Source organism: Tamandua tetradactyla, chromosome 1 (genome assembly GCF_023851605.1).
Source record: "Tamandua tetradactyla isolate mTamTet1 chromosome 1, mTamTet1.pri, whole genome shotgun sequence".
NCBI lineage: Eukaryota > Metazoa > Chordata > Mammalia > Pilosa > Myrmecophagidae > Tamandua > Tamandua tetradactyla.
This window is the reverse complement of record NC_135327.1, coordinates 65,148,689-65,218,034: the sequence shown is the minus strand read 5'-3', so window position 1 is coordinate 65,218,034 and position 69,346 is coordinate 65,148,689. Positions and strand designations below refer to the sequence as shown.

Genomic DNA, 69,346 nt, shown 5'->3' with positions numbered 1-69,346 from the left:
TCAATGACCCTGGGGGCCTTAATTTACTGAGGATTGGGAAATTTGGGCCTTCTTGATAGAAACCTTATATCTGTGAGGAGGTTTAAGGTTAGAATTGTATTTTTACCTGAAAATTCTTTTTTTATACTTGCAATTAAAATGTCATCTACCTTTTGTAATAAAGGCCCTTCTTTTAAGTGTGTGGTTCTCTTAAGTTGAAAGGTGCCCCTGGGCCCTTAGGTCTCAGCCAAGACCTCTCCTTGTGGAAGCATTTTCAAATCCTTGTGGGAGCATTTTCAAATCCTTGTGGAAGAACAGTTCAACAGTATTGCTGTTTTTGTATTAGAAATAGGATCTTCCACTCAAAAACAAAGAGCTGTTGAGATTCTGAGGTATCCAGTAAAAGGCATCTTTTAAATCCAAGATTGTGAAACCTCAGAGATCTCCCAATAGGCTAGTGAGTAAAGTATATGGATTTGGAACTATAGGATGCATGCCTTCTATGATTTGGCTAATAACTCGGAGATCTTGCACAAATATATTCATTTAAAGTACCCAGATTTTGCACTGGCAATATTGGAGTATTGTATGGAGAATGATGAGGCCATATTAATCTATGTTTTAAGAATGCCTTAATTAGTGACTCGATTTCTTCTCTGGATTCTAGTTGGAACAGATATTGTTTGATATAACAAATGGTACCTGGTTGCTGCAGCTTTACGTGAACCAGTTTTACTGACTTTCCATCTGCCCAGGCTTCAAGCTTTCCTGCTTTCATCCTGGACTGAGGTGGATTCTTCAGTTCTCCTCACAAACAGCAATGCAGCTTGTAGGGCACAGGTTTGCCCAGTGGGTACCTCTGTCAAGAGACACTCTAGAGAGAAAGGTATCTGTGGATTTAACTTGGTTAGTAAACCTACTTCCCGGTGGGGAATTTGGCATTCAGGTACATAAAGGAAGTCATGTTTTAAAATGAATCTTTTCAAAACAAAAAAATGAACCTCTCCTAGTTGGCATTCAGGAGGCTATAAAAACAACTTATTGTTAGTGGTTCCAGATACTCCAATTACTGAAACCATTTTTGGGGAAAGGGTCCCTTGTGTCTGACTGAAGACAGAAAAAGTGGCTCCAGTGTTTATTAAAAGCCTATTAAATTTTTTTCCCCACTAGTTCAGATACTCAGGGCTCCTGGTAAGAAACAGTGATATGACTATTAAAGTTGGAAGGTGCCCCCTGGGCCCTGTCATTCCAGATTGCTGTCTGGGGTTTCCCTTCCCGTTGGGACATTTGGAATTTGGGCACCCCAACCTCCCTCAAAGGTGGACTCTCGGGAAGGGGAGCGCTGGGACAACCCCTCTTCCAATGTCCTTCCTCTTTGTAATAGGTGTATTTTTGTGATCCTAGAGGGCAGTGAATTTTGAATTAGCTGTTGGGCACCTTAGGGTCTTACTCTTCATTGATCTTCTCCTTTGGTCAACACGTCTGGACTCCATCTGGATAAGCCTTGACTGATGGTTGCTTCAGAAAGGTGGCTTGCTGTTTCATTTGCTTTTCTTGAAGACAGTCTCAGTCTTCAAGAGTCTTTTTAAAGCTCTTAAATGCAATCTCAACTAATTGAGACATAGACTAATTTTTGTAGTTTCTTCCTTATGTCTGGGGCACTTTGGCTAGTAAAAGTCATATTAATTAGCCTCATCTTATCTGGATGTTCAGAAATCAGATTGGTGCACTGTCTGTATGGTTCAAATGATTGCTCAAGAAAAACAGGTTTTCTTTGGATCCTTGTTGGACTTCTTGTACCTTTGTTAGGTTTTTAGCCTTCAGGGCCCCTTTCTGCATCCCAGTAATTATACCCCCTTTATAATGATCTATAAAGATCTCCTTTCTCATTTGGGTTCCAGTGGGGCTCTGATAAAGGGATTGCTAAAACTCCTTGTACTTGAACTGGGCTTTTAGGCTATAAATTGTGTAGCCTGTCCACTTTTTAAAAAAATATTTTTATTGAGAAATCTTCCCACATATACAGTCCATACATATCATCACATAGTTATGTATTCATCACCATGATCATTTTTGAACATTTGCATCAATTCAAAAAAAGAAATAAAAAGAAAAGAAAAAAACTCATATATTCCGTACCCTTACCTCCCCCTCTCACTGACCACTAGTATTTAAAGCTACCCAATTTATTTTACCCCTTATACCCCTATTATTTATTTATTTATTATCCATATTTTTTTTACTCATGTCCATACCCAGGATAAAAGGAGCATTAGTAACAGGTTTTCACAGTCACATTGTCACATTGTAAAAGCTATAGAGTTACACAATCGTCTTCAAGTATCAAGGCTACTGGAACACAGCTCAACAGTTTCATGTACTTCCCTCCAGCCACTCCAACACACCATAAACCAAAAAGGGATATCTACATAATGTATAAGAACAACCTCCAAGGTAGTCTTTCAACTCTGTTTGAAATCTCCCAGCCCATGAAACTTTATTTGGTCTCATTTCTCTCTTCCCCCTTTTATTAGTCAGGGTTCTTTAGAGAAACAGAACCAACAGGAGAGATCTGCAAATATGAGATTTATAAAGGTGGCTCATGCAACCGTGAGTATGGAAGAGTCCAAAATCTGTAAAGCAGGCTGAGAAGCTGGCAGCTCTGATGAAGGGTCTGGATGAACTCCACAGGAGAGGTTCACTGATTGAAGAAGCAGTGAAAAGATCTCCCTTCCCCCTTAAAAACTGTCAGCTGATTGGATTATCTCATTGTGAGAGACATGCCTTTGTTAATCACAGATGTAATCAGCCACAGATGCAATCAGCTGGTTGATGCTTTAATACACCAGCCTTCTAGTTTATCAACCAGCTACAAAATATCCTTGCAGCAATGGTCAGACCAGTACTTGCCTGACCAGACAACTGGTCATCATTACTTGGCCAAGTTGACACCAGAGCCTAACCATCACACCCACTTTGGTCAACTTTGGTCATGAAGGCTTTTTCAATCCCATGATGCTGGGCCCCAGTAAATCCCAGGAGTTCTGTCTCACATTGCCAGGGAGATTTACACCCCTGGGAGTCATGTCCCATGTAGGAAGGAATTCACCTGCTGAATTGGTTTAGAGAGAGAGATCACATCTGAGCAATAAAAGAAGTTCTCTGAGGGGTGACTCAGGCATAAGCAGGTTTAGCTTAGCCTTTGCAGGAATAAGTTTCATAGGGACAAACCCCAAGATTGAGGGCTCAGCCTATTGATTTGGTTGTCCCCACTACTTGCCAGAATATCAGGAATTCTCCAAATGGGAAAGTTGAATATTCCCTCGTTTCTCTACAGAACCTCAAGGGGACTTAACGAAACTTCTCTTTCACTTCCCAAATTACTCTGGGATACATCAGGGCATCACCCTAATTTGTACAAACCAACAAGATCTCACGCCCTATTCAAGATTCCATGTACTTATGGTGTTCCACTAAAGATCCAATGTACTTATGGTGTTCCATTAAATTGACCATACAAGTTAAATTAGGCAATGTACTACCCCAAATATAAATTTTGTACCAAATAAACATCTCTTCCTTTGGTTCTACACAGAAGTTGAAGTTTTAAAATATGGCCTGCCTGCTTCTTGCCTAGCCTTTTCATGAACCAACTCACCTTCCTCCAGAGTGAGAAGAACATTTAACAATGCCTGTGTGTCTTCCCAGGTTGGATTTTGCATAGCAAAAATAGAAGCAAAGAGATCATCCATCTTTTTATGGATCCTCCCCTGATAGGAAGGCATATTATTCTTCCAACTGAATAAGTCAGAAATGGAGAAGAGATAATGTACATATTCACATCCTTTTGGATTGCCTTGGTCATCAATCGCTGCTGGAACTTCCCTTAACAAGAATTGCTCTGCCTGGGATTAGGGAGGTCCCCAGCCAAATTCAGTGCCCTGAGAGGTATGGGTAGGGAGTCCATTCCTTCCTTCCTAAGTGATAAAGGGCTCAAGGTCTCTCTCTAAGGTGAGAGACCTCTTGTTCTCCTGCCTAAGAACTTGGAGGAGCAGAGGAATATTTTAAATGGAACAGTGGAAGGTCTTCCTCTGGATTAGGATCAGGCAATATTGTTTTGCACGGGATTGGGAATTTCCTGATCTGTTAACATGCTTTCTCTTAACAGTTGTATCATGAGAGTTTTCTTTTGGAATCATAATATGACATTCTTCCATAGATTCTTATTCTGGCATAAATACATAAAACATGGAACCTATTGTATTTCACCCCATTTCTCCTCTCTTCTACAAAACAATGCTAACTGTAATATAGTCTTATGGTTGATAGAACCATCTCAGGCCACTTTTCTCCTAAATACAAATCATATTGTGGCCATATAGTATTACAAAAAGTATATATCATTTTACTTTTTTTCATTGTTTTCTACCCAAATCATTCCCAAATTTTTATAAAGCAACGTAATGGGCTACACTCCAGAATGCTACTAGCATTTCCCATTTTTATAATTATCAGATATTATTAATTTATGACAACAAAATTAACTCAAATAAGGCAACATTTTTCAGACAAAATATTTACAGACTGTTAAATAAGTATATGGCTACAAGAGATAAGGTATATATATATATATTACAATTTTAAACTCAGCACAAAATCAAATGGTACCCAGAAAACAGGAAAAGGTAGTGAGCAGACCAAGGGAGAAAGTTCTGAAAGCAGGACCTGGTGCTTCAAACCTTTGTCTGGGGGCCTTGAACCCCAGAATGTCTTCCCGATCTGCTATTGCTTTGATGACCTACTTACCCAGTAAGAAGTTCAAACCTTGAACTGTTTCTTCCTTTGAAACTTCAAAGTGCCGCTGAGCTGGGGTGCTGGCAGGGCAGAACAAACCCAGCGGCCAAGCCTCTATGTGGTTGCTTAGACTATGCCCGCCATCCGGCCCGGGTTCCAGGGCTTTGGGCAGTTGAATTCTCTGCTCTGCCAGTGATCAAAATTGTTATGGAAAGAATTCGCTGCCCAATGCGCATATAAGCCAATCTGTGACATCGGGGTTTCAAAGAGAGAAGATGTTTTATTACAGAGTGCACTGTGTAGGAAAAAGCGTGCAAAAAGGCCTCAGATAAGTCTTGCTGTGTCGTAAGGGTTTGGGGTTTTGTGGGAATAGACAAAGGACAGTGGCATTGGAAGCACAGGTCTAAGGTCTTTGAAGAGCAGGATAAGCTGCACTTGTTAACAGAATTAACATAAGCTAAGAAGATTTTTGCATTACGTTACAGCTTTACAACAGTATTGTAAATAGTTTAATTAACATAAGATAGCAAGTAAGGGTGGGGAGGGGTGCAAGGGTAGTTCGGTGGTAGAATTCTCACCTCCCATGCAGGAGACTGGGGTTCAATTCCCGACCCATGCACTTCCCACCCCCAACCCCCCCAAAATCAACAAAAGGTGCTGCAATAATGGGCTACTCACATGGAAAATGAATGAAATGTGATTCCCATCATACAGCATACAAAAAAAAAAAAAAAAAGCAAATGAGAAGACTAAGCTAAATAAACAGACTAATAAAAAAAACTGGTTGGGACAAATAGATTGCTACTGGCTATAGGGTATTATAAAACATAAGATAACAAGTTACGGGTGGAAATAAACCAAAATTAAATTCACAATTAAAATCTCATTAAATTTAATTAAAATCAGTAGTTAGGACCACAGCAGGTACACGGTTACAAAATTAGCCAACCAAAAAAAATTGTTTTTAAAGAAGGTACACTGGCCCTATGTGTACATCCAGAAGACACTGCTGCCAAGCGCTCTGAAACGGGGTAGCATCTCTGCTGGGCCCTCAGGGACCTGCCAGACTAAACAACTCAAGAAGGAGATAGAAGAATCAAAAAGAAAAAGGTGTGCTGGCTCTTTAAGTCCTGGTAGATGCTGGGGTGAAACCAGAATTCTCAGCTGCCAGGGTCTGTGCTGAACCCGCAGGGATCTGCCAGAACAAAAACGCCCAGAAGGGGGCAGAAAATAGCAGAAGAAAGTGCACTAGCATTTTCTAGTGCTGTCTGGGTGGATGCTGGTGGGAGGCAGAACTGTTGCCCAGAGGACAGAAACTGAGACTAGCTCAGTTTCTCAGTGGTTCAGTGGCTCAGAGATCCCCCAGACCAACCTTGACCCTCAACCCCACCTTTTGGAGGCAGAGGTTTCCTCTGCCAGGCTTGGCCCTGGCTCCCAGAATCCAAGCCATGCTGTACAGCTGTTTCTGCAGCTGTAGGGCTGAGCCATGGGGGCAGATCCTTGGTGTGGGCTTTCACTTACGAAAGCTGAACTCTCAGCAGCCTCATGCTTCCTCTGGGCATCCTGTAGTGGTTCTAAATGTCCGTTCTGGTTCCCGGCTTACCACTTTGTTAATTCCAATCTGTTTTCCCAGTTCATTAATTTTTCTAGTGGAGAGAGCGATTTGTAAAGCCTTCCACTCTGTCATTTTGCAAATGTGCACTCCTGGGTGGGTCTTTTAATGAAAAATTTTAGAACTTTTGAGCATGTCCTTGTCCACCAGTCTTTGAACCCTGAGCGAGAGGATGTGGGGAACAATCTACAGACATGTGTACATGTAGATGCTTCTGTACGCCTAGATGTTTCCTGAAGTTCACTGTCCCTTCCATCTCGCTGGGCCCCAGGAAATGTGAAGATGACAGCCCAGACTGTAGGAACAGGAATTGGGAAAGGGAAGGGTGTCAAGAATACTGGACAGTTCCCTGCCCCTGCTCACCTGTCTATGCAGCATTCTCTGAGAGCCCCCAAAGCAGTGCTAGTAAAGGAGTGGGAGGGTATTTTTGTTTCCTGGGCTGCTCAAGCAAATACCATGGGAATTTATTGGCTCAGAATTTTGAAGCTAAAAGAAAGTCCAAATCAAGGTATTATCAAGGTGATGCTTTCTTCCCAAAGACTGTTGTTCTGGGACTGGCTGCCAGTGATCCTTGGTCCTGGGTTCCTCTGTATGGCAAGGTGCATGGTGGTCTCTCCTGGCCTCTCCCTTCTCTTCCAGGTTCCATTGACCTTCAGCTTCTTGCTTCCTATGGTTCTTTCTCTCTGTCTATCTGAATTTCATTCTGTTTCTAAAGGACCCCAGCAATAGGATTAAGACCCATCCTGAATGAGGTGGGCCACACCTTAACTGAAATAACCACATCAAAATGTCCTATTTATAATGGGCTCACACCCACAGGAAGGGATTAGGTTTAAGAACATGTTTTCTCTGGGGTACGTACAGCTCCAAACCACCACAGACGGCATGGCTTGGGGTGGGGGCTGGGGCTGGTCCCCCCAGGCCATGTGGGTTGTCACAGTGATTAGGAGTCAGGGGTAAAAGATTTCACACAATATCCAAGACCCCTCCAGCTGTCCTGTGAGTGAAAAGTCAACTGTAGTTAGCCAAGCCCAGTTCCTAATGCCATTTTACGTATAAACAGTGATATTAAACACATTTTTTAAAATGATTTTGATGTACATTCATTTTTTTTTTCAATGAAAGCAACCACCGAGTAAATCAAGGAAAGACTGTGTTGCTGTCCCATTCAGAACCCAAAGTTGTGATGTTGGAAAATCACATCCATCACTATTGATATGCTCACATTATCTGGTATTTTTTTTTTCATGTGGAATTGTTTCCAATTGTCTTAGTTCTCTTAAATCCAAATTATTCTAAATAAATTGGTGCAACATCTGATTTCTTCCTTGTATCTTCAAATTTGCTTGTGTTCAAGCATTAGCAAACTGATAAATTTTTAAAATAAATTTCTTTCTATTTGTTTCTCCTTTCTATTACAGCTTAGGGCATTGTGTTGATTTTTTAAAGAAATTCTTTGTGTAAGTAGCTCATATAGTCTGTGAATTTCGTTTCAGGAGTGGTTGTAAAGTAGGTCTCCCTCTGCATGCCTCAGACCAAAGGCCAGAGAGAATCATCCAAAAACATGGGCCCGGGGGGGTGCAAGGGTCGTTCAGTGGTATAATTCTTGCCTGCCATGAAGGAGACCCAGGTTTGATTCCCCGACCATGCACTTCCTGGAAAACAAACAAAGAACAACAACAAAAATTCAACAAATGGTGCTGCAACAATAGGATATTCACATGGGAAAATAATGAAATGTGACCCCACCATACAGTATACAAAAAAATAATAATAATAATAAGCATGAGCCCCAACCCAGAGTTGAGGGACACCCTGTGCCTCTAGTAGGTTCTCGCTGCCCCTCAGCCAAGGTGGAACTCGGAGACTTCTGCTCTGTCACAGGAGATGGGTGACACCGCCCAGGCCCTGCCCACAGCCGTTCAGGCAGACAGCACCCACAGGAGAGGGCCATGGAGATCCAAGAAGATGCAGGGGTCCAGGCAGTTGCCGCATGGCAGCCAGCCTTGCCCCACCAGCATAATAGAGACAGCACACGTGCAATCTGCCGGTTAGGCCCTCTGGGGACACACACATCCACAGGACTCGGTGCCCTGGAGGAGCCAGAGTCTGGGAGACCCTGGCTATAAACACCTCGGTCCCCAGGCACAGGGGGAGACAAAGCACAGCTCTCAGATGGGGATATCCGAGGGTCTCCTGTAGGAGGTGGAGTTTAAGGTGGGTCTTGAGGAAGGGCAGAGCTGGAAATGCCCACAGGGAGGTGCCCTCAGCAGTGGAAAGCAGCTGCAAAGACCTGAAAGTAGGGGAGCAGCCAGAACCCACTGATTTCCCTTAAACTCCACCGCATTCTCTCCCCAGAGCTGTCCCAAAGCCAAGCAAAGTTCTGAGGCTTGGGGGGGTGGGGGAACATGGCGAGCTCAGGATGGCCTTCTGCCACCTGGCCAGAGGGGCGTGAGGCAAGGGCCAATGATCTTCACCAAACCCTTTGGGAGTCCCTAGGTGTCAGGCCAGAGACCACCCTCAGAACTACGCACTGCTTTCCCAAGCCAGCCTTCTGGCCTTCAACCTGGATGGGGCAGGTTTCTGGGCTGTCCCTTGTGACAAGCAAGGAACCAAGGCCAAATTTAGGGGGTTCCAAGCCCCCAGATGGACCCTTTATTTGGCATCTAGAATTGCACGGAGCTGCTGCTACCTCCTACCCAGAACAGGCAGACACATGGTATTGAGTGAGTAATGCAAGATCCTTGTGGTGCATGTGGCTATAGACTGCTCTGACCCCCGCCCCGGCCCCCGGGCCCAGGCAAAACTGCCAAGTTTGGGCCTGTCCTCTGCTCCGCTCCTTATTTGGCCCTCCAGGTGATAAGACTGCCACATAAAGGCGGCTGTGGGCCCCAAGCAGCAAGCAAGCTGCCGTAGGAACATCTCAGTCCTGCGAGGATGGTAAGTACCAGGAAGGGAGACCCAAGACGCCGGGTGCCTTGGGATCTGAGAGCTGAACTAGCCCCTAGAGGCCCCGGAGAGAGCACTGCCCTGGAAAATGCTCTCTCCAGACTCCTGGGCCTGCAGTGATCCAGAGAGGGGGCTTCCGGGGACAAGCATCCTAAGCCAGGCTTTCTGGGGAATGTTTTGGGGCTGCATGGATGGGACGGGGGCAGCAGGAGGACTGCAGGGGGTTCCCAGAGAGGCCACCACCCTACCCATGGTGTTGCAGGCCAGCCGGAAGGCAGGGACTCGGAGCAAGGGGGCGGCCAGCAAGCAAGCCCAACGCGGCTCGTCCAACGTCTTTTCCATGTTTGAACAAGCCCAGATCCAGGAGTTCAAGGAAGTGAGTGCCCCACCCCCAACACAGCTTCAGATTCCAGCCCGGTCCTGGAAGCCCCCCACTGCCAGCTCCAAAATATGCTACTTCTCTGCAGCTCTGGCAGCTCATCCAGAGCCACCTCCCTCCATTCCCCCCCTCCCCACATACCCACACCAGAACTGTCCTGGCCCTAGCTCCTCAAACCACCCAGGTCTCCCCCCATCTCTTGCCCTCCAGGGGACAGGGACTGATATTTATTGAGATACGGTATTCCCCTACCCACCCCCACCCACCCCCAGGCCTTCAGCTGTATTGACCAGAATCGAGATGGCATCATCTGCAAAGCGGACCTGCGGGAGACCTACTCCCAGCTTGGTGGGTGGTACCCGTCCCCCTCCCCCCACCCCCCACTCCCCACCTCCCTGCTCAGATGCCCACCCTAAGCAGAGAGGCTTTGGTTAATAAGACACCATTGAGAGAGAATAGCCATGTTCCCTCTAGTTAAAGCCCCTCTGCTCTCTCCGCACCACCCCACTCCCACTCCCCAGCTCCCCAGCTCTTCATACCTCCTTCCTTCCCATCCCGCGCACTCCACCCACACTGCCCCTACCCCAAGCTGTCTCTGTGGCTGGGAAGGAAGGAAGGGCAGGAGGGGCCCTGCACTGCGGTACCCAAGGTCTTGGGTTCATGCCATGATCCCCCTGTCCCTCCAGGAAAGGTGAGTGTCCCAGAGGAGGAGCTGGATGCCATGCTGCAGGAGGGGAAAGGCCCCATTAACTTCACTGTCTTCCTCACACTCTTTGGAGAGAAACTCAATGGTGAGCCTGCCAGGCAGCGAGCCAAAGTTCCCTTTCCCCCACCCCTGGCTCTGACTCCTGCCACTGCCAGCCCTGCACCCATGGCAGCCACACTTCCAGAGAATGCAGGACTTGCCCACAGCCCAGACTTGGACCCAATGTCCCAGTTGTCCACAGAATCCTTATTTGGGTCAGAATATGTGTCTTCAGTATCTACTCCCAAATCTAGTCCCCAATCTCCAGACCTGCCCCAAGGGGACATCCCCCTTCCTGGCCTCTCTCTTCATGTACATGGCCTCCTCCTGGGTGGGCGTAGGGGAATGGGGGTGCTCACCTGGCTTCCTTCACCCCTAGGGACAGACCCCGAGGAAGCCATCCTAAGCGCCTTCCGCATGTTTGACCCCAGTGGCAAAGGAGTGGTGAACAAGGATGAGTAAGTGCAAACCCACTCCCCGGTAGGTGAGGGGGACCCTAATGGGTAGCAGGGGGGTGAGGCTGGACCCGTACAACCCCAACCTGCTGTGAGGGTCACCAGAGGCCCCCTGCTGTGAGAGTGGCCACCTTCACCTTGGAGACCTTCACTTCTCTCAAGCAGTAGGAGTCTCCAGCCCACCCCGCACCCCCTGCCACAGATAGCCCCTTCCTCAGCCATGCCCTTTCCTCCAGGTTCAAGCAGCTGCTCCTGACACAGGCAGACAAGTTCTCTCCAGCTGAGGTGAGGCTTCCCTTCTCCTTTACATGGCCTCCCATTGCAGGGCCCTGGGATGCCTTGGTGAACCAGATAAGCCCACTAGGGCCTTACTGGGACCCAAGAGGTCTGAATCTCAGAAAGACAGTGCCCAGACTGGGAGGCTGAGGGCTTTCCCTGAGGAGTCCTGGAAGGTGAAGGAGAGAACTGTGTGTGCAGAGGCCTGGGCGGGGGGGGGGGGGGGGGGGCGGTGGTGAGAGGGAGCAGTGGCATAGGAGAGGTGTGTGGGCAGAGAAGGGGGTGGCATCTCCACGTGCCCAGAGCAGCTTTGCAATCTGTGTCCTCTATTCAGCCCCTTTCTTCCCCACCCCATTCTGGACAACACATTGGACAGCAGAAAAATACTACTCAGAGTTTGCAGTTTGTGATTAAAAAGGCAGCTTCAGGGGGTGGGGTACAATGTCTCAGGTGCCTTGTACCTACCTGAGGCTGTGCCGCACCTAGAACCAGGCCCTCACCTGTGCTTCCCCCAGGTGGAGCAGATGTTTGCCCTGACACCCATCGACATGGCGGGGAACATTGACTACAAGTCCCTGTGCTACATCATCACCCACGGTGATGAGAAAGAAGAGTAAAGGGGGATCCTGGGCAGTAGTCAACTCGGCACCACTTGGGGATACCTCAATAAATGCTGTTGCTGAATTAGACCCACTGTGGTGACTTATCTGTTACAGATGGGGAGGGGATGAGCAGGGGAGATCAGAGGGGTCAACGGGGTCCTGCTCTGAGTGTACCCATCACTATAATAAAGCCCACTGCCGTTGTGAGCCAGATCCCCTTGCAAACCCATCTGGACTCATCCCCACAACAGCCAGGCAAACATCGCCATGTTTACGTTTTAGTAGACTGAGGTCCAGAGTGGGAATCTCGCACCAGCCTAAGGCTGCATCTCCAAGGAGAAGGAAAGGGAAATTTACAGTCACCTCCACTGGACCCAGGAATATGCCACAAAGGGCATGCTTCCTTGAGGCTGTGCAGAGAGGAGGCTCCTTGCTGGGCACTCACCAAACCTCCTCTGCCCAACAGCCCAACTGGTGGACAGTGGTCCTGGGACCCTGATCGCCCAGGAAGCTGGCCCAAAAGCCCCCTGGGACCCACTGCCTGCACCCATCTTGGGCCTATATGTGGTTTGACGGGTCCAGTGTGAAAGGCACAGAGGAACCCTTGGAAAACACAAACAAACTTCCATTGGAGATACAAGCCAAGGCACCAAGATGTGGTAGGGAGTAGATAACAGGAGGGGCAGGGCACATGTACATTTTCAAAGATAATGTAAGAGAAGGGCTTCCTGGCTGGTGAGCCCCTTGGTTGGTGAGGTAATTAAAGAGCTGGTCAGCTGGAGGGTGCTCTCTGGGAGAATTGCCAGTGTCCTGGGGGCTCCCAGCTCCTGCCTCACCTGTGAAACCAGGGGCTGGAGGAAAGGGTGGCAGGAGAAGGGCTGAGGTACAACATCCAACATCATAGGAACTGTATGACTGTCAGGGGACCAGGGAAGCTCTCATAAGAGAAAGAGATAGCTGGAACTTTGGCCAGACCCAGAGGCTCCAGGACAATCCCACGCAGGAACAGCCATGTATGAACTCTCTGCCTGACTTTCTCTCCTGACTCCAGGCTCCATTTCAGGAACAGTGGCTAGGGAGATAGGGAACAGGTGAGCAAGAAAGAGGGCCCTGAGCATGTTCCTTTCCTGAAGGCAAAGAAGAGGAAACAGGTTTTAACCTGGAGAGGTGTTTGGAGCTTTTATTTTTATCCAAGACTCAGGCAATTTTAATGACTAACTTGAGTCTGTGATTTAAAGTGCATCTTCTATTGCTTTAAGTGACTGCAAAAACCATGGAATAAACTACCAGAATGCTGGCCACCAACCCCCTCCCACTGAACATGCTTAAAAGGACAGTGGGTAAACAAAATCAAGGATCTTTTATGATTATATCACATAAGTTCTGCTTGCTCAACAAGCAAAAGTAAAGGGTAATTTTATAATTCAAGTCTCTATAGGGAAAGTTTGTGAAATTCCAAAGTGGATTGAAAAGATTACAGGGGTCTTCAGAAGGGCATTGTCTAGCAGACCCTTCTGGTTTGTGTGATTCTAAAGGGTCTTTGCAACTTTTCTGGCCACTGAGCTATTTTACAACTCTGTAAGTCTTAATAACAGCAATGCAACTGGTTCTTGGGCACAGACATGTGTGTGGCTTGGAGCTATGTACCCCAGAAAAAAACATGTTCTTAATCTTGATCCATTCCTGTGGTAATAAGACATTTTGTAAATAAGACCTTTGATGAAGTCCTTCAGTTAAGGTGTGACTGAACTGAATCAAGATGGGCCTTAAATCTATTATTGGAGGTCTGATAGAGAAGGCTGCAGAGACAGAAGCCATGGCGAGCAGCTGGAAGCTAGAACTCAGTTGAACCTGGAAGTGAGAGAAGATGCCGCCAGGTGCATTGCCATGTGACAGAAAAGCTAAGGAACCACAAAGTTTGTCAGCCAACCAGAAGAAACTAATCCCAGGGGAAAGCAAGCCCTCTAGCTTCTGAAACTGTGAACCAATAAATTCCTATGATTAAGCCAAACCATTGCATGGTATTTGTTTTAGCAACTAGGGAACTAAAACATTTTGTATTGTTTAGGACAAAACTAAATTTTGTCCAGTGGGTGTCCAATTGCTTTCCCTCAATGAAAGAAGCCAGTTTTGTATCTGTTAAATTCATTTCAGCATTCCTGATGGCTACATATGTGTGCTGGTTTGAAAATGTGTACCCCAGAAAAGCCATGTCTTCCAATCCTGATTCAATATTCCAGGGTGCAAATCTTTGCTTAGATTTTTCTATGGAGACTGACTCACTCAGTTGTGGGTATGGCCTTTTGATTAGATGGAGATGTGACTCCACCAATTCAAGGTGGATCTTGATTGTTTCACTGGAGTCCTTTAAAAGAGGAGACATTTTGGAGGAAAAAACCAGTTGCTTCAGAGCCAACAGACACCCAGACATTTGGAGGTGCTTGGAGTGCCAACAGAGAGAGCAGACACCTAAACATAAATGTTTGAAAATGGAGTGCCCAGCAAGTGTCACCATGTGCTTTCCCATGAGATGCTAAGCAAGCCAGAACCCAGAGCTGTGTCCCAAAGGACAAAAGTGAAGGCCCACAGATGCTTACAGAGGAAACCACTGGCATCAGAAACTAGAAGCAATGGAGTGGGAACAAGGACCAGCAGACACCAGCCACATGCCTTCCCATGTGATAGATATCAGCCTTCTTTGAGTCAAGGTATCTTTCTCTGGATGCCTCAGTTTGAACATTTTTATGGCTCTTAGAACTGTAACCTTATAACTTAGCAAATCCCCCATATAAAAGCCATTCCATTTCTGGTATATTGCATACCAGCAGCATTTAACAAACTAAAACAACATGTCTGCTCTTTAGATCCTTCTTTGAACAAGTCTTAGCATCTTATTGATTTGCTCATTAATTGATGAATAAATCAACTATTTGACAAGGGGTTCATTTGTGTACAAGTCATGATTTTACTTTTAAAAAATGATCTTTTGATACTCCTGGTGTAGTTATCCTTTCTGCATCAAAACTGTTAGTTTGAAGTAAAGTGGGGGCAGTGTGTGTGTGTGTGAGTGGGTATGACAAGAGAGAAAAGTAGAGAAATAGAGAAGGAAGCAGACCTAGTACATGAGTTAGAGCTGAGCTGTCAAATACAACTGCCACAACTCCCCTGAGCTTGAAATGTGGCTGGTCTGAATTAAGATGGTCTATGAGTGGGAAACATACCAAATTTTGAAGATTTAGTACAAAAGAAATGCCAAATATCTCATTAATGATTTTTATATTGATTACATATTTAAATGATAACATTTTGGAGATTTTGGGTTAAAATTAAAGATATTATTCTAATTAATTTCACTTTTTAAAGAAACATTTTTACTGTGGCTACAGGAAAACTTAAAATGACAGATGTGGCTTGCATTTCTGGCTTGTTATTATTTAATCCTATAATTCCTGGAGGCTTTGAGGCAGTCACCCAAATTCACACCAAACTCTCTTCCACAGCAGGATCTGGCTCTCTTGGATCCCTGCCCCAACCCTGAGCACCTTATTCCCTATCCTCCACTGAAACCTCCTGAGGTTGCCAGTAGCTTCCTCCCTTGACAGGATCCCCCAGTCCAGGCCCCGCAGCCTGGTAGGAAAAACAATCTAAGGCCTCCCTGGTACTACTGCACCAGAATCTGCACTTTATGAGACCCCTGTGTGGTGTGCCACCCATGCTACCAAAAGCATGCTCTACCCCCTTCCCTCTGCCTTGAATGGTATCGCGCTAGAAAAAAAAAGGAAACTCCCCCTGTTCCTACCTTTTCTTGGAGTATTTTCTTTAAACTATATTCTTTCTCTTCCTCCTTTTATGCCAATTTTTCAAAAACCTACTTAAGCCTCTTGCCAGGTTTACAACCAGGAATGTTTTTTTCCAGGGCTTAGGAGCCATCTCTTTGAAATGGAAACATGGAGGAAAATAGCCCCCTTGCTCAGGACTCACTGGGAGGCCAGGAGCCTAATTTTGGCACCTGGCTCCAGATTGCAAACCTATCTCCTGTCATATAGAGAGAAGCTGATTTTTCCTTTGGATAGAGGCAATTAATAAACACAGATGGCTGCCCCAATAACCAGGTGAATTGACGATGAACTAGGCAGGATAAGTGGTGTAACTAGTCCTCTTCCTTGAGGACTAGTTATGGTTTATCTTGAGAACATACATGTGATGAGTTGAGTCTGTCTGTCTATACAAATGGATGTACTCTCTTTCCACCTTTCTTGGATTGCTGCCTGGTTTAATGCTGAATCATTCAACAATAAAACTGTTCTTTCCCTTCTGCTTTTGTGGAGAGGTTTTTCTAGGTTGGCTGGAGATTTTGTTTCATTCTTTTTTAAAAGTTTTATTCACACACCATACAAATCCATCTGAAGAGTACAATCAATGAATGGTTCTCAGTATAATCAGAGTTGTGTTTTCATAACCACCATCAATTTGAGAACATTTTCATTGCTCTGAAAAGAAAAAACCCCATATCCCTTATACCCACCTATTAGCGACACTTAGCATTACAATTCGTGGAAGAAAATTAAAATATTACTGTTAACTATAGCCCACAGTTTGCATTAGATGCCTTTTTCCCGATTTACCACTGCATTATTAACCCCTCATAACAGCGGTGTACATTTGTTCTGGTTCATGGAAGAGCATTCTTATATTTATACTATTAACCACAGTCATCATCTGCAATAGGGTTCAGATATTTTGATTTTAACTGTTTTCCCAACATAGCCTATGGGTCTTGCCAGTGGGAGCACAGCAGCCTCTCCATGCTGATGGAGTTCGCTCCCGGAGGGCCACTACCACTGAGCCCACGGTTAGTGATCAGTGAGGGTCCAGGCCCCTGTTTTGTTGTATTCTCTTATTTCTGTGGCTCCCACCCCCACTCAGTTCTGACATCCCCCCTCCCCCACCCGCACCCCCCACCCCACTCCAGCCCCTTGCTGCCCTGCCTGCCACATTCTTTCTTTAGGCATTTTAGCACCATTGATAAGGCTGAAGACTGCCTCTTAGGCTTTCTGCCTCTGGCATGAGAAATATTTAATTTCCAAGGAAGCTTGTGTTTAGACGCTTGTGCTGCTTTAAAGTTTAGCTGTCAGGGTTTGATGGGTGCCTCCTGTCACCATGGCCCCCTTCCCCGTCTACCTTCCAGTTCAGACCCTCTCCCACAAATGCTTAGGATGGAATTTCCCACAGTTCCAGGAATGGGGAGGGGAGGGGCAGGGGGAGCTGAGATGTGCCAGCCCCGGCACTTAGCTCTCTCATGTTCTAATTTTACTTTAGCAAGAATGGAAATGTGGAGAATCCAGACTTGTCTAGTTAAGCTGGTGAGAATAGTAAGTGACAGGCCTAAGTACACCCTCCTTTTTTCTTTGCAGACTACCTTCTAGATGAAAAGGTTGGGGCACGGAGATGCAGAAGAAAATTCACTGGGGAGAGGCCTTCAGCCGTGGTCAAGGAGCTGGGGCTCTAGTCCTGCCCAGGACTGTGTGGGCTAAATGACCTGGGTGACCTCCCTCTCTGAGGCTGTTTCCACCATCACAAACAGAGGTTAATATCAATGACTGGCACAGAGCCCTCTTCTGGGCCAGATGCTGTAACTGACTCACTAGCCTCCACCACACAGTGCCCACCTACTCAAACCAGGGCAGTCTCCACAAACCCCTCAGCAGTGGAATGTGCAGGTGCATATCTGGCCCCCTTGCCCACAGGTGTGGCTGGCCAGGCGGGACTGCAGGCAGCTTTCTTCTTCAGGGGACAGATGTGCACATCTGCCTTTGACTGCCTGGAGCTCTGAAGAGAAGGCCTCACCAGAAGGTGGAAGAGCCGTCGGCTGGAGCAAGTTTGTTTGGGTCCCAAAGCTGTGGGACCATATAGACCCAGACCTCCAGCTGTAGTTTATACGAAGAAAAATAAATTTCTATCTCATGAGCCAGATATTTGGGATTTCGAATTTGGATTTTTTATACTTAAAGCTGAACCCTGTTCATTATTCCCAAGTGAAAAAAATATAACAAAGTAGATTTACTATGTTTCACAGCAACAGCAGGGATAAATAACGGGGGGGCACAAGGGCTAATGGGAGTATAAGATTTCCTATTTGGTGGTGGTGTGTTTATTGGCTTTCTTTCTCTTGGGAAGAATGAAATTATCTAAAATTGAGAGTGTTGATGGACTATAGACTTTGGACATTATACATGATGCCTAATGAATGCAGGTGGCTGAAGGATGCACTGACTGAGAAATAGATTGGCGAATGATGGTGTATACATATCACAGAATATTGTGCTGCTACAAAAAGGAACAAAGTCGTGAAGCATGCAACAATACGAATGAACCTGTGGGACATTTGGTAAGACAAAATAAGCCAGAAATGAAAGAACAATTATTGTATAGTCTCCTTTAGAAAATGCTTATAAGAAAACAGAGGCCTGCTCTTAAAGCAGACCACATTTAGTACAGAGTGGTAATTATTATTTCTGGATTTTGGGGGGCTGTTTTATGTATCTATAACCTGGTATTTAGAGATAAGAATGAAGCCGATTAGTTTGGGATTAAGGTAATTCAGAACACAGTGGTAAGAAAGACAGTTTCTAAATTTTAGAACCATACCTACACTTTGAGACCAAAGGTAGAAAGGTTTATTTTGTCCAGAATCTAAATTTTCTGTAGAACATAATCTAATTCAACCTATCCATATAGCTCATTTGAACAATTGAAACACAGGGAACCCAGAATGAGGGTCTTTAATTCTGTATAGTTTAATGTAATGCCTGGACATCCTACTGTATAGTAAGCAGATAATCAAAAGGAATTGGCAAAGTCCCTTGAGGGTTGGGAGAAAAAATACAGAACTATTAAACTTTACCATCAGGGAATTCCTGATATTCTGTCAAACACTGGAGACACCCTGATCAATAGGCCAAGCCCTTGATCTTGAGGCTTACTCTTGTGAAGCTTATGTAGGTAGCAGAGAAGCTTAGCCTACCTATAGGTATCCCTAAGAATTACTTCTGGAGGACCTCTTTTGTTGCCAGATGTGGCCTCACTCTTTCTAAGCCCAACTTTAAATGAAATCATTGCCCTCCCCTCTATGTAGGACATGACATCCAGGGGTGAAGGTTTCCCTGGAGACATGGGAAATGACTCCCAGGGATGAGTCCAGCCCTAGAACCCTGGGATCAACAATTCCATCCTGACCAAAAGAGGAAAAAAAGTGTAACTGATAAAGTATCAGTGGCAGAGAGAGCTCAAATAGAGCTGAGAGGATATTCTGGAGGTCATTCTTATGCGAGCTTCAGTTAGACATTGCTACCTATCATAATTTACCAAATCCCAACCAAACCATTCCAGGCAATCCTAAAGAACATCTAGCACAATACATAAGATTTTACAAAGGTTTCACACACTAGGGTAATGTCATGGTCAGGTTCATGTGTCAACTTGGCCAGGTGGTGGTACCCATTTGTCTAGTTGGGCAAGTGCTGGCCTGTCTGTTGCTATGAGGACATTTCAAAGAATTAAATCATGATCACATTGGCTGCATTCACAGCTAATTCCATTTGTAATCAGCCAGGGGGAGTGTCTTCTGCAATGAGTGATGTTTAATCTAATCAATGGAAGGCTTTTAAGGAGGATTCAGAAGAGACAGTTTCTCTTCCTGCTTCGGCAAGCCTCTCCAGTGGAGTTCATCCAGACCCTCTATTGGAGTCGTCAGCTTCACAGCCTGCCCTATGGTTTTGGACTCTACATTCCCATGGCTATGTGAGACACTTTTATAAATTTATATTTACAGGTATTTTCTGTTGATTCTGCTTCTCTAGAGAACCCTAATACAGGTAACTTTCCAAAAACCTACAACCTCCAGATGGGTACCTGGACCAGATAAGCCCTGAAACCAAGAGGGCCCAGCCTCTCCAGAACATCAGCTATTCCATCTTCCTACTCCAGATTATTGACAGCCCCTTCTAACATGAAAAAGTTAGAATGACCATAGCCCAAATACCTCTAAAGAGAGGGATAGAAAGATCAAGGATGGTGGAGTTATACAGAGAAGGTAGGGTTTAACAAACAAATATGATTGCTGAATCACTGGATTAATGTTTCTTTTAGTCTTCAGTATCTCAAAGCAGTTAGAAGTAAAAACTAAAAACTGTGAAATTGTAATCCATACCAAACTCTGAAATCTGTTCTACAACTAATTGTTGTGCTGTACTTTGACATTTATTGCTTTTTTATATATATGTTTATTGATTATAAAAAAAAGAAAAAAAGTTGATTGTGATGATAAAGAAATATTTATTCCTTCTAGCCTCCTATATTCTGGAGCAGCTAGAAGAAAAAATCTGAGAGGATGGTATGGTAGCCCATGACAAACTCTGGGATCTATCTTGTAACTACTTGTTGAAGAGTGCTCTGAAAATTATTGCTTTTTCTGTCTTTGCTTTGTATATATGATATAATTTATGGTTTAGAGATTAAAGTGAGCCCAGAGGTCATTCTGGAGGTTACTCTTATGCAAATCTCTGTCAGATATCACAAACTGCCAAAACCTAAGGATATCTGGACACCAGAAACAAACCACCAGATGAAGAACTCAGTAAACTACCTAACCTGAAAGATGTTCGGAGCACCCTAAATATTCACCAATCACAAACAACTTATGTAATATTCTTTTCCTTTAAAAACCCTTGCCTGGTGATATTCTGTAGGTTTGTCCAGACTGATGCCCAGATAAATCCCAGAGCGATTTGAACAGTGAATAGGGAAATATTTGCAGAGTTCCCTAGGGGGAATGGTGAGAAAGGGGGAAAATTCAACTTCCCCAAGTGGAGAATTCTTGATACTCTCACAGGCAGTGGGGACAGCCAAAGCAATAGGCCAAGCCTCCAATCTTGGGGTTTGTTCATATGAAACTTAATCCCACAAAGGATAGGCTAAGTCTACTTAAAATTAGGCCTATGAGTCACCCCCAAGAGAACCTCTTTTGTTGCTCAGATGTGGCCTCTCTCTCCAGCCAACACAGCAAGCAAACTCACTGCCCTCCCCCTCTTTACGTGGGACATGAGTCCTAGGGGTATGGACCTTCCTGGCAACGTGGGACAGAAATCCTAGAATGAGCTGGAACTCAGCATCAAGGGACTGAGAAAATCTTCTCGACCAAAAGGGGGAAGAGCAAAATGAGACAAAATAAAGTGTCAGTGGCTGAGAGATTCCAAACAGAGTTGAGAGGTTATCCTGGAGGTTATTCTTACAAATTAAATAGATATCACCTTGTTAGTCAAGATGTAATGGAGAGGCTGGAGGGAACTGCCTGAAAATGTGGAGCTGTGCTCCGGTGGCCATGTTTCTTAAAGATAATTGTAGGGCTGTCACAGTGTGACTGTGTGGTTGGGAAAACCTTGTATCCAATGCTCCATTTGTCTACCTTATCAACGAACAAGTAAAACATATGGATTAAAAATAAATAAATAGGGACTTCCTGGAAGATGGCGGCTTAGTAAGACGCGCGGATCTTAGTTTCTTCTCCAGGACACCTACTAGGGGAGTAGAAACGATACAGAAAGCGCCCAAAGCCACAACAGAGATAAAAAAGACAGCGTACCCCATCCTGGAACGGCTGGCTGGCTGAGAGAAGCAGCTCGGGTGAGATCGCCGAGGCGCGCGGGCCTTACCGGGCGGGGTGGCAAGCGGCCGGAGTTACTCCCTTCCCCCTTCCCGGGCCGGCTGGGAGAATTGGAGAGGTGGTCCCCTGAAACAAAGACGGCTGGTGCCCACACCACGCGCAGCCCCCGGACCAACTGAGAGAATTGGATCGGAAACCCCCAGGCCGCGGAGAACGGTGACGGTTGGGGAGGCCCCTTCCAAACCCGTGACTCCCGGGGAACGTGCACTCTCTCGGGCGGGCCGCTGCCGCTGGCGCCCTCCCGCCACGCTTGTTGCCCAGGGCCGACTAGGAAATTCGGACGGGCTCTTTCCCTGGCTGCAGCGACCAGCAACCCTCCCTGCGTTCGGACCCCGGGCCGGCTCAAGCCGTTTCGGCTAGCGAACCCCCAGGACGGCGAGAGTTTTCCAAAGTTTAAGGTCCCACAGCACCTTTTACTGGTGGGACCCGCAGACAAACGGGTGCCACAGCGCCACCTACTGGGCAGGATAAGAAAAACAGAACCCAGAGATTTCACAGAAAAATATTACAACCTTGCTGGGTCCAACACCAAGAGAAATCTGAATAAATGCCCAGGCGCCAGCAGCAGAAGATAACTGTCCACGCTCAAAAGATTGAGAATATGGCTCAGTCAAAGGAACAAACCAATAGCTCAAATGAGACACAAGAGTTGAGACAACTAATGCTGAATATACGAACAGAAATGGAAAACCTCTTCAAAAATGAAATCGATAAATTGAGGGAGGACATGAAGAGGACATGGGCTGAACATAAAGAAGAAATAGAAAAACTGAAAAAACAAATCGCAGAACTTATGGAAGTGAAGGATAAAGTAGCAAACATAGAAAAAATAATGGATAGCTACAATGATAGATTTAAAGAGACAGAAGATAGAATTAGTGATTTGGAGGATGGAACATCTGAATTCCAAAAAGAAACAGAAACTATAGGGAAAAGAATGGAAAAATTTGAACAGGGTATCAGGGAACTCAAGGACAATATGAACCGCACAAATATACGTGTTGTGGGTGTCCCAGAAGGAGAAGAGAAGGGAAAAGGAGGAGAAAAACTAATGGAAGAAATTATCACTGAAAATTTCCTAACTCTTATGAAAGACCTAAAATTACAGATCCAAGAAGTGCAGCGCACCCCAAAGAGATTAGACCCAAATAGGCGTTCTCCAAGACACTTACTAGTTAGAATGTCAGAGGTCAAAGAGAAAGAGAAGATCTTGAAAGCAGCAAGAGAAAAACAATCCATTACATACAAGGGAAACCCAATAAGATTTTGTGTAGATTTCTCAGCAGAAACCATGGAAGCTAGAAGACAGTGGGATGATATATTTAAAATACTAAAAGAGAAAAACTGCCAACCAAGACTCCTATATCCAGCAAAATTATCCTTCAAAAATGAGGGAGAAATTAAAACATTCTCAGACAAAAAGTCACTGAAAGAATTTGTGACCAAGAGACCAGCTCTGCAAGAAATACTAAAAGGAGCACTAGAGTCAGATACAAAAAGACAGAAGAGAGAGATATGGAAAAGAGTGTAGAAAGAAGGAAAATCAGATATGATATATATAATACAAAAGGCAAAATGTTAGAGGAAAATATTATCCAAACAGTAATAACACTAAATGTCAATGGACTGAATTCCCCAATCAAAAGACATAGATTGGCAGAATGGATTAAAAAACAGGATCCTTCTATATGCTGTCTACAGGAAACACATCTTAGACCCAAAGATAAACATAGGTTGAAAGTGAAAGGTTGGGAAAAGATATTTCATGCAAATAACAACCAGAAAAGAGCAGGAGTGGCTATACTAATATCCAACAAATTAGACTTCAAATGTAAAACAGTTAAAAGAGACAAAGAAGGACACTATATACTAATAAAAGGAACAATTAAACAAGAAGACATAACAATCATAAATATTTACGCACCGAATCAGAATGCCCCAAAATACATGAGGAATATACTGCAAACATTGAAAAGGGAAATAGACTCATATACCATAATAGTTGGAGACTTCAACTCACCACTCTCATCAAGGGACAGAACATCTAGACAGAGGATCAACAAAGAAATAGAGAATCTGAATATTACTATAAATGAACTAGACTTAATAGACATTTATAGGACATTACATCCCACAACAGCAGGATACACCTTTTTCTCAAGTGCTCATGGATCATTCTCAAAGATAGACCATATGCTGGGTCACAAAGTAAGTCTTAACAAATTTAAAAAGATTGAAATCTTACACAACACTTTCTCGGACCATAAAGGAATGATGTTGGAAATCAATAATAGGCAGAGTGCCAGAAAATTCACAAATACGTGGAGGCTCAACAACACACTCCTAAACAACGACTGGGTCAAAGAAGAAATTGCAAGGGAAATTAGCAAATACCTCGAGGCGAATGAAAATGAAAACACAACATATCAAAACTTATGGGACGCAGCAAAGGCAGTGCTAAGAGGGAAATTTATTGCTCTAAATGCCTATATCAGAAAAGAAGAAAAGGCAAAAATTCAGGAATTAACTATCCATTTGGAAGAACTGGAGAAAGAACAGCAAGCTAACCCCAAAGCAAGCAAAAGGAAAGAAATAACAAAGATTAGAGCACAAATAAATGAAATTGAAAACATGAAAACAATAGAGAATATCAATAAGGCCAGAAGTTGGTTCTATGAGAAAATCAATAAGATTGATGGGCCCTTAGCAAGATTGACAAAAAGAAGAAGAGAGAGGATGCAAATAAATAAGATCAGAAATGGAAGAGGAGACATAACTACTGACCTCACAGAAATAAAGGAGGTAATAACAGGATACTATGAACAACTTTACGCTAATAAATACAACAATTTAGAGGAAATGGACGGGTTCCTGGAAAGACATGAACAACCAACTTTGACTCAAGAAGACATAGATGACCTCAACAAACCAATCACAAGTAAAGAAATTGAATTAGTCATTCAAAAGCTTCCTAAAAAGAAAAGTCCAGGACCAGATGGCTTCACATGTGAATTCTACCGAACGTTCCAGAAAGAATTAGTACCAATTCTCTTCAAACTCTTCAAAAAAATCGAAGTGGAGGGAAAACTACCTAATTCATTCTATGAAGCCAACATCACCCTCATACCAAAACCAGGCAAAGATATTACAAAAAAAGAAAACTACAGACCAATCTCTCTAATGAATACAGATGCAAAAATCCTCAATAAAATTCTAGCAAATCGTATCCAACAGCACATTAAAAGAATTATACATCATGACCAAGTAGGATTCATCCCAGGTATGCAAGGATGGTTCAACATAAGAAAATCAATTAATGTAATACACCATATCAACAAATCAAAGCAGAAAAATCACATGATCATCTCAATTGATGCAGAGAAGGCATTTGACAAGATTCAACATCCTTTCCTGTTGAAAACACTTCAAAAGATAGGAATACAAGGGAACTTCCTTAAAATGATAGAGGGAATATATGAAAAACCCACAGCTAATATCATCCTCAATGGGGAAAAATTGAAAACTTTCCCCCTAAGATCAGGAACAAGACAAGGATGTCCACTATCACCACTATTATTCAACATTGTGTTGGAGGTTCTAGCCAGAGCAATTAGACAAGAAAAAGAAATACAAGGCATCAAAATTGGAAAGGAAGAAGTAAAACTATCACTGTTTGCAGACGATATGATACTATACATCGAAAACCCGGAAAAATCCACAACAAAACTACTATAGCTAATAAATGAGTACAGCAAAGTAGCAGGTTACAAGATCAACATTCAAAAATCTGTAGCATTTCTATACACTAGTAATGAACAAGCTGAGGGGGAAATCAAGAAACGAATCCCATTTACAATTGCAACTAAAAGAATAAAATACCTAGGAATAAATTTAACTAAAGAGACAAAAAACCTATATAAAGAAAACTACAAAAAACTGCTAAAAGAAATCACAGAAGACCTAAATAGATGGAAGGGCATACCGTGTTCATGGATTGGAAGACTAAATATAGTTAAGATGTCAATCCTACCTAAATTGATTTACAGATTCAATGCAATACCAATCAAAATCCCAACAACTTATTTTTCAGAAATAGAAAAACCAATAAGCAAATTTATCTGGAAGGGCAGGGTGCCCCGAATTGCTAAAAACATCTTGAGGAAAAAAAACGAAGCTGGAGGTCTCGCGCTGCCTGACTTTAAGGCATATTATGAAGCCACAGTGGTCAAAACAGCATGGTATTGGCATAAAGATAGATATATCGACCAATGGAATCGAATAGAGTGCTCAGATATAGACCCTCTCATCTATGGACATTTGATCTTTGATAAGGCAGTCAAGCCAACTCACCTGGGACAGAGCAGTCTCTTCAATAAATGGTGCCTAGAGAACTGGATATCCATATGCAAAAGAATGAAAGAAGACCCATCTCTCACACCCTATACAAAAGTTAACTCAAAATGGATCAAAGATCTAAACATTAGGTCTAAGACCATAAAACAGTTAGAGGAAAATGTTGGGAGATATCTTATGGATCTTACAACTGGAGGCGGTTTTATGGACCTTAAACCTAAAGCAAGAGCACTGAAGAAGGAAATAAATAAATGGGAACTCCTCAAAATTAAACACTTTTGTGCATCAAAGAACTTCATCAAGAAAGTAGAAAGACAGCCTTCACAATGGGAGACAATATTTGGAAATGATATATCAGATAAAGGTCTAGTATCCAGAATTTATAAAGAGATTGTTCATCTCAACAACAAAAAGACAGCCAACCCAATTACAAAATGGGAAAAAGACTTGAACAGACACCTCTCAGAAGAGGAAATACGGATGGCCAAGAGGCACATGAAGAGATGCTCAATGTCCCTGGCCATTAGAGAAATGCAAATCAAAACCACAATGAGATATCATCTCACACCCACCAGAATGGCCATTATCAACAAAACAGAAAATGACAAGTGCTGGAGAGGATGCGGAGAAAGAGGCACACTTATCCACTGTTGGTGGGAATGTCAAAGGGTGCAACCACTGTGGAAGGCAGTTTGGCGGTTCCTCAAAAAGCTGAATATAGAACTGCCATACGACCCAGCAATACCATTGCTAGGTATCTACTCAAAGGACTTAAGGGCAAAGACACAAACGGACATTTGCACACCAATGTTTATAGCAGCATTATTTACAATTGCAAAGAGATGGAAACAGCCAAAATCTCCATCAACAGAAGAGTGGCTAAACAAACTGTGGTATATACATACGATGGAATATTATGCAGCTTTAAGACAAGATAAACTTATGAACCATGTAATAACATGGATGGACCTAGAGAATATTATGCTGAGTGAATCCAGCCAAAAACTAAAGGACAAATACTGTATGGTTCCACTGATGTGAACGGACATTCGAGAATAAACTTGAAATATGTCATTGGTAACAGAGTTCAGCAGGAGTTAGAAACAGGGTAAGACAATGGGTAATTGAAGCTGAAGGGATACAGACTGTGCAACAGGACTAGATACAAAAACTCAAAAATGGACAGCACGATAATACCTAATTGTAAAGTAATCATGTTAAAACACTGAATGAAGCTGCATCTGAGCTATAGGTTTTTGTTTTGTTTTGTGTTGTTTTGTTTTGATTTTACTATTATTACTTTTATTTTTTTCTCTATATTAACATTCTATATCTTTTTCGGTTATGTTGCTAGTTCTTCTAAACCAATGCAAATGTACTAAGAAATAATGATCATGCATCTATGTGATGATGTTAAGAATTAATGATTGCATGTGTAGAATGGTATGATCTCTAAATGTTGGGTTAATTTCTTTTTTTCCGTTAATTAAAAAAAAAAAAAAAGAGAAGGGATAATTGGAGATGAAGGGATACAGACTGTACAACGGGACTGGATATAAAAACTCAGAAATGGACAGCACAATACTACCCAATTGTAATGCAATTATGTTAAAACACTGAATGAAGCTGCATGTGAGGTATAGGTTTTTTGTTTTTGTTTTTTTTGTTTTTTTTCTTTCTATTATTGTTTTAATTCTTATTCTGTTGTCTTTTTATTTCTTTTTCTAAATCGATGCAAATGTACTAAGAAATGATGAATATGCAACTATGTGATGTTATTAAGAATTACTGATTGTACATGTAGATTGGAATGATTTCTAATTGTTTTGTTAATTCTTTTTTTAATTAATAAAAAAAAATTAAAAAAAAAATAAAATAAATAAATAAATAAATAATAGGGGGAACAAATGTTAAAATAAATTTAGTAGACTGAAATACTGGTGATTGGTGAAGGGGATGGGTAAGGGGTATGGCATGTATGAATTTTTTTCTGTCTTTTTTATTGCTTTTTCTGAATTGATGCAGATGTTCTAAGAAACGATCATGATGATGAATATACAACTATGTGTGATAGTGTGTTGATTACATAACAAGAATGGAATGATCATATGATAAGAATGTTTGTGTTTGTATGTGGTTATATATCATAAATTAAAAATTAAAACAAAAAAAACCTTGCTTGGAAGTGCCTAGATGGAACACGATTTGGGTTGCTACCTGTATTAGTCCAGGAAACAGAACCAAAAGGAGATATCTGTAAATGTGAGATTTTATATTTACAGTTTAGCCAACTCTGGGGATGTACAAGTCCAAATTCCATAGGGCAGGCCTCAAGCTGACAATTCTGATGAAGGTTGTTGATGAACCCTCCTGGAGAGGCTGGTTGGTGGAGAGATTCTTTCTTTTAACTTCTTTAAAGCCATCAGCTGATTAGATGAAACGTTACTAAGTCATGGATGCAATCAGTGTGTTGATGATTAAATAAATCAGCCTTCTGTTTTTTTTAACCAACCACAAAATATCCTTGCAGTAACAGTTAAGCCAGTGTTTGCTTAACCAGACAACAGGCCAAGTTGACACATGTGAAAAGAAATAAAACTTTAACACTACCTGTATCTGTGCTCCCTGAATTGTAATTCTAAGACCCCAAATAAATGCCTTTATTGCCTTGCAGCTCAATTTGTTATTTCTTGTTCCACACCTATTTCACAGATAGAGAAACTGAGGGACAACCTCTCCAAGATTAGGGTTCCCAGGCAGTCACTGAGAGACCTAATAGTTTCATAACAGAAGGGTCACATGAGGGCCTGGGAAGCTAAGGCAAGGCCAGGGGAACTTGCATCTCTTTACCATGCTGGCCTGGAAATCCTGGCACTGCTTGCTTCACCCATGGAGTAACCACACGTACAGAGTAGCTGGGAGTGATGAGTGCTGAGCTCCTCCCTCAGACAATGCTATTTCTGCACGCTTTGGGATCTGGGCTAGCCTGAGACTTCCTTCACCAGTAGGAAGCCTCAAGTGGTCTCATGGCTTCTGCCCTCGTGTTCTTGGAACTCCGAGGCCTCCACACTAGCAGGAGCCCTGGATGAAGGATCACATGGAGGGAGAGGCCTGTCCCTCCCAGCCATCCCACCTAAGGTTAGGCATCTGTGAAGGAGATGCTCTTGGAGCACCCAGGCCAGTCAAGTGGCCAACTCCAGGAATGAGCTCAGGTTAGTCAGGCTAAAGAGCCTCCTCGTCAACCCATAGAATCATGAGAAATAAGAAACCATTGTTGTCTGGAGCCAGTAAGATTTAGTGTGTTTGGTTTGGCAGCAGTGGGCGATACGTCCTATTATTCCATATCCTCATAAAGGCAAACTATAGCATTGCCAAAGGTTTAGGAAAGATTAACCAAAAACCGAGATTCTTTTATTTTCTTCATTATAACCAACCAGCACATTCCAACAACCTCTCGTACCCCAGGCACCTTATATGGTTCTTTGGTTGAAGAGTTCCTGAGACCAGCTTCTCCGCTCAGAGGGCATTCAGGGTAAAAGGCTGCTGGGCCAGAAGACTAGAGCAGTTCCAGCTGGGTCATCCAGGCCGCTGGCTCTCTGAGAGCTTCCCTGCCCTGGAGTGACCCCTTTCCCACTCAAGGCTCTGCCTCTGTGTCTTGCATGAAAAAAGTTCTCTGCCATCCCCAGCCCCTTTGGCTCCATTGCTTCTCCAATCCCCTGTCCCCACCTCCTTGGGCTGGCCTTCAGGACTCCGTACAGATGTCATGCCCTACAGGAAGCCATCCCCTCACCCTTATGCCTGTTTCAATCTGGGCTTTCCCAGCCCACCCTGACTTGCCCCAGCTTACATGGCTCAGTCCCACCCAGGATGGCACTGTGAGCTCTGCAAGGGCAAAGAATGTGTTTCTTATCTCAGTCCCTAGCTCAGAGCCCAGTGGCTCATAGTTGCCCCAGAAGCATCTAATGATGAGTGGGGTGACACTCTCAATCCTTCAGGCTCAGGGAAAGCAGAGGAAGGCAGTCAAACAAGCAGAAGCAATGTGGGGCCAGGCCTTGTAGGGACCACAGGCCAATGAGTTTGCCATCCTCCCCAAGGGCTGTCTGAGTGGGACCTGCTGGCCTGCTCCTTAAGAGGCAGAGGACTGGGTCAGGCTGAGATGGGAAGAGAGCTGCCTGTTTCTGCCCTGTTGCCTCCTCTGCTGGTTCTCCCTGGTCTGTCCCCCACCTCCCACTTCCCTCTGCACTGAGGGCCTGCACTTTGCCTTTCAGAGGCCCTTTTCTCCCGACTCATTGTCCTTATCTCTGCCACCCCCAGCATCTGGGATAAACTCTGACCTTCCATCTGTCAACTTAATCTCAGCACCTCCCTCCCCAACCAGGCCTCCTGTCTGTGGAACATCGCCACAAAGATGTGCCGCTGAAACTCAAAGCTAAACAACTCCAAAATAGAACCTTATCATTCCTCCCTGCCTCCCCTCCCACCATCAGCAATACCTCCCCAACCCTTCTCCCAGGAGCCAATCTTTTTTCTTCTTAAAATTTCTGAAATTTACAAACACACTGTTCGCCAAGCAACGACAACGTCTTCCCCCTACTCTTCCCCCTGACAGTCTCCAATCTAGTTTTTGTCTCCATGAGTTTGCTGTTTCTTGATATTTCATATAAATGGAATCATACAATATTTGTCCTTTTGTGCCTGGCTTGTTTCACTTAGTAAATCATTTTCTAGGTTCATTTGCGTCATAATATGTATCAGAACTTCATTCTTTTATATGGCTGAATAATATTCCATTACATGTATGTACCACATTTTGTTTAGTTTCATCTATTGATGGAAGCTTGGGTTGTTTTCCCTTTTGGCTATTGTGAATGCTGCTATGAACATGGGTGTACAAGTATCTGTTCAATTTTTTAGGTGTATACCTAGAAGTGAAATTGCTAGATTATATGTTAGTACTATGTTTAACTCTTTTTAGGAACTATCAGATTGTTTTCCAAATGGCTGTAGCATTTTAAATTTCTACCAAAAGTGCACAAGCATTCCAATTCTCCACATCCTCACTTTCTATTTTCCTTTTTTTTTTTTTTTTTTTTAATAATGGCTATTCTATTGGGTACCAGGTAGTATCTTATGGTTTGATTTGTATTTCCTGAATGACCAATGATGTAAAGCATCTTTTCTTTTCCTCATTTGTATGTCATCTCAGAGGAATGTCTATTCAAGTCCTTTGCCTATTTTTAATTGGACTGTTTGTCTCTTTGCTGTTGAGTAGCAAGAGTCCTTTGTATATTTTGGGTATTAAACCCTTTTTAGAATATGGCTTCCAAATATTTTCTCCCAAGCTGCTGGTTTTTTGGGGTTTTTTTTCTTCACTTTCTTGATAATGTCTTCAGATGCAAAAAGGTTTTTAGTTTTCATGGAGTCCAATTCATCTATTGTTTCTTTGTTGCTCATGCCTTGGGTGTCACAGGATCTTTTGGTGAACTGGTTCTGACTCTTCTTTCTCTACTTTGCCCTTCACCACCAGATGTCCCCTCTGAGCCCTCTCTAGCGCTGCCCTGAAAACCAGCCAAGGTTGCCAGGCAACTCCCTTTTGGACCCTTTGCAACTCTCCACGGCCAGGTTCCCACCCACCTTGATTTAACTGAACAACCCTGTGCTAAGGAAAGTGTGCTTGAACATGGATCCAGTCAGCCATCTCAGTGGAAGTCAGGATTGGAAATACAGTTATCCAGGGAGAATCTGGAAAATCTTTTTATCTAATGGTTAGGACACCACCAACTCGCCACCACCTCACCACCACCGCCGCCCTGGACTGCACAGAAAGCTAAGAAGGAATTTTTTTGTTTGTTTGCATGGGCAGGCACCCAGGAATCTAACCTAGGTCTCTGGCATGGTGGGTGAGAATTCTGCTTTCTGAGCCACCTTGGCCTGCCCCCGACAGGACTTTTAGAAACCTATATGGTTGAACCACTGCCTGCCTGGACTGAAAGGAACCAAGAACGGACAAACTGAATGAAGAATGACTTCAATGGAAGAATCATGGAAACTGAGGTATGAACCAAAGAGATTTTCTCTGGCCAAGAGACCAGGTCATATGTGTGGAAAAGGTAGGGTCACCCCTGCCCTTGGAGGGAGCAGACTACTTGCCCTGGTGCTTGGAGGAGGGTGCAGGGTATTTGTGCAATATTCAGGGAGAGTTTGGTTGCCACCTTAATGCTTAGGGAGGGCGAGGCCTACACCCCAGTATTCTGGCAGAGCAAGGCTGTCATTCTGAGAGCATGGTCATTACACAAGCTGTTGAAAAGGATGGAACTGCCTCACCATCAGGCCCAGAGGAGAATGTATCCATCCACAGATGACTCTCAGATCTTGAAATATAGTGGGGTTTGCCCTGCTGGGTTCCTGACTTGCCTGGGAACTATGACCCCTCTTTTCCCTCCAATTTCTTTCCTCTAGAATGTACACTTCTATCCTATGCTTGTCTCACCATTGTATGTTAGAAGTTGATAACTTTGCTTTTTCTAAGTGTCTCAAGTCCATGGGCAGAGAGGAAATGTGCTTCAGGATAGACCACACCCATAGCTGATTTTGATAAGACTGGATTTAATAGTTGTGACTGAAATGACTTAAGGCTTGAGGGATATTGGGATGGGATGAATGTATTCTGCATGTCAGAAGAACGTATCTTTTGGGGGGTCCAGCAGGCAGACAGTGGTGGATTAACTCATGTACCCTAGTTCAGAAGTTTTTTGATCTACATTCCTGTGGGTGTGAAGCCATTGTAAATAGGATCTCTTCAATCTGTTATTTTAGTTGAAGTGGGGACAATTGAATGAGGGTGGGTCTTAATCTGGATTAAGCTCTATAAATTGAAGTTCAGACATAAGGAAAGCCAACTAAGGGCTGTGAGAAGGCTGACATGGGCATGTTAAGTGGTGATGAGAGTTCTCTCAAGTGATGGCAGGCACTATTAGAGGATGTTTTTGTTTGTTAAAGCTGCTGGAATGCAATATACCAGAAAGAGAATGGCTTTTAAAAAGGGGAATGTATTAAACTGCAAATTAAGGCACCAACACGAGGCTACCTTTACTCAAGAAAGGCTGAGGCCATCTGGAACACGTCTATCAGCTGTGAAGGCAAGTAGCTGGCATCTGCTGGGGGCTCTGGCTTCTGGACACCTCTGTCAGCTGAGAAGGCACATGATGATGTCTGTTAACTTTCTCTCCTGGCCTCTTCTCCTTTCTTAAATACCCATGGGTGTTTTCTTTTTGCATCTCTAAAGGTCTCTGGCTGTGTGGGCTCTGTTGGCATTAAAGCTTTTTCCAAAATGGTTCCCTCTTAAAGGACTCCAGTAAGCAGCCCCACCTTGAATGGGTAGGTCACATCTCCAAGGAAACAATCACAAAGATCTCACCCAGCAATAATGAATGAGGATTAAAGAACATGGCTTTTCTGGGATACATGACAGTTTCAAACCAGTACAGGGGACCAACACAATACCCACCCAGACACCTCCCACACACACACACCCCTCCACTATAGATGCTAGGAAAGCTAAATGCTGACTTTCCCAGCCTTCCTTGCAGCCAAGTTTGGTGATGAGATCAGTACTGGCAGAGATAAGGGGATGTCTGAGAAATCTTTTGTTTTTGTGATAAAAGAGAGGAGTGCAGTCCTCACTGTCCTTGCCCCTTCTTTCTGCCTTGAATAGAATACATGGCAGCTGTGTTAACCACGGGAGAAAAGCAGAGACACTGACCCTAGTTTTGATGAGGGAGGCAGCCCATCCCTTGGTGTGTAGGAAATTAGTATGGCACAAGAATAAAGCTGGTACCAGAGACTGGATCAGAGGCTGCGGTCAAGCTGGCAAGGCCCTTAAATTAGTCTATTGTCTTTCTCCCAGCCATACACTCCGGGTGTGACACAGAAAAATGGGAAACCCACTTGGCCGCCGAGCTTGAGCTCCCAGTCCTCCTCCACGCCCCTCCTTTGACCCCTTAGCTTTCCGCTTGCCCCTTTAAGATTTTTTGTAGCCTTAGCACTTCCTTCTATCTACTCGCGTTGTCAGCATCGTGCACATTCTCATCTGTGAATTTGACACCCAGGAGGCGTCCACTCGCCCAGGCCTGGGACAGTGTGGCAATCCAACTGTCCAGAAAGCATAAGGACCACAGTTGGAACCGTAGGGAGAGACCACGCAAGAAACCCTCTCCAGCTCCCATGACCACACTCACAAACGCGCGCCGAGCCCTATGCACGACCCCCGTGGGTCCCCTTCTTGTTGCTTTGGAAACCAGGGGCGGGGCGTAACGCGCGGTGATTGGTGGGATGCTCCGGGAAGGGCGAGGCGCGGCGATTGGCGGGATACGGCCTGAGGCTCGCGGCTATGGGCGGGCTGCAGTGATTGGTGGGTCGCAGCGTGGGCGGAGTACAGCGAAGAGCGACGCGCGATGATTGGTGGGGCGCCGCGATGGGCGGGGCCTGGCGCGCAGCTCAGTGAGTGGGGTTTCCGGAGACTGCAGGCGCTTTTCCTCTGACCCGGTATTGGGGGCGATTTTCCAAGGCCCGGATCCCTCCCTGGACTCCACCCTCCCCGGTTCGGAGTGTCGCGCCGGCCGCGTATCCCCGTGGAGCCTCGGCTCCCTTGGTGAGAGTTCGCGTGATGATAAAGTCAGGCCCGGGTTTGCAGTGGGGCCGGGAGTGGGGGAGGGGAAAGGAGGGCCCGGGACAACTGGTAGGCGGGGGGCGGGTGTAGGGTGGGGGCTTCTTGCTGGTCCGGGGCTGCTTACGCTTGAACTTACATTTAGTACCCCCCCAAAGAAGAGAGGCATTTTTGTTGTTGCTAATAACAAATTTTGTATTCCCCTGCGTAATAAATCAATACTTAGTAGAAAGTAATTTGAATTATCTACCATAAGGAAAGGAAGATGTGGCTAGTTTGAACCTCCTAGTAAACTTCATGCACTCGTCTGGCATAGACAGGCAAATGTTCCCCTTCCCACTTTCCCGAGCTGGACAGAGAGGGTCTGACTCCCATGCTGTGGGTATGTTGAAGCAGTAAGCCCTTCCACAGGACCCACAGCAACATGAATCTGTAATCGAATGGCTAGGTTTCCACCTAGTGTTTGTTCCGTGACAAAGTGTGGCCTCGGTAACTGCCACGGTTCTGCACATTCGGGTTTCAAGTTCTTTCATATACATTCATTCTTTCAGCAGAGCTGTTCGATAGAGAATGCAAGATGCCACATACATAATTTTCAGTTTCCTAATAGCTTTATTTAAGAATTAAAAAGAAACAGATTAAATTAGTATTAATGTTGTACTTTAAAAACCAATAGAACCAAAGTATTATCATTTCCATGCCAATGTGAAGAAATTATTGAGATATTTTTTGTAACAGGGCTTCAAAATCTGGTGTGTTTTACACTCACAGCACTGCAATTCGAACTCACTACATTTCACCTTCTCAGAATTCCCTGTAGCTAGTGGCTTACCATTCTGGGCAGTATAGTTCTCCATGCTGATACTTCCAGAAATAAAACATGCAAAACGTCTGCCTCCTGGAACTTGCATTCTAGTTGGAGGAGGCAGACAGTAAGCAAATTTCACATAATGGTTTATTAGAAGGTAAATAGAAGCAGAAGTGCCAGGGGTTGCAGTTGTATGGTCAGGGGAGGCCCTGCTGAGAAAGTGACATTTCAGCAAAGACTTGAAGGAGTTGAGTGAATGAGTCAGGTAGATAGAAAAAAGAACATTCTAGACACAGGGAAGCTGGAGCATAGAGGCCTCAAGGCAGAACATCTGTTATGTTCTGGGACCACCAAGAGAGCTGGCGGGGTGAAGCAAACGGAAGTTTTGTGCAAAGAAGTGGCTGATTTATGTTTTATTTTTGTTATTTAATGTTGGGGTTATTATGTTATTTATGGTAGGCGTATTTAATAATTAGGTTGTCTCTGCCCTGAGATGGCCAGGTAGGGGAGCTGACCAGGTAGGGGTCCTCATCGGCCCCCCTTTGAGGGTTCTTCATTGGAGACCCTGCTAGTCGTCCAGGTGCAGACAAGAAACAAGCAGTAGACCCTTGAGTCTATGATTCACAGACAGCCTTGGAGTGGAAGTAGTGTCCCTAGCTTTCCTTTTCTCCTGCTTTGAACAAGGGCTTCAGGGCCAGACATCAATGTTTAGACCTGTTAAATTTCCAGGTGCTTATTTGACCCAGGTCTGGTGTCTACCACAGCTGTTTCCCTTTTTTCCAGGGCCCTTAGAGTACACTGGTCAGCTTGACTGAGATATACCAGATAGAGTGTGTCTGTCTGCTACTTTGAGGGTGGGAAAGGATTGCAAGAATCTGTTTGTGTTCTTGTTGTGACCACCTTCTCTTTGGCTTGGTGTAGTGATTGAGACCACTGCAGGGCTAGAAGTGGGGCCATGTTTTCCGAGCAGGCTGCCCAGAGGGCCCATACTCTGCTGTCCCCACCATCAGCCAACAACTCCACGTTTGCACGTGTGCCTGTAACAACCTACACCAATTCCTCACAGCCCTTCAGGCTGGGGGAGCGCAACTTCAACCGGCAGTATGCCCACATTTATGCCACTCGCCTTGTCCACATGAGGCCCTTCCTGGTGAGCCGGGCCCAGCAGCACTGGGGTAAGTGACAGTCTGGGAAAATGCTTCCCCTCTGACATCCAGAAAGTGCCAGGGGTTCTTAGAAATACCATGGAGAAAACTGGTGTGACTGGGAAAGTTAACCTTTTTTTGTACTGCAGTTTCTTTATAAGGTAACAGTAAGAATTGATTTAAACCATTTGAGGGTTTGAAAGTTAAGGTTTAGTTCAGAAGCTGGTTGGAAGTAGGGCTTCACTACGGTGATGATGGTGATGGTTTCACAGTGTGGGGAAGTGCTCCTCCTCTGCCTCTTCCTCCTTTTCAGTACAGAATTCCACACATCCCCCCTGGGAAATTGGTGAGCACCTGGGTGGGTGTAGTACCCGTATGAAGATGGGTGCCTGTTTGTAGGGGACTGCCTACTTCTCAGAAGCACCACCCCCACCCCTTTCACTGATCTCCTTTGTTTGTCATCCTGTTCTCCCATTTGTTGGGTGTGAAGCTCCTTTTTAAGGCTGAGTAATATTCCATCGTATGTATGTAAAGTATTTGTTTAACCATTCATTGCTGAACCATTGGCCTACTTCCACCTTTTAGCTATTGTGACTAAAGAGGCTATAAACACTGGTATACAAATATCTGAATCCTTGCTTTTAATTCTTTTAGGTATCCCACCCAGAACTGAGATTGCTGGGTCATATGTTAGTTCTATGTTTAACTTTTTGAGGAACTGCCCATTGTATTTCATAGCTGCTGTTCCACTTTACATTTCCCTCAGTAATGTTTGAGAATTTAGGGTGCATGGGTGTTTCATTGGTAACATGCTTACCTGCAGTGCACGAGACCTGGGTTCGATTCCCAACCCATATACCCAAAATAAAATAATAATAAAGTACGAGAATTTCTGTTTCTCTGCAAACTCAGCAGCACTTATTTTCGTTTTTTAAAAAAATGATAGTCATTTTAGTGGGTTTAAGATGGTATCTTATTGTGGTTTTGTTTTGCATTTCCTAATGCCATTTTTCTATCTTTCTTTGGAGAACTGGCTGTTTGAGTCTTTTGCCCATTTATTTAATTGGGTGGTTTTTCTTTTTGTTATTGGCTTGCAATAGTCCTTTCTATATTCTAGATATTAGGCTCTTATTAGAATATGGCTTCCAAATATTTTCTTTGATTCTGTTTGTTGTCTTTTCACTTTCTGGATAATTTTCTTTCACACACAAAATTTTTTAATTTTAATAAAGTCCAGTTTATTTTTTCTTCTTTTGCTCATGCCTTCAAGAATCCGTTGCCTAAAACAAGATCCTGCAGTTATCTCCCTATGTTTTCCTCTAAGTTTTAGCTATTGTGTTTAGGTTGTTGGTCCATTTTGTGTTAATTTTTGTGTATTGTGTGAGGTAGGGTCCATTTTCATTTGTTTGCATGTGGGTATCTAGTTTTCCCAGAACCATTTATTTTAACTGTTCTTTCCCCATTGAATGGACTTGGCACGCTTGTCAGAATCATTTGGCCACATATGTGTGGATTTATTTCTGTGCTCTTAGTTCTATCCCATTACTCTGTGTGTCTGTCCTTCTGCCAGTACCGCACGTTTTGATTACCGAAGCTTCATCATAAGTTTTGTATTTGGGCAGTGTGATCCTACAACTTTCTGCTTCTTTTTCAAGATGGTTTTGGCTATTTGGGGTCTTTGTCGGTTTGAATCCGTTGTGTATTCCAGAGAAGCCAAGTTCTTTAATCCTCATGCAATATTGCTGGATGGGAGCTTTTTATTGTTTCCATGGAGATGTGACCCACTCAATTGTGAGTGGTAACTTTTGTTTAAATAGTTTCCATGGAGATGTCTCTGCCCATTCAAGGTGGGATTGCTTCCTGGAGCCCTTTAAGAGGAAACCATTTTAGAAAAAGCTTGAGAGCCACCAGAACCAACAGAGCCGGTAGAACAAATAGAGCTCCGGGGAAGCTGTTGAAGAGGTCTGGAGAGAAAGCTAGCCGATGTCGCCATGTGCCTTTACAGCTGAGAGAGAAACCCTGAATGTTATTGGCCTTCTTGAACCAAAGTATCTTTCCTTGGTTGCTTTTGATTGGACGTTTTCATAGCCTTGCCTTAATTTGGATATTTTCACAGCGTTGGCAGTGTAAACCTGCAACTTTTAAAAACCTTTTCATTTCTGGTATATCGCATTTTGATAGCTTTCAAACTAAAACAGAGTTTCTTGCCCTTCCATATGAATTTGATAATTAGCTTTTCATTTCTCTGAAGAAGGCTGTTAGAAGTTTGACCAGGATCATGTTGAATCTGTAAATTGGTTTGGGTAGTACTGACATTTTAACAGTATTAAGTCTTCCAGTGCATAAGCACAGAATCTCCATTTGTTTAGGTTTTCTTTAATTTCTGATGTGGAATTATCTGTGTACAAGTCCTTTATATCCATGGTTAAATTTATTCCTAGATATTTTATTCTTGGTTGCTCTTGTAAGTGGAATTGTTTTCTGGATTTCATTTTTAGATTGTTCCTTGCTGGTGTATAGGAACATCACAGATTTTTGCATATTAATCTTGTACCCTGTTGCTTTGCTGAATTTGCTTATTAGCTCTAGTTGCTTTCTTGTAGTTTCTTCTGGATTTTCTATATGTAGGATCATGCTATCTGTGAATAACAATAGTTTTACTTCTTTATTTCCAATTTGGGTGCCTTTTATTTATTTTTATGGCCTTTTTTCTCTGGCATGCACTTTCAGTACATGGTTCTTAGGGGGAAAGTTTTCAGTCTTTCACCATTGAGTATGATGTTAGCTGTGGATTTTTCATATATACCCTTTATCACGTTGAGGAAGTTCCCTTTTATTCCCATATTTCTATTTTTCTGAGTGCTTTTGTCAAGAAAGGGTACTGAATATTTTCATATGCTGTTTCTACATCCATTGGGGTGGTCTTATGGTTTTCTTTCTTTCATCTTATTACCATGGTGTATTACATTGATTTTTTTGTGTGTGTGTTGGACCACATTGCATTCTTGGAATAAATCCCAGCTCTTATGGTATAAAATCCTTTTATGCTGTTGGATTTGGTATGTTAGAATATTGTTGAGGGTTTTTGTACTTATATTCATAAAGGATATTGGTATGTAATTTTCTTTTTTTGTGTTACCTCTGTCTGGCTTTTGTAATTAGGGTGGTGCCAGCCTCTTAGCATGAATTAAGCAGCCTTCCTTCCTCTTCACTTTTTTTGAAGGGTTTGAGAAGAATTGGTATTAATTCCTCTTTGAATGTTTGGTAAAGTTCACCTGGGCTTTCCTCTGTTCAGAGTTTTGATTACTAATTCAGTGTCTTTATTTATTATTGGTCTGTCGAACTCTTCTATTTCTTCTCAAGTCAGTGTAGGTACTATGTTTCTAGGAGTTTGTCCATTTTTGCTAAGTTGTCTAATTTGTTGGCATACATTTGGTCATAATATTCTAGAATCCTTTATATTTCTGTGAGTTTGGTAGTTGTTCTAGTTTGCTAGCTGCTGGAATGCAACACACCAGAGACAGATTGGCTTTTAATAAAAGGGGATTAATTTTGTTAGTTCTTCAGAGGAAAGGCAGCTAACTTTCCACTGAGGTTCTTTCTTACATGGGAAGGCACAGGATGGTCTCTGCTGTCCTTCTCTCCAGGCCTCTAGGTTCCAACAACTTTCCCGGGGGTGATTTCTTTGTGCATCTCCGAAGGCCTGGGGTGAGCTGCCAGTGCTGAGATGAGGTATGCTGAGCTGCTTCGTCTGTGCTACGTTGCACTCTCTCATTTAAGCACCAGCCAATTAAGTCAAAAGTCATTCATTGCAGCAGGCACGCCTCCTAGCTGACTGCAGATGTAATTAGCAACAGATGAGGCTCAGATACCATTGGTTCATGTCCACAGCAGCAGAACTAGGTACGTTCACCTGGCCAAGTTGACAACTGAATCTAACTACAACAGTAGTAATGTCTCCCCTTTCATTTTTCATTTTGGTATCTGCGTTCCCTATTTTACTTTGGTCAGTCTAGCTAATGGTTTGACAATTTTATTGACGTTTTCAAAGAACCAGCTTTTCGTTTCATTGATTTTTCTGTTGTTTTTCTGTTCTCCACTTCATTTATCTCTACTCTGAACTTTATTTCCTTCTTTGTGCTGACTGGGTTTGGTTACTCTTTTTCTAGGTTCCCCAGCAGTGTAAGGATAGGTTACTGAGGTCTTTTTCTTTTTTAATATAAGCATTTAGAGCTATAAATTCCCTTCTGATCCCTGCCTTTGCTGTATCTCCTAAGTTTTGGTGTGTTGTGCTCTCATTTTCATTTGTCTCAAGGTATTTCCTAATTTTCCTTTTGATTTCTTCTTTGACCCATTGGTTGTTTAAGAGCTTATTGTTTTATTTTCACATATTTGTGAATTTTCCAGTCTTCCTCTGTCATTGATTTATAGCTTCATTCCATTTTGGTCAGAAAAGATAGTTTTGTGATTCCAGTCTTTTAAAATATATGGAGACTTGTTTTGGGACATAACATGATCTATACTAGAGAATGATGTGACATTTGTGCACTTGAGAAGAATGTGTGCTCTGCTCTGGTTGGATGAAGCATTCTATATATGTCTGCGAGGTCTAGTTTTATAGTATTATTCAAGTCTTCTATTTTCTTGTAATCTTATGTATGGATGTTTTATCCTTTATTGAAAGTGGTGCTTCGAAGTCTCCTACTGTTGATGTAGAACTATCTACTTCCCCCTTCAAATCTGTAAATGTTTGCTTCATATATTTTTGGGGTCTGTTAGAAGGTGTATATATGTTTATAATGATTATTATAATTTTTGATGAACTGGCATTTTTGTTACTATATGGTGTCCTTCTTTGTCCCTTTTAACAGTTTGACTTAAAGTCCATTTTGTCTGGTAATAGTATAGCCACACCTGCTCTTTTGATTACTGTTCACATTGAATGTGGGTTTTTTCCCCCCCACTTTTTAACTTTTACCCTTTTTTGTGTCTTTGAATCTTAGGAGTCTCTTGTAAACAGCGTATAGTTGAGTCAATTTGCTTTTTTATCTATTCTGCCCATTTTTGTGTTTTGGCTAGAGGGTTTAGCCCATTTACTTTAAAGGAACTGCTGATAATGCAGAACTTTCTTCTATCATTTTACTGTTTGGGGTTTTTGTAAGTCTTAGACGTACACCTTTTTTTTTGTCCTTGTGTTAGTTAGGGTTCTCTAGAGAAACAGAATCAACAGGAAATATTCCTAAGTATAAAATTTATAAAAGTGTCTCACGTAACTGTGGGAATGTAGAGTCCAAAATCTGTAGGGCAGGCTGTGAAGCTGACGATTCTGATGGAGGATCTGGACGAACTCCACAGGAGAGCCTGGCCGGCCAAAGCAGAAAGACAGCCTGTCTCTTATGAATCCTCCTTGATAGGCTTCCAGTGATTAGATTAAGCATCGCTCATTGCAGAAGACACTGTTACCCTTGGCTGATTACAAATGGAATCAGCTGTGAATGCACCCTATGTGATAATAATTTAATTCTATGAAATGTCCTCACAGCAACAGACAGGCCAACACTTGCCCATCCAGACAAACAGGTACTACCACTTGGCCAAGTTGACACATAAACCTGACCATGACAGTACTCAAGTCTTCCTTTACTGCTTTTCTTTTTTTCTTTTTCTTTTTTCATTTAGTTAATCTTTTGTAGTGAACCCTTTAGAGTCTTTCCTCCTTTCTAATATTTTCTTTGTCACTACCGTGGGACATATGTTTAACGTCCTAAATCTACAGCATTCTCATTTGGTTATTCCAGCTCTTAACTTCAATAGCATATACAAATGCTTCTATAACCCTCATCCCCCCACCTTTATATATAGTTCTTGTCACAAATTGCATACTTACACCTTATGAGTCCAAAACCACTGTTATATCATTTTTATGCATTTGCATTTTAGATCCTGTAGAAAGTAAAAAATGTAATTACAAATCCAAAATAAATGAAGCATTTTTATTTACCCATGTTGTTACCTTTACCTGAGATCTTTCTTCCTTCATATAACTTTATTCATTTCCATTCAACCTGAATAATTCCTTTTAACATTTTTTGCATGGCTGGTCAGCTTTTGTTTATCTGAGATTTTCTTAATATCTCCCTCATTTCTGCAACACAGTTTTGACAGATGGAGAAGTCTTGGTTGGCAGTTTTTTCCTTTCAGCACTTTAAATATGTCATCCCACTGCCTTCTTGCCTCCATAGTTTCCAGAGAGAATTGGCTCTTAATTTGATTGAACCTCCCTTATATGTAATGTATAGCTTCTCTCTTGGGGCTTTCAGGATCTTTTTTTATCTTTGGTATTTGGCAGTTTGATTATATTATGTCTTGGTACATGACAGTTTGGTTTTATTCTGTTTGTTGCTTATTCAGTTTGGGTATGTATATTTTCATGTCTTTTGTTAAATTTGGAAAGTTTTCAGCTATTTCTCTGAATATTCCTTCTGCCCCTTTCTCTCTTTCTTCTCCTTCTATGGCTCCCACATGTGAATATTTGCATGCTTGATGGTATCCTAAAGATCTTTTAGGCTCTGTTCACATTTTTTCTTCTTCTTTTTTTTTTCCTTTCTGCTCTTCAGGCTGAATGATTGGTTGTCTTTCTTCACTTTCTTCTGTCAGCTCCTTCTGTAGTTGTACCCCTCTAGGGAATTTTTTGTTTTATTACTGTAGTCTTCAGCTCTCTTTGGTACCTTTTCAAGATTCCTTTCTCTTTATTGATATTCTCTTTGTGTTCTTCTATTGTTTTCCTTGAATTCTTTGTTCATGTTTTCTTTTAGCTCATTGACCACCAAACTTAGGACTGTTTTTTAAGACTTTGTGTGGTCTGTTCCAGGCATGGTCCTCCTCATTGATGGTGTCCGATGCTTTATCCTGCTCTTTCACATGGACCATTATTTCCTGTTTCTTTGTATGTTTTGTTGTCTTTTAATGCAACTTGGGCATTTTGATATTTTAATGTGTCCTCTGGATTTTAGACTCAAGTCATCTGATCTTTAAGCTTGTATCCAACTAGTATTATGGAAAATATTAACTGGAATGCCATCAGCTTACAAGAAAACACCTTTTCTCATTCTTTGTGGATTGACCTGTGGGGTGTTCTTCTTCAGAGCTTATCCATACAAAGAGTTTAAAAAATAGCCCAAGGCACAAGTGTAGAAACTCCCTAATCTTTTCTTGTGTATGTTTTGTCCTGGGTTTGCATGCATGGCCCCTGTTTATACAGATTCAAATGTCCCCTTTTCCTAACCAGTTTATACAGATCTGATGTCCCCTTCTCCTAGCCAGCAATCCTTTGTTCTAGGCATTTGGCACAAGTATTGCAGTTCAGTCCCTCAGGCTGTAGCCAGGTTGTGCCAGCTAGACTTGCTCCTAGTATGTGCACGAGGGTTACTCTGCTGTCCAGAATGGGGACCAGGAGTTTGCACCTTGCAGTGGGAGCTCAGACTGGTTCTGTGCCAAGGTGGAGAGGGTTAGGTGAGGTGCCAGCCAGGTAGCACCCACCTTGTTACTGCAATCCTTTAATGGTTTTCTGGAGTTTTTGAGAGAATTGTTTCTGACAGTTCTTGCTTATTGTTCCATGCTTTTGTGGGGAGATGGAGCCCTGGAACGTCTCACACTGCCGTCTTCAGTCTGGGCACTGCTTTTCCATCTCTTTTTTTTTTTCTTTTTTCTCTCTTACTTCCTTGTTGAACTCTCCAGTTGGATTATTCTTGGTGGTGAAGTAGAACCCCACCTCCTACCTTTCATTTTTGGGTGATGTTGCACTTCCTCAGTCTTATAAATGGTTTTCCATATCATTTTCAGATTCATCTCCTATTATTATTTTAAACAGACTTTTGTAGTTGAACCCATGTCTTATTCATTGTTGTTATCCTCAACAATGAGGTATCCTAGTACCAAGCTCAATCAATTTCAACTCAGGTTGTACTTTAGAATTGTACCTAAGGAGGTTTTTTCATTTTGTTTTGTTTTTCTTAAAGCAGAACAGAGTTCCATATACACAAACACACACACACATACACGCACACGCGCACACGCACAGTTTTCCCTGTTAATATTTTGCATTGTATGGTACCTTTGTTGCAGTTGTTAAGACAGTATTATTATAATTAATAATAATAATAGTAATGTAACCGTAATTTACATTAGGATTTAGTCTTTGTACAATTCTGTTTATTTTTATTTTTTAATTTTTATTCTGGTAATATTTGTATAAGCTAAAATACTTTATTTTGTGCACTTTCACTTATAAAATTCAATGCTGTTGATTGCATTCACAATGTTACACTACCATCACTACCAACCATTACCAAAACTTCAAAACGTTTCCATTGCCCCAAACGGAAACTCTATACCAATTAAGCATCAACTCCCCATTCCTACCCCTGGCCCCTGGTAACCGCTATACTAGTCTCACTTCTGGGCAGCTTTTTGAGTGCTTGGCATAGCCCATCCCACACCAGATCCATTAGTTTAGACTGTTATTTTATTCCTGGCACGGGAGAAGCCATGTGGCACCCTCCATCCCCAGCCAGGACAGCTGCTAGTCAGCTTGTCACACACCTTAATGACATTTTCTGTTTTCTACTGACTTAGTCTGCCAGGGTTGCTATAATGGATACCACAACTGATTGACTTAAACAAGAGGAATTTATTGTCTCACAGTCTGCAAGACTAGAAGTCTGAAGTTCAGGTATCAGCAGGGTTGTGCTTTCTTTGCAATCTGTAGCATACTGGCGGTAGCTTGACAGCAACCCCTAACTCAATCTCCACCTCCATTACATAGCCATCTCTCTTCTGTGTTTCCTCACTCCTACTTCTCTGCTCATAAAGACTCCAGTCATACTGGACTGAGGTCCACCATTGTTCCATTTGGTCTCATCTTAATAGGACCTTCAAAGATTCTGTTTACAGATGAGCTCACACACACAGGACTAGGGGTTAGGACTTGAACATGTCTTTGTGGGGGACAGCATGTGATCCCCAACACTATTTTCTCACAGACAAGAGTGCTGGTCAGCTTTCCACTGTAACATCTCTAGGTCTCCTTCACTTCAGCTTTCAAGCACATCTCCCTAATTTGTCTCTGAGTCCCTAGGGACACCCTTGAGGTCCCTCTGGTTCCACATTTGAGGTTTTTATGGCCATGCCCGTCTGGTACCAATTTATCTTCCATTTATCGAGGTTACATAACATTACCCCTATGGGAGAAAGCCATTCTGTTCTGTTTACAGAGTGTGTGGGTCAGGAGTTGAGGCCATGCTCAGCAGGGACAGCTGCTCGGCCCCATCATGCATAGGATGCAGCTGGGAGGCTCGGTGGAGGGAGCAAGGTAGTATGGTCCACTCCCACGTCTGGCAGCTTCTCCTTATGGCTCTAGCCACTTCATGGAAGCCCAGCCTGCCTCTAGGAAGCCCCCTCACCCTTCGTTCTTGTGTTTCCTGGACATCTTTTTTTTTTTTTTCTTAAACAAACGTATGCCCTGGACCTCTAAGTCCTTTCTTGCTGTTAGCTTTTCCCTTTGCCTGGCATACACTCCCCCCCCTGGTCTTCCCATGACTCCTTTTCACTCCTAGACCTCCATGTAATGCCGTGTCTTTGAGGAGCCACCTCTGGCCACCCCTTAGCCAATGGGGCTTCCTCTGTGTGTTCTGCTCCCTGTTTGTGGCCCCCATCACAGTGGTTATTGTCTGTCTCCTCCTAGACTGAAGCTCACTGAGGGAGGAATTGGCCTCCTTGTTCACGTCTGTGTGTTGGTGCCCAGCGCAGAGACTGAACGATGAGGATGGGTGGTGACACTGGGTACTTAAGGGCACAGATTTGGATTCCAGCTCCGTCAACTTGGATGTGTTGCTTAACCACACTGCAGTGCCCTTAGCTGTAGAATGGGGATGATAGAGGTCATCCCCGCCTTACACAGCAGTGCCCCAGGCTACACCCCCCAATTTCCCTTTGTGTCAGTGTGAGGGTGGATGTCCTACAGCATATGATCTGTTTAGCACAGGCTGCCTGGGAAGAATCAGTGGATGATGGCTAGTCCCTTGGCCCTGGCATTTCTGTCCTGTGCTGGTATTTGGAGTGACTCTCCCTCCCCTCTGTAGGGTGCAGGTCTAATGGGATATCTTGGCTGTTCCCAGATGTGGATCAGCTAAGGAAAGGGTTGGCTTCCCTGGCCTCCTTCTAGCCTATTCTCCAGGCTTGGTGTCAGCATGGACACACCCATGGGCCTTCAGTGGCTTGTGTGCCTTCCTCTCCGTGCCCTTAGTGGCCAGTCATGGAAAGGCCCTGCTCCTACAGACCACACTCTCCTGTGCCCTACTTCCTGAATGCCCCAGGCTCTTTCCATGTGTCTTCATTTACCATCAGCATCCTGGGAAAAGCTTGGAAGTGCTTCACTGAGCCACAGAGATGGGCCCCTTAGGCATTGGGTGATGGAGAACAGGGTTTCCGGGGATACGGTTTTGAATTTGGGGTATCTATTTTAGAGGATGAGGCATATTGGGGGGAGAAGATACCAAATTCCTCAAGGCAATAGTAAAATCTTAGGGCAGAGTTATGTCAAGACTTGGCTCACAGTATTCACTTACCTGAAGTTGCAAGTGAAGCTGTGCTAGGAATTATTGGTTTCCTGCTTGGGCCCACGGTAACACAGTTATACACACATGTACCTTAAAACAACAGAAATGTGCCTTCTCATGGTTCCAGAGGCCAGGGGCCCAAAATCTTGCAAGGGCCGCGCTCCCTCAGGCACTCCTGGGGTGAATCCACCCCTGGCCTCTTTGGCTTCTGGTGGCCACCTGGTTCTGATCTCCTGACTGATAACTTCAGTCACTGCTCCGTCATCCACATGACCACTTTGTGCATCTGTCTCTCTCTTAAGGAACGCATTATGGCATTTAAGGCCTAGTCACATCCAGAGTCCCCTGTTCTCTGGAAGCTGAGCAATCCTTTGTTGTCACTCATAAGGTCCAGGGAGAAAGCTCTTGTTTTCTGGCACTTGATGTTCTTTCCTCCCAGGAAAGGACAGGCTCCTGGGCTGTAGCATACTGGCAAGAGGCCTTTAGCTGAATGTTCTGTGCAGAAGGGTGGAAGGGGTCTCTCTGATTTTGTTAGAGGGTGAGGGCTGGCCGGTCCCTGAGCCACCTGTGCCTGACAGAGAGTGGAAGCTGGTAGAACTCTGAGCTCCTGTGCCCTTGACAGAGGGTGGAGGCCAGAGGGACTCTGAGCTTGTATGCCCCTTGTCCCTCAGGCAGTGGAGTTGGAGTGAAGAAACTATGTGAACTGCAGCCTGGGGAGAAGTGCTGTGTGGTGGGGACTCTCTTCAAGGCCATGCAGCTCCAGCCCTCTATCCTGCGAGAAGTCAGTGAGGAGGTAAGACCAGAAGGCTCACACAAGGGCAGGTAGTGCCTGGGGCAGGAACCTGGGCTTTTGAGCTGGGAGCAGTGATGTGGCCACTTCAGCCCCATGGTGGAGCCCCAGTTCTAATCCCTGAGCTGGGCCTTGGAAGGAGCAGTGAGCCTTTGAGGACTGGTCAATAGGGTGAAGCCCAGCTACCCTCTCACTGTACAGTGTAGGGGCCTTGGTGGGCTCTGGCCTAAGACCACCTCTCATCTCCACATTCCAGCACAACCTTCTGCCCCAGCCTCCTCGGAGCAAATACACCCACCCTGACGATGAGCTGATCTTGGAGGATGAGTTGCAGCGCATCAAACTGGAAGGCACCATTGATATATCCAAGTTAGTTACAGGTACTAAGCCAGTGAATTAGGTTCTGGGTGCAGTGGTGTCCTGGGTCCATGCATGCTGGAGCCTATGTGCATTCGTGGGGAGGTGAATTTGGGTTCAGGCCAGCTGGAGACCATCAGAGGGGGCAAGGCCCTGGTAAGACATCAGCTCTTCTTAGCTGCTCTCTCAGGGCAGTGGCCCCAGGAAGTAGGAGCACAATTCATGACGTTCTAAGTAGAGAACCAACCAGCATGTAAGGAGGAGAGCCCATTTGGGGGGCCAGTACCTCGGTTCCTTCCCTCTTAGGGGACTGTGACCCCGCTGATCAATAGGGACGGTTCTGGCTGTGTTGGGTGCTGTGAGAGATGATGGGAAGTTTCTGGTAGAGGACCACTGCTTCGCAGACCTTGCTCCTCAGAAGCCTATGGCTCCCCTGGACATGGACAGGTGAGCAGCAGCTTGAAGGGGGGCTCACCATGGAGGTCTGTTGAGGTCAGTCCAGGAGGGTGGAGGTCCCATGCTGAGCAGCCTTCCCAGTCTGACTGCTGTCCATCCTCCCTGCCCCCTGCGAAGCAGCTCAGCCTATGGCTTTGCTGATCGCAGCCTGGGCAGGGCTACCTCTTTCCTAGACACCCCACCCTAGCCTGGAGGAACCCTGACTTTTCCTGCAGGTTCGTGCTGCTGGTATCCGGCCTGGGTCTAGGTGGAGGCGGGGGTGAGAGCCTACTGGGCACCCAGCTGCTGGTGGACGTGGTGACAGGGCAACTTGGGGACGAGGGGGAGCAGTGCAGCGCCGCCCACATCTCCCGGGTCATCCTCGCCGGGAACCTCCTCAGCCAGAACACCCAGAGCAGGGATTCCATCAACAAGGTCTCAAGCCTACCACCTGGGGTTCTGCCCCATCCCACTCCATCCCACCCTGAAAGCACCCCTCCCCATCCCTACTCTGGGAGCCCCCAGCCCCATCCTGAGAGAGCTCCAGAAGACCCTTGTGAGCCCACCCTGGAATCAGTGGCCTAGGGTATTGCAGGCCACTGTGAAGCTCCTATGGTCACACTGGGGCCACTGTCTTCAGGGCTGTTGAGCCTTGTGCTCAGTGTAGTGGGAAGGCTAGAAGGGATTGTGGGGTCTTTGGGGCAGGTGCTTCCTGTCTTCCTATGGGTGGAATGTGCTTTGTCCTCTTTAGAGCCAGGGCCCAGGAGGGGACTTTGGCAATTCCTGGGTCTTAGCCTTACTCATGACTGACAGGGTCTATGGGATCTCTGCTTTCAGGCCAAGTACCTGACCAAGAAAACCCAGGCAGCCAGTGTGGAAGCGGTCAAGATGCTGGATGAGATCCTCCTGCAGCTGAGTGTGAGTGAGCCTGGAGGTCCAGGTTGTGGGGAGACTGAAGCCTTTGAAACTTCTTTTGGGCAGCTGGAGGCAGGCAGGGAAGGGCAGAGGGAGTACGCAGAGCAGGAAATGAGAGCCCCTCTGGGCTGTGTCCCGTGGGAATGGGCACTGCTGAGTCCCGGGCTGTGTGGTAGGTGGGGATGGGTACTGCTGAGCTCCTGAGCTATGTGGTGGGTAGGTTTGGAAACTGCTGAACTCCTCCTGCTCTTTCTGTCCTTCCAGGCCTCAGTGTCTGTAGATGTGATGCCAGGTGAATTTGATCCAACCAACTACACGCTGCCCCAACAGCCCTTGCACCCATGCATGTTCCCGCTGGCCACTGCCTACTCCACGCTCCAGCTGGTCACCAACCCCTACCAGGCCACTATTGATGGTGTCAGGTAACCAGCACAGCCAGATCTCAGGACTGAACCTGGCCTTTCATTCAGGCAGGTTCACCAAGTGGAAGGGCTGGGGGCAGCTTGGAGTTGGCCCCTTTCTGGTCTCCAGGGTACCCTGGGAACACTGCACAGCCCAGTGGATCCCGTGGGTGGTTTGGTCTTAAGAGCCTGTTGTGCTGCACCCTGGAGGGAACAGGAGACCCTGGTGGTGGCTTTCCTGCCCTATGGTCAGCCAAGCTTTGCCTTGCAGATTCCTGGGGACGTCAGGCCAGAATGTGAGTGACATTTTCCGGTATAGCAGCATGGAAGACCATTTGGAGATCCTGGAGTGGACCCTGCGAGCCCGTCATCTCAGCCCCACAGCCCCTGACACCCTTGGTAACTGGCTCCAACCCATGAAAGTGAAGTGACTGGCTGTAGGCCTCCTCAGTGTTCTGGAGGGGGTGGTCCAGTATGGATTGGCAATCACCAGCCTTTCCACGACTTATCTAGATGGTCAGAAGCTTGGCGCTTATTCTGGAGGCTACTTTGGAACCTTCATTCTGTCCACACCCAAGGCCCTGCTTGGGGCTGCAGGCCTTGGGCACATACTGGAAGTTCAGGCTGGTCAGAGCCCTGTACCCATGCCCAACCTGAGCCCCCATCTTCATGTGGGCCCCAAAGGCCAGCCCTTTGCTCCAACCAGGGTTGCTCTTCTCCCACCGTCCAGGGTTCTGTAGCAACATCTGGGGACATTGTTATAGTCATAACGGGCTGGAAGTAGGTGCTTCTGATCTCTGACAACTTGAGGGGTCAGGGCAGCTTCACAGCAGAGGATTCTTAACCCCACATGCCCCAGGGTTGAGATGGAAGCCCTGCCCTTAGTCGCCCGCCTTCCCTTCCTCCAGGTTGCTATCCCTTCTACAGAATAGACCCATTCATCTTCACCGAGTGTCCTCATGTCTACTTCTGTGGCAGTGCCCCCAGCTTTGGCTCCAAAGTTGTTCGAGGTGAGAGGAATTCTGTGAACCTGGGCCTGGTATTTGTAGGGAATTTGCTCTCAGCTGGGGCCATGACCCCCAGAGGAGGAAATCCATGTGTGGAATTCCCAATTGCCCTGCGGCCTGGGCTACCCTGACTGTGGGACCACCAGGATCTGCCCTATGGCCACATTGCCTGGAGTGCTGTCACCTCACTGCAGGCAGCTAGGCTGAGCAAACTAGCTGGCAGAGTAGGTGGGAAGCGTTCAGTGCCTGCATGCTCGGCCAGTACTTCAAGCTCATATCACGTCAGGGTCATAGCCAGGGTTACCCTTGGGTGGTAGAGTCATTGGCCTGGGCTGTGGTCCCAGCCCTTGCACCATGGTCTGAGGGGGTTCCTGCTGCCACCTCTCTTGCCATGGCCCCAAGTACTTCTGGTGACCTTCCTTTGGGCCACAGCTCCCATATGGTTTCTCTCTAGGCCCCGAGGACCAGACTGTGCTGCTAGTGGCCGTGCCTGACTTCAGTGCCACACAGACTGCCTGCCTTGTGAGTCTGCGCAGCCTGGCCTGCCAGCCCATTAGCTTCTCAGGCTTTGGGGCAGAGGACGATGAGGACCTGGGTGTCCTGGGCTTGGGCTCTTAACCATAAAGGCAGCCATGGATGGGGCTGGACTGTGCCTGGGTTGGGAGGCTGGAAAGCAGCCCTTCCTTCACTGCATTGTTAGCACCCAGCAATAAAGCCTGAACATTTTCTTCCTCTGTGTGAGCCCCATGCCACAAGAGCCTGCAAGGCTTGGCCTGAGAAGTGGGTTCTCCTTGCCCAGTGAACTCTGTCCCCACTAGGAAGTCACTCTGAGCAGGTCACAGGGATGAGAATTTTTTACATCAACATTCATCTGCCATGTGAGCTTGTTTTATTGGCATGAGCAAAAAGGATGGAACAAAAGGCTGCTGGTCTTCTCACCCCTGCCCATTCCCATCCATGCAACCCTAAGGCTGCCTGGCGATCCCACCCCTAAAGACTCTGCCTTTTGGGTCTTGGTCACGCTGTTGTCCCTCAGAGGAGATGGGAGTTGTTCCTGGGCAGGTACTGCAGGCCAGTCCTCTGTGAGCCGGGGCTGCTGAGCTGGCTAAGTGGAGCGATGGGACCACGTCCTCAGAAGTCCCCAAAGTTCACAGTGTAGGTCTCAGCTGTAGTGAAGGGGAATGTTGGGCCTGTGCCCACCTCCTCTTCCTCCCACTCCTCGGGCTCCCACTCAGTCCCAAATTCCGTCACCATCTCTGTGTAGATCTCAGTATCCAACTCCTCCCAGCCAGCCGTGGTCAGGGGAAGGGGGTGCCAGTCTCCCAGCTTGGAGCCTGGGGTAGGGGTAGGGGTAGGGGTATGGGTGGGGATAGGGGTTGGGGGTAGCGTGGGGGTGGGGGGTGGTGTGGTCGGGGGCACCGGGCTAGCAGTGGTAGTGGCAGTAGCAGTGGCATTCAGGCGGCGCAGACGCATCTGCTCCCGCATCCTCAGGCGGTACTGTAGGCGGCGACGCTGCAACAGCCGCTGTTGGGGGGTCATGGGTCGGGACGGGTCAATACGTGGAATGGGCCGGTTCCCGTTCAGGGCCATGATCTCCCGGATGCGCTTCCAGTTGGAGCGGGCCAGCACGAAGTTGCACTGCGTAGCTCCGATGTCATAGTCCACATTACAGGTCTTGGCACTTGGTGTGTAGCCCTCAGCATGGGCTGTTACACGGTACTCGCCCGGATTCAGGATACGCCAGTAGTCGCCCCCACTTGCTGCAGGGCAAGGGGAGGCCAGCCACCCCGTCACCCCACCCTTAAAACTAGCCCACCTTTGGCCCAGGGCAGGGATCCCCAGGGGGGAACAGGGCAGCCCCCTCCAATAGGAGGCAGGATAAGGGTCTGCAGGATCATACCTGTCTTCACACCATGGTTGACGCCGCTCACAGAGATGGTGGCGTTGGCAATGGGGATGCCTTGCTCATCTGTCACGACTCCCTTGATGCCACGGTGGACCTGCCAGGAGGAGGGAGCTGGCTGCCATGCCCTCTAGGTGCCTTCCAGCCCGGCTCCGTCCCCAGCCCTGCCCGAGCCCCCACCTGCTCCATGAATGTGAGCAACGCCTCCTTGTTGTTCTCCCACTCGTGGGGTAGCTCACTCTCATGTGGGAACTTGTCACAGCCCAGGTAGATGGAGAGCTCCAGGCAGTTGGTGTGCAAGTAACTAAAATCGTTGATGGCTGGGAGGGCAGAGACAAGGGCAGGGGTCACAGCACCGCCCAAGACCCTGCTAACCGCCACCCACCCCCAGCCCCTGCCTTCCCAGGCTGACTCACTCCCCGAGCGGGGATTCCACTTAGCCCCGTTGACAATGCCCGTTCCGCCTGTGTAGTCCTGGGCTTGGCACCCTCCCCGGTAGGGCTCAGTCATGCTCAGGTGGGCTGAGGCATAGGACACAGCCAGCCAACGGAAGACGGCATGGTCGGGGGTCTCCTGGGCCTCCGACACCTCGTCCTCCTCCTCTCCTCGAGCAGCAGCCATGGCTGCAGCCAACAGCTGCTCCTGGGTGGGCGTGTGCGCCATGTCGTAGGGGTAGGACACGAGCCGCTCACCCCCGTTCAGGTTGGCCCCCAGCACAAAGGGATTCTTTTCCATCCAAGCAATGATGGCCCTGACCTCTGTGGATACCTAGGGGACCACCAGGAGCTGCATGAGGCCAGGGCTGCAGCCTCAGGGTCCCTGGGCTCCTGTCTCCATGACCCCTGGGCTGGGCAGATGACAGACACCTGTGGTCCTCCCCTCACACCCACCCGCTAGCGTTCTGAGCCTTCACACTTAGGATTCTACTACCTCGCAGCTGCATCCTCACCGTGGCATCTGGGGAGAGGTAGCGCTCCGGAATGGGCAGGTTATTGTTGGGCACCCGGTAGGGGACCCATTTCCTCTCTTCAGCTCCCCAAAGCACAGAGTTGAGATCTGGGAAGTCCTCAAAGATGTCGAAACCCTCCTCGGTCCACAGCCCCAGTGCCCAGTTCCCAAACTCCGAGCCCTGCGGGATAGTGGAGTCAGGAAGTGCCACCCTGCCTGGCCCCGCCACCCTCTGGACCGCCTACCCACCATCTGCGCAGCCACCTCATAGCCATCCGGGTTCAGCGAGGGCACCAGGTGGATGCGGGTGTCCTGCACCAGGCTGCGCACGCGGGGATTCCCGTCACGGTACTCACGGCACAGGTACTGCATCAGCATCAGCAGCAGCTCACGGCCTAGCACCTCGTTGCCATGGATCCCAGCTGTGTAGCGAAACTCTGGCTCCCCTGCAAAGGCTGTAGCCTCAGCAACCACCCTGCCACCTGAGGCCCAGGGCAGCTTCAGGTAAGGAGGCCTTAGAGGCCGGCTTGTAGGGCCCAGCAACACAGGTCTGGAACCTCAGAGCTCAGGGGAGACTGCTAGCAGCAGGCAGGCCTGGGCAAGGGTGGGGAGATGAAGTCAAGACAGGTTGTGCCAGGATAGCATCCCAAGGGCCCCTGCTCACCCAGCTCATGGTCCCCAGGATTGTCTGAGATCTCCATAGCATAGATCTTGAGCCCACGTGCACTCTTGCCCAGGCTATATGTGCGGGTAATGGTGGGGCACTCCTCATTCACCACCTTCATCAGCTGGGGAGGTGGAAGGATGGAATCATGTGGCTGATGGAGGCAGTATAGATGCCAGGAGGGGCCAGGCCAACCCCAACAAGGGGCCATGACCACTTTCACTGTCCTAGTTCTGCTCTGTGGGAGGGGCTTCTGTTGTATGAACCTCTAGAAGAAGGGGCTGGAGGTGCTAGCCCTGGAGGGAGAGGGCCCAGGGAGCACCTCGGCCAGCTTCTCACTCCGCAGGTGAAGCGCTTCCCCATCATCCTTGGGGTACAAAGTCTCAGCCAAGTGACTTGGCCCTAGTTTTCTACCTGGCATCAAGGTGATGGTGGCAGTGGAGGGGGATGTCCTGTGCATGGTGAGCTCTGCAAGGTCCTCTGGACCAGGAAACTGCCCCCCATCCCGACCCCACAGCACCCTGAAAAGCTGCTCCACCTGGCGCATGTCCTTGTAGCTGTGGTGGCGGAAGTCCAGGTCATCTGTGGTCATCACCTCATTCTGTGTGTAGTAACTGTGGATGGCTGCAGAGGGGTAAGTGGGTGGGCCCTGAGCCAGCCGCCCGCTGAGCCCCAGCCCCCCCCGCAGCCCCCCATAGCCCTGTAGCTTGCCCACACTCACGGGACAAGGGGCAGCCCAGCACCTCCAAGCGCAGGCAAAGACTGCCATTCCAGGTGAGTGGATAGATGCGGATGAAACGGGCCACCACTGGCTCAGGAAACTCACTCAGCACTGGTGTGTCCTTGTCCACGTTTCCGTGGAATGTCTAGGGGAGGAAGTGCCTTCAGAGCTGTGCGCCCTCCCAGCTGTGAGCCCCTCAACCTCTGGCCACAGAAGATAGGCTCACCATTTCCTCATAGCCATTGGTATACATCACCCATGTCTGGCTGTCATTGCTGAAGCCCACAAAGAAGGTGGTCACAAAGTCGGCACTGAGGGTGAGAACATATGGGCTGGTGAGAGTACCCTGCCCAGGGGCCCAGGCCAGCCTCTAGACCCCAGGAATGTGACATCCGGGGCCTTGAGGTAACCGTGGGTGGGCTGTTTACTCCCCTGACCTGTCTGCTCAGCTGGGAACTAGCTTTGACCAGAAGTGGCTGTCGACCCTGTGTTAATCTATCCTGGCCCTCAGCCCTGCCCACATACTGGACACTGGAGTCGCGGCCCTGGGTGATGACCCCAGTGAAGCGGGTGGTCCTCCTGGTGTCCACCTCGATCCACTGTGTCTGTGCATCATCTTCTGCACACCATGCCCCGTCAAAGTAGTCGTCCTCGTTGGCCCCTGCCTGTGGGGCAGGCATAAAGAGGGACTTGAGCGGGGGAGGGGGTGGGGTGGAAACCTGGAGCTCTGGGTGGGGGTCCCTGCTGTCACCCACCTGTATGTTGAGCCTGCCGCGCTGCGCCCCCAGGCCATGCCGCAGAATAGAAGAGGCGCGGATCTGATTGTCCTCTATGCGGTGTGACTCCATCCCAATGGGGGGGCATTCTAGGGACATGGGCACTGCTGCTGCAGCCTACTGACCCTGCTTACCCACCCCCAGAGCAGGTGCCCACACCCTTGCCACAGGGGCCAGGGAGGAAGCCAGCAGCTCCAGTGGTTGGTGGGGTGGAACTGCTCATCCCCGACCCCTGGCAATCTTAACCTGCCTCAGCCACGCCCCCCCCCCCCCCCCCCCCGGGGGGAATGGACTAAGAAGCCATCTCCCAGGGGCAGCAAGGCCCACAGAGGTGACAGGGGAAACCACTCAGAACAGGACCAGTTGGAGGCCACACAATGACCCTCATGGGCTCAAGGGCACGGCAGCCTCTCTCCTCTAGCCCAGCCCTGGGCACCGACCAGTATACCCACTCTGCTGCCAAGAATCCCCAGGGAGCCTCTGCCCTCCCTGACAGACAGACGCTTGGCCAGCTGCCCTTGCTCTGCTCAGGATGGAATTGCTCATAGCCAGCCAAGCTCTGCCTGCTCTGGAGTCAAGACATGTCAGGGGAGGTTGTTCTCAGTTCCCAGGGTCCCCACTTTTCTGGGCCCCAAGAATCTAGGAGCAGTAAAGGGTCTTGGGGTACAGGCTGGCTGCCGGGAAACTGTTCCCAACCCCTGCTGCCTGTCAGCAGCCCCGCTCTGGCCTTGGACCTGCTCACGCACTGATTTTTTCTGTCGGTGTCCACTCTTCCTCCAACTCCTCGCCCTTTTTGGGCCCTGCGGGGCACCAAAGACAGGAGGTGATGCCAAGGGTCCCAGAGCCTCCCGAGTCCAGATGCCTCTAGTCCACCCGTGCCAGGCACCCCCAGTCCCCCTGGCCCACGCACCTTTGCGGTCCTTGCCTTTGTCCACTGCCCACGGGTCTTCTGTCTCTTCCTCTTTGGGGCTGCTGCCCTCCTTTTTGGGTTTCTCTGCAGAGTGGACAGTGGGAAGGGCCTGTCAGCTCAACCCTGGGTTTCAGAATGCATGCTGTGGCAAGGGATAGGGCAGGCTTAGGTCCACTCACTCAGCTTCTCCTTCTCTTCATCCGTTTCCAGCTCGGCATCTGGCTTCTGAGACCAAGGAGGCCGGAAGTAATAGTCCACTGCCAAGAGGGAGCACAACATTGAAGGGGCCCTGACACTTGCCCTTAGCCACCCAGCCCCCACCAACTCCCAGAGGGACCCTGAAGGTACAGGCTCACCCTGAGCCATACACCCACCAGCATTCACTGGCATGACCAAGGCTTAGAGGGTGGTCAGGACAGGCTGGGGGGTAGGGGTGAGCCTTGAGGAGTTTGGACAGGGGAAATAGGTGATGAGAGGCAGGCCAGGTTCAGGGCAGGAGCCCCAATGGGACGGGGAGGTCAGTAAAAGAAGAAATGGGCAAGCTGAGGATGAGGTTTCAGGGCACTCCCAATGGGGTTGGGACCAAGCAGAAACCAGGAAAGAAGTTGGAGAAGAGTCTCAGCTCTGAGGGATTAAGAGTGCAGGCAGTGGGCCTGGGTGAGCCTAATAGGGGACGTTCAGGGCATTGTAGCCTCCCACTGAGCTGCCATCCTATGGAGTTCTGTGGCCACAAGTCCCATCTCCCAACTGCAACCTGGCCTCCCAGGCTCAGGGTCACAGTGCATAGGTGCGAGAGACTCACTTTCATCGTAGTTGGGGATCCCGTAGCCATCCTCCTCCTCAGGGGGTGGTGGGGGCGGCAGGGGCTTGAAAGGCTGCTCTGGAGACAGACACAAGGTAGGCTTAGAGCCCTGAGGCCCTCCCCACCTCCAGCCCGTCAGTGCCTCCACCCCATGCTGGGCCACAGCAGGACATGGTTGTCTTACCCATCTTCTCTGGTACCTCAACCACCATCTGGGGTGACTTGGGCTCCTCTGGGGGATCAGGCCGCGGCCTCTCAGGCCTCTTCCTGCTGGGTGGAGGCCTGGGTTGCTTCTGGCGCCGGATGTACTCAACTGCGAGGGAGGGCAGCTCTGAGGGAGCTGGACCCCTCACAAAGCAGACAGGGCTGCCCCCACCAACCCAGGCCAACCACAAAAGGCAACTCACAGTCCTCATAGTCTTCCCTCTCTATCTGGTCATTGTAGTCCAGCGTGGGTGGCTCTGTCTCCTCCTCCAGCTCTGGGGAGAAAGCTCTCGTGGCTGCTCTGAAGATGCTCCCTAATCCTCCCTGGGAAAGGACCCTCCTGCAACCAGGGCTCTAACTCCACCCCTTTCATGCTCACATCTGCGCAGCCACTGTGGGCTGCTGCATTTGGAGACACCTTTGACCCAAGCCCTCTGAGCCCTCTAGGAGGGGGTAGGCCCATCCCATATGAGTGCCGAGTGCCCAGATAGTTCCAGACCCTCCAGGCTGATGCCCCTGAGTCTCCATGCAAGTGTCCTCTCCTCCAGGGCCCTGCCATGAATTTGGGAGAGGGCCTCACCTACAGTCCAGAAGGCCCAGAGTGGGTCAAAAGCAGGCCCCTATGTCACCCAGACTTGGCTAACAGCCCCTGCAGCACAGAGGCCCTGGGTTGTCTGGGCATCTTGCTAGAATCCCCTGGGACCAGAGAGCTTGGAAAACCTTTTGGTGAGCCCAAGCCCTGCCCCACAGCCACCCCCCAGAGAGGAAGAATGGGTCTAGGGTGGCCTGGCTGCCATTTGACTCCCCGCCTTCCCTGCAGGCTCAGAGCCTAGGGACACGTGGATGGGTGCAGATGTTCTGGGTAGGGGCCCAGGGGGCAGAGAGCCCAGCCCAGTGGAAAAGAACCCCACCCATGAGGCCTCAGCATCAAGGGAGCCTACCCATCCACTGGCCAGAGTTCATGCCCAAAATGAGGCCCTAGCACCCATGCTGTCTATTGGGGGTGGGAAGTCTGCGAGAAGCAGTGGCCCAGGGGCCTATTCTCCCTGCGTTATAACAACCCTAGGTCAGGACCCACAACTCTGGAGGAACTCTTGACAAACCTCCCTCCTGGGGCAACTCCTCAAGGGCAGGGCTTGGGGGTGGGGGTAGTGGCCACTCCAGGGTTTCTGAGGGGGCCGAGGTTGGGGGCTTCTTCCCAGCCAAGGGCTTCTTGGTGGCTTTGGGTGGCTTCTCCTTGGGCTTCTTGGTAGCCTTGGGTGGCTTCTCCTTGGGCTTTTTGGTGGCCTTGGGTGGCTTCTCCTTGGGCTTCTTGGTAGGCTTGGGTGGTTTCTCCCGTCCTTTCTTGGGCGGCCTCGGGGACCCCTCCAAGGACTGCTTGGTTGGCTTGGGACCTTTCTCTTTTTTCGCTTTCTTTCCTTTATCTTTGGCCTTTTCTGGAGGTGCTGTCAGGGATTGAGATTTAAAGACAATTAATAGCCTGTTCTGTGCCCCCTCCCCCGTGTAGTCACACCCAGTGGGTCCAACAGCCTGAGCATGTGGGTCATTGTTAATGCTGTTTACAAACCAGTGAACTGAGGGGTTAAGCTGCTTGCTCCAGTGGCAGAGCTGGGATTTGAACCTGGGTTTTGCCTGCAAGTGTGGGGCTATCACTACTGCAGCTAGGTCTCTGGGACACTCAATTCCGGGGAAGGAGGCCTTCATCCCCCCAACCCCTAGGACCACAGTCTAAGCCTCTCACAATTCACTCCTTTGCTGAATGGCCATCAGCCAGCCCTGGAACAGGGAGAGAGCCTCATTCCCCTCAAATGCCATCAGAATGAAGGGTTAACAAAATGAAATGTTAACAGGGCGGGCCGCGGTGGCTCAGCGGGCAAAGTGCTTGCCTGCTATGCCGGAGGACCTCGGTTCGATTCCCGGCCCCAGCCCATGTAACAAAAAACGGAAAAACAAAATACAATAAAACAAGAAAATGTTTAAAGATGTTTCCCTTTCTTCCTTCCTTCCTTCCTTCTATCCTTCCTTCCTTCTATCTGTCTATGTTTCCCTTCCTTCCTTCCTTCCTTCCTTCTCTCTGTCTTTCCTTGAAAAAAAATTATAAAAAAAAAAAAAAAAAAAAATGAAATGTTAACAGAGCCAGGGAGCTCTGAGAAGCCTCCCTGCAGCAACAAGAAAACCTTCAAAGAAAAGGGGACACTGGTGGGTCTTGAAGCCCAAGGAAGAGGAATTGTGCCCTTAGCAAGAAGCAAAGGAGTCTGGGGGTAGGCTGGAAGCCAGAACTGCTGGGGGTTGAGGACTGCACAGAAGGCAGGGGGCCAGGCCAGCAGGGAGGTTGCTTGCCCACCTTGACTGCCCTCTGCTCACTCTGCATGGGGGAGGAGCAGGTCTAGGCATGAGCCTCTCCCTGGGAGTCCTCCCACTGTGCTGGAAGAATTTAATGAGGGGGGAGGGGGCAGGCACAGGGAAGTTGAGGGGCAAAACAACAAAAGGCCAGGAAGAACCTGGGCCAGCCTTGCCCCTCCCCATCCTATGAGAGGCTAGAGGCAGGGCTGGGGTGCAGGGTGACTGTCCTGGGACCCAAGAACCGCCCCCAAGGTGGGAGGGGGTGGGGAGGAGCACAGAAAGATCTAGAGCTGGGACTGCAGGGGAGGGGCCCACAGAGCCACAGGAATGATGGATGGTGCTCCAAAGTCTCCTGGAAGAGGGAGAGAGAAACAAAACTTTTGGCCACCTCCAGAGGATCACCCAGGCAGCTAAAATGTTGTGACAGCTGACTGCATAAGAGGTCCCGGATTCAACGCTTTGATGGGGGCACACTTCATTTGATCCTCACACTGATCCAAGACTACCCACTGCCACCTGGAAGCTTTGGGGAAGGGGTCTTCTGCAACCCCCTCATCCACCTCTCTGTGGGCAAGAGGGCACTCACAGGGTAGATGGAATACTGAGGGACAGCCGGTGTGAAAGAGAAGGCCACGAGGACCCCTGTTAAACAGCAACACACCTCGGACCAGGTTGGGGTAGAGAGCTGCAAAGTCTGGTTGGCTCAAGCCCAGTCCTTCTAGGGGCTTGGGGATGAGAGGCTGGGACAGCCAAGCACTGGCTCCCCAGAAGGTGCCTGGTACCTGAGAGTCTGGAGGCCCCACTTACCTTGCCTTCCTAAAGTGCTTGTCACACACCTGGGCTCAACAGATGCTCGTGCATTCGAGGACATTTGTCACTGCGGGGCCAGGCCCAGACCCTCCACTGACACCAACTACCCCCACCCCTGCCTGCCGGCCCCTCCCCAGTAGGGCCCCCCAGCCCCCGGTCCTTACCTTCTCCAGCCACCCCCTGCGCCACCATCTTCTTGTCCACCGCCTGGGCTTTGCGGCCCCGCAGGGTGGGCGTGGGGAGCGGTGGGGCCTCCACGTCCTTCTCTCGGCGCTCGGGCTCCAACTCCGACAGGAAGCCCTCGAGGAACTCCTCGATCTCGTCGTCGGTTAGCACAGTCTGCGGGCGTCCCCCGGGCCACAGCGCCAGCACCGCCAGCAAGCAGCCCAGCAGGGGAGTACCGCGCATTGCCATGGCGGCCACTGGCCTCGGGGGCCCACACCGGGTGGGCGGGGGCTCGGGGCGGACGTGTGTTTTGGGGGGGTCTCCCCGGTGCTGGGAAGGACGGGGGTTTTCCGGAAGCGGGATGGTTGGGGGCGCTCCCGGACGCGAGGCGCTGGCGACTTCTGAGCGCTCCGGGTCCCGCGTGGCGCGCTCCTCTCCCTGGGCGGACCGCCCACTCCGAAGCGTGATCCACCGCCGGGGCCGGGGCACCGAGGCTTCCGGAGCCGGGGGCGGGGGGGGCGGGTAGGGAGGAGGAGGAGGAGCCAGGCGAGCTCAGTGGGGGCAGCGAGTGCTGCGCGTTTGGCGGCTCCCAAGGCGCGGATCGCGCCTAATGCAGAGTATCAGAGAGGCAGGGTCTGGAGTCACCCGGACCAGATCCGAAGGGCCGACGCCCCTGCCGCTACCGTTCCCGGCACCGCCCCCAAACTGGGATCAGGAGGTGGGACGCGTAGCCGAGCCCTCTGATGTGATCCAGAGTCCCAATCAGGAGGACCCAGCTACGGCCTCTGGGCCCTCCCCACCTCGGAGCGCCCCTTGGCATCGGACCTTAATTCAATCATCCAACAAGCCTTCCCGAGGCCCTGTGCTTGACCCTGGCAGGGTCAGACCAGTGGTGAGGTTCAATTCCAGATTTTGAAAGCTAGCTTTCTAGAGGGGAAGGAGATACACGTCAAATGTTATTGTAGGATTGAGGCAGAAGCCCAGATGGAGCCTGCTGGTCACTGATGGGCATCTGTCATGCCCATGTAGTTAGTTCTGAGGACCAGAGATGCTAACGGTGGCCCGGGAAAGGGTTTGGCACACTGTCAGAGTGTCTGTCATGTCCCATCAGAGACCCCAGATGGTCACCCCCTGTGTCCCTGTATTGGCCACTTCCTGACCATGTGCTCCCCATTTGGACCCAGCAGTGCGAGGAGGAAGCCAGCTCCTATCCGTGCGTCTTCCTTCAAGCCTCCAAGTAGATTCATCCTTCTGAAAAAGTTTGTCCAGCTGTTTGCTCACTTACCCTCAGCTGAACATGTCACTTAGGGAGGCCCCAAGGCCCGGTAAGGGCCTGTAAAATGTTCTCCCCTCTGAATGTCCCGGGTTCTGCTGGCTTCACACATAGATCAGATTTGGGCCTGGCATCCTCTGCCAGGGAAAATAGAAGACATCGAAAAAAAGAAAAAGAAACAGAAAGGGCCTTTTTCTCAGTCCCTGTGAGTCACCAGCAGGAACATGAGGAAAGCCTTCATGGAAAGCTGGCTTTGGGGGAGGGGCAGGGAGTTGGAGGCCCTCTGTCCAAGAGGTAGGCAGGAAGAGAGTTGGTGACTGGTCTCCAGGAGCTGTCTGGGTATTTCTTCCCTTGGGTGGGTGGAGCCCCTCTTATCTCTAAGTCTTACACCAAGGAAGTCCTTCAGACCTAGACTTGGGGCAGGGAAGCGGCCGCAGGGCCTGTGAGGGTGTCCTGGGTTGTGGCCTAGGGTTTTGGCTCACCCCTCCAGGTCCCAGCGCACCCTGACATTGTACAGCATCTGTGTCTACCCTGAGTGCTCCTGGGAGCTGCCCTGGGTGCATCCGCTTCAAAGTTGGGGTCATTCAAACAAAGGCCTATGGAATATTTGAGGCAAGTGTTGAAATGGCACCTAGAAGGTGCTGGGAGCCCTGGTAGGCCCTGGAGATCTGCTGGCCTGAGGCCTTACAGGAAGCTGGAGGCAGATAGGGCACTTATAGGCCTGGAAGGCTTCCTGGAGGAGGAACCCCAGTTTAGACAAGAATTGGAGCTTGAAGAGAAGCAGGGTCTGGGCTGGGGCTAGAGAACCAAGCATAGGAAATCCCACCCAGCTGTGGAATTCAGGGACCCTTCCAACCAGGAAGGCAAGTCTGCACTGTGCCCTGAACACGAGTGGGCTTCAGTGGGTGGGGGAGTAGCGCAGGCAGGGGAAGAGCCTGGGAGCAGAGCTGCTAAGGAGGAGGAAAAGCCCAAAGGGATTTTCAGACATGTTTGGGGTGATGGATTGGGATGTGAGTGGCAGAATTCCAAGGACAGCCCCTGAGTCGCTGGCATTGGGGCAGCTGGGCAGCTGTTTGGACACAAAGTCCTTGTCCCCAGAGCAGCCTCTGCTCCTCCCAGCTGTGGGAGGAGTCCCTGTGCATTCTTGGCTTTCTCTACACCCCTGTTCATACTGGCTGGCCTAGCAAGGAAGAGGAAGCTTATGCACAGTCTGCCTCCCACTGCTAGTTCTAGGGGACACACCACTGGGCTCATTCTGGATGGGAGCTGTGGGTGACTGCTCCCCCATAACCAAGGAGGAAGAATTGATTTGGTTCCAAGAAAAAGGGTGCAGGCAGGCCATCCACCAAGTGTCCACTTGAGAAATGACAAGGTGCAAAAGTGACCGACCACCTGTGGAATGGGACTCTTCCCAGGTCTTGTAATTTCGAATGGTGTCCCCAAGCTGAAAACCTTGGGTGACCAGTGTCTGTATGTTTGGGAGAGAGCTTGATCCCATGCGGCTTATTAGGGGGTGACCCAATGATCACTGGACATCCACCCCTACCCACTCCCAGCTTTCTAATGGGTAAGGGGTGGGGACTGAGGTACATCCCCTCCTTCCAACAAGGGTTCACCTAAGGGAACCACAAGGACTGGGTTTGACTGGGAGAGAGAAGGGGATATCTCACCCTGGCAGGTATCTGCCAAGCTACAGGAAACTCATGGACCCACCCACAGGCTGCCAGGAGCCAGGCTCCTGGAGGGCAGAGGCTGGTGGGCTGGGGCATGAGGCTGGGAGAGGAGGGGGGAAGTTGCACTCTCCCTTCTGGCAGGGCTGTGGCAGGATGGGGGTGAGGGATAAATCCTCCATAGGTTAAGGGTTAACTAGAAAGAAGTGTTTACAGAAGGGCTGCCTAGCAGGGTGAGGGATCCCGAGGAGAAAGAGCTGGGGGGCAGGAAGGTGCTACTGTGGAAGGCCGTGGGGGCAGACAGCATGGGGAGGGGCTGAGCCATGCATTGGAGAAGATCCAGTGGGCAGGGAGGGGGCAGGACCAGAGGCAAAGCTGTCCTGTGCGGCTGGGGTCATCTCCAGGAAAGAATGCTTTGCCCTTTCAGCCTGCGCCTTCCTCATCCCATACGAGGGGAGCCAGAGTCTCCCACTTGAGGGCTGGGGGTGGACCAGGAGCTAGAAGAACAAAGCCCACACCCTTCCCAGTCCAGGCCTGGGGTCAATCCTCGGAGGTGGGCAGGAGAGATACTGGGCACTAGGTGAAAAATCGAGGCTTTGATTTAGTTGATTTTGTCATGCCTTAAACTGACCTCCTCCCTGCAAGAGAAAAGAAAGCCCCATATTAGCCAGGGATGTCTCTAAGGGCCAGGAAAGGGGATGGGGACAGAGCTGCTCTGGGGAAAAGGAAGCATTTCAGGTTTCTCCCCCAGAGACCTGCCCACCCACCCAAGTAGGTCGGCAGTGGGGCTGGGACCTTGCTGGGTCTCCTGTTTCTCCTCCTTCTGCAAGAGGAGGGGCCCCGATGGCCATGGGGGTGGGGGTGAGGGAACTCTCCCTGATGGGAAGGGTCTGCTCTGCTCACTTGGACATCACACACGCCAGCGAGGCTGGAGTCAGTGCCTGTTCTGGTGGCAGGTGTCATCCAGACATCAAGGACCTTGGCCAATCTCTTTCTCTCTTGGGCCTTAGGGTTCCCACCTGACAAACATGGGTGACTACTCAGCTTTCTCCCCGCCCTCACACTTGGTGGTTCCGTCCACAGCATTCCTGAGCCACTGACTCATTCTCCACATCCGGGGAATGAGGTGCTGCCTTGAGGAGGGGGGCAAACCTAGGAGCTCCCAGCCGGGAGGCCTCTCCCTGAAGCCGTTTTTCTTGCACCCTCCACCCTCAACCCTGGGCAGAGAGGAGCCATGCCCTGGGCCCCTCAGGGACTGGTCTAGTCAGAAAGTTCCAGCCAGAAGCCTCTTGCATGAACGCTGCACACCGGAACACCCACACCTCAGCTTCCTGCACCCCCAACTGTTGCTAGTGCCTGCAGCAACAGTTTCGGCAGGAAACGGCCTCCTGATGTCCCATCTGGTCCATGCCACAGCCTCTAGGGCAGGCAGGCAAGACATCGCTCCCTCTGTCCCCCAGCCTCCTCTGCCTTACCCCACTGAGCCAGCCCCCTCACTTCTGAGCCCCAGTGTTGTGGTATGCCCCCCACTGACCAGGGCCCACTGGTTCTTTCAGCAAGAATTTATGCGGTGTTATCAAGGTGCCTGAGCAAGACTGGAGATCCAGGAATCACAGACATCAGTTTTGCAGATGTCCGCCCAATGTGGGCAGGAAGTTGACCAGGGCAACCCACACACAGCAACTCCCAACTCCTCGAGACTGGCCTTACCCATCTCTAGTCCCGGGTCCTGGCACAGAGTGGGCACTGAATTCATGCTTTATGAGCAAGTGGGAAAACTGAGGCCAAGGGGGACAAAGTGTCTTGTCCAGGTCACAAGCACTAAGTGATGGAGAGAGAGTCCAATCCAGCACCTCGAGGCTGAGCCGAATGTCTATTCCACATGGTCCCAGCTCCCTTTGGCTGTAACACAAGGGCCTGGAGCCAGTAGACAGAGGTGGGTGGGCAGGCAGCAGCTTTTCTAGTGCTGAAGGACTCCTCCAGGTTCTCTCACCAGTCAATCAGACCCCTGAGTTCTAGCTGCAGGACATACACAAGGGATCACTGAGACTCAGGGAAATTCTGGGCCTGGAATTTCAGAGCCTGGGAGCCTGGGAGGTATGGATCTGTGAGGATACACTCTGACACACACCAGACCCAACGCTTCCCCAGCATCGGAGGTAGCAGCTCAGGCCTAACCCTGAACTACGGGTTCAGGGACCACCTGAGCAGGCCCACCTGCAGCAGCTTTCTCCCAGCCTGGCTGTCCAAGCCTGGATGGTACAATGGCATAAGAAACAGAGCCTAAGGCCTCAACCCTAGGACCAAGGGAGCAGGATCCCAGTGGGCCTAGTTGGGGGCCCCAACTGTGGGGACCCCTTCCCCACAGCTCCAGCATTTTGATGTAACTAGGGGGTCAGCCTGCTCGGGTCCACAAGGATGGGTAGTTTCAGAGCCAATGGGGGCCTGGGGTCTCCCAGACAACGTCTAGACAACCGTACAACTGGCAGAACAATTTCCTTGGTTTCCTCCAACTCAAAAACCACATGTGGATTTTCCAGTCCTGGTGCCCTGCTGTCTAGGCAAACCTGGGCTGCTGAGCGAGCAGTGTCCGCACAAATTTCCTTCCACTCCCCAATTGGCAGACGGGGGCGACCAGAGCAGCCGTGGGGAGACTCGGCAGGGGGTGGGTGACCACAGCTGGGCTGGGTGCCGACCGAGCGAGCAGGCAGGTTTCCAGGACAGACTCAAGCCCAGTGAGTCACTTCACAGGCCATGCTTTGAGAAGAGGACATGTGACAGCTTAATGTAACAGTTAACCCCGAAGCTCAGTCAGAGGGGACAGCAGGGTTTCTTCAAAGTGGGGTCCAATGGAATAATGGGCTAATGTTAGACTCTCCACCCCAAACCTTCAACATAATTCATTCCAGATGGATTATAGGTGTAAAGGCTAAATGAGAAACCATGAAAGAGATTAAAAAGAAAATACTGGAGGTTATGTTTCTATCCTTGGGTAGGGGGAGACTAAGCAAAAGAAACAAGAAAGAACTTTGGTTGTCTAAAAGTTTTAACTTTCTGTGTATTAAAATATACTGGTCGCCTGCTGTGGAAGGCAGTTGGGCGTTCCTCAAAAAGCTAAACATAAAATTGCCATATGACCCGACAATACCATTGCTAGGTATCTACTCAGAGGACATGAGGGCAAAGACACAAATGGACATTTGCACACCAATGTTTATAGCAGCATTATTTACGATTGCAAAGAGATGGAAACAGCCAAAATGTCCATCAACAGACAAGTGGCTAGACAAACTGTGGTATATACATATGATGGAATATTATGCAGCTGTAAAACAGAATAAAGTTATGAAGTATGTAACAACATGGATGGACCTTAAGGACATTATGCTGAGTGAGATTAGCCAGTAACAAAAGGACAAATACTGTATGGTCTCACTGATATGAACTGACATTAGTGAATAAACTTGGAGAATTTCATTGGTAACAGAAACCATAAGGAGATAGAAATAGGGTAAGATATTGGGTCATTGGAGCTGAAAGGATACAGACTGTGCAACAGGACTGGATACAAAAACTCAGAAATGGACAGCACAATATTACCTGACTGTAATACAATAATATTAAAACACTGAATGAAGCTGAATGTGAGACTGATAGAGGGAGGAGGGCTGGGGGCACAAATGAAAACAGAAAGAAAGATGATAAAGACTGAGATGGTATAATCTAGGAATGCCTAGAGTGTATAATGATAGTGACTAAATGTTCAAATTTTAAAAATGTTTTTGCATGAGGAAGAACAAAGGAATGTCAATCTTGCAGGGTGCTAAAAATAGATGGTAATTAATATCTTTAAATTTTACCTTATATGTGAGACTACAGTAAAAAGTGTTTATTTGGTACAAAATTTATATTTTGACTAGTGCATCTCCTAATATAACTTATGTAGATAGGTGGTTGAACAACATAAGTACATGGAACCTTGGGTAGGACATGAGATTTTGTTGGTTTGTCCAGAATGATGCCCCAATGAATCCCAGAGTGATTTGATCAGTGAGTGGAAAAGTATTTGCAAAGTCCCCTTTGGGGAATGATGAGAATGGGGGAAAATTCAACCTCCCCAAGTTGAATTCTTGATACTCACAAGCAGCGTGGACAACCAAAGCTATAGGCTGAGCCCCCAATCTTGGGGTTTGTTCATATGAAACTTAACCCCACAAAGGATAGGTCAAGCCTGCTTAAAATTAGGCCTCAGAGTCACCCCCAAGAGAACCTCTTTTGGTGTTCAGATGTGGCCTCTCTCTCCAGTCAACACAACAAGCAAACTCACCACCCTCCCCCGTCTACGTGGGACATGACTCCCAGGGGTGTGGACCTTCCTGGCAACGTGGGACAGAAATCCCAGAATGAGCTGAGACTCAGCATTAAGGGATTGAGAAAATCCCTAGAATGAGCTGAGACAGCAACAGGGGATTGAGAAAACCTTCTCGACCAAAAGGGGGAAGAGTGAAATGAGACAAAAGAAGTGTCAATGGCTGAGAGATTCCAAACAGAGTCGAGAGGTTATTCTGGAAGTTATTCTTATGCATTAAATAGATATCACTTAGTTAGTCAAGATGTAGTGGAGAGGCTGGAGGGAACTGCCTGAAAATGTGGAGCTGTGTTTCAGCAGCCATGTTTAAAAGATGATTGTATAATGATATGACTTTTCATGGTGTGACTGTGTGATTGTGAAAACCTTGTGGCTGATGCTCCTTTTATCTACTTTATCGACAGACAAGTAAAACATATGGAATGAAGATGAATAATAGGGGGAACAAATGTTAAAATAAAATTACAGTGAAATGCTGGTGATTGGTGAGGTGGTAGGGGTGGGGGGTATGGTATGTATGAGTTTTTTTCTGTTTTCTTTTCATTTCTTTTTTCAGAATTGATGCAAATGTTCCAAGAAATGATCACGATGATGAATATGCAACTATATGATGACATTGTGAATTACTGATTAGATATGTAGAACAGAATGATAAAAAATTACGAATGTTTGCGTTTGTTTGGTGTTTTTTGGTATTTAAAAAAAAATAAAAATTAATAAAATATATGTATATATACTGGTTGCCAAGCCCCAACCAACTGTATTCCTGAAAACCCTAAAGAAT

At 47.5% G+C, this 69,346-nt stretch overlaps 3 protein-coding genes across 8 annotated transcripts; 2 read left to right on the top strand and 1 right to left on the bottom strand.

The window, feature by feature from the left end:
• The first annotated feature begins 9,269 nt into the window (after window positions 1-9,269).
• Window positions 9,270-11,877, top strand: MYL7 (myosin light chain 7). Its single transcript, XM_077161997.1, has 7 exons — window positions 9,270-9,325; window positions 9,597-9,710; window positions 9,986-10,061; window positions 10,400-10,504; window positions 10,838-10,916; window positions 11,150-11,198; window positions 11,705-11,877. The coding sequence occupies exons 1-7, from the start codon at window positions 9,323-9,325 to the stop codon at window positions 11,804-11,806; spliced, it is 528 nt and encodes a 175-aa protein (XP_077018112.1). The 5' UTR covers window positions 9,270-9,322; the 3' UTR covers window positions 11,807-11,877.
• A 22,455-nt stretch (window positions 11,878-34,332) lies between these two features.
• On the top strand, window positions 34,333-52,306 carry POLD2 (DNA polymerase delta 2, accessory subunit). Of its 4 annotated transcripts, XM_077118061.1 has the most exons (11): window positions 34,333-34,515; window positions 36,260-36,513; window positions 47,771-47,892; window positions 48,146-48,269; window positions 48,579-48,693; window positions 48,918-49,116; window positions 49,519-49,599; window positions 49,861-50,018; window positions 50,269-50,396; window positions 50,906-51,007; window positions 51,459-52,304. In XM_077118061.1, exons 2-11 carry the CDS (start codon window positions 36,294-36,296, stop codon window positions 51,620-51,622), a joined length of 1,413 nt encoding a protein of 470 aa, XP_076974176.1. In that variant the 5' UTR covers window positions 34,333-34,515; window positions 36,260-36,293; the 3' UTR covers window positions 51,623-52,304. The 4 variants fall into 4 exon arrangements, with proteins under 4 accessions (XP_076974176.1, XP_076974201.1, XP_076974192.1 ...); XM_077118086.1 differs by lacking the exons at window positions 34,333-34,515; window positions 36,260-36,513 and adding an exon at window positions 38,291-38,330 and having other exon boundaries at window positions 51,459-52,306; XM_077118077.1 differs by lacking the exons at window positions 34,333-34,515; window positions 36,260-36,513 and adding an exon at window positions 38,420-38,531 and having other exon boundaries at window positions 51,459-52,306.
• On the bottom strand, window positions 51,877-61,720 carry AEBP1 (AE binding protein 1). 3 transcript variants are annotated; one of them, XM_077118049.1, is made up of 21 exons: window positions 61,250-61,720; window positions 59,036-59,377; window positions 58,432-58,507; window positions 58,136-58,221; window positions 57,913-58,041; window positions 57,729-57,806; window positions 57,106-57,183; window positions 56,927-57,010; window positions 56,763-56,816; window positions 55,996-56,105; window positions 55,766-55,905; window positions 55,467-55,551; window positions 55,241-55,385; window positions 55,058-55,143; window positions 54,520-54,643; window positions 54,105-54,301; window positions 53,857-54,036; window positions 53,324-53,675; window positions 53,088-53,227; window positions 52,905-53,004; window positions 51,877-52,764 (listed from the first exon to the last, which is right to left on the bottom strand). In XM_077118049.1, the coding sequence occupies exons 1-21, from the start codon at window positions 61,497-61,499 to the stop codon at window positions 52,136-52,138; spliced, it is 3,465 nt and encodes a 1,154-aa protein (XP_076974164.1). In that variant the 5' UTR covers window positions 61,500-61,720; the 3' UTR covers window positions 51,877-52,135. The 3 variants fall into 3 exon arrangements, with proteins under 3 accessions (XP_076974164.1, XP_076974154.1, XP_076974145.1); XM_077118039.1 differs by lacking the exon at window positions 58,432-58,507 and having other exon boundaries at window positions 58,136-58,207; window positions 61,250-61,719; XM_077118030.1 differs by lacking the exon at window positions 58,432-58,507 and having other exon boundaries at window positions 53,324-53,549; window positions 58,136-58,207; window positions 61,250-61,571.
• Window positions 61,721-69,346: the final 7,626 nt, after the last annotated feature.

Excerpts from the sequence above, each read along its gene's own strand:
- MYL7 (XM_077161997.1), top strand. Across the intron at positions 9,711-9,985 it reads AGATCCAGGAGTTCAAGGAA|GCCTTCAGCTGTATTGACCA; the intron begins GTGAGTGCCCCA and ends ACCCACCCCCAG. Across the intron at positions 10,062-10,399 it reads GGAGACCTACTCCCAGCTTG|GAAAGGTGAGTGTCCCAGAG; the intron begins GTGGGTGGTACC and ends CTGTCCCTCCAG.
- POLD2 (XM_077118061.1), top strand. The coding sequence starts at position 36,294 with ATGTTTTCCGAGCAGGCTGCCCAGAGGGCCCATACTCTGCTGTCCCCA. Across the intron at positions 47,893-48,145 it reads TGCGAGAAGTCAGTGAGGAG|CACAACCTTCTGCCCCAGCC; the intron begins GTAAGACCAGAA and ends TCCACATTCCAG. Across the intron at positions 49,600-49,860 it reads AGATCCTCCTGCAGCTGAGT|GCCTCAGTGTCTGTAGATGT; the intron begins GTGAGTGAGCCT and ends CTGTCCTTCCAG.
- AEBP1 (XM_077118049.1), bottom strand. The coding sequence starts at position 61,499 with ATGGCAATGCGCGGTACTCCCCTGCTGGGCTGCTTGCTGGCGGTGCTG. Across the intron at positions 57,184-57,728 it reads GATCCCCAACTACGATGAAA|TGGACTATTACTTCCGGCCT; the intron begins GTGAGTCTCTCG and ends CCCTCTTGGCAG. Across the intron at positions 54,644-55,057 it reads GCTACAAGGACATGCGCCAG|CTGATGAAGGTGGTGAATGA; the intron begins GTGGAGCAGCTT and ends CCACCTCCCCAG.